This window comes from Erigeron canadensis, chromosome 1 (genome assembly GCF_010389155.1).
Source record: "Erigeron canadensis isolate Cc75 chromosome 1, C_canadensis_v1, whole genome shotgun sequence".
Classification (NCBI taxonomy): Eukaryota; Viridiplantae; Streptophyta; class Magnoliopsida; order Asterales; family Asteraceae; genus Erigeron; species Erigeron canadensis.
In genome coordinates, this window is record NC_057761.1 from 44,546,850 (window position 1) to 44,617,334 (window position 70,485).

The 70,485-nt window shown below is 34.1% G+C and overlaps 9 protein-coding genes across 11 annotated transcripts in view; 7 read left to right on the top strand and 2 right to left on the bottom strand.

The window, feature by feature from the left end:
* Positions 1 to 3,742: 3,742 nt before the first annotated feature.
* On the top strand, positions 3,743 to 17,731 carry LOC122581814 (ubinuclein-2-like). Its single transcript, XM_043754106.1, has 11 exons — positions 3,743 to 4,107; positions 10,252 to 10,328; positions 10,660 to 10,867; positions 11,829 to 11,928; positions 12,158 to 12,264; positions 12,408 to 12,494; positions 13,218 to 13,343; positions 13,620 to 13,730; positions 13,825 to 13,872; positions 16,270 to 16,368; positions 16,916 to 17,731. The coding sequence occupies exons 1-11, from the start codon at positions 3,886 to 3,888 to the stop codon at positions 17,183 to 17,185; spliced, it is 1,455 nt and encodes a 484-aa protein (XP_043610041.1). The 5' UTR covers positions 3,743 to 3,885; the 3' UTR covers positions 17,186 to 17,731.
* Positions 17,732 to 19,583: 1,852 nt separating this feature from the next.
* On the top strand, positions 19,584 to 22,384 carry LOC122584793 (RNA polymerase II transcriptional coactivator KIWI-like). 2 transcript variants are annotated; one of them, XM_043756853.1, is made up of 3 exons: positions 19,584 to 19,904; positions 21,652 to 21,674; positions 22,074 to 22,384. In XM_043756853.1, exons 1-3 carry the CDS (start codon positions 19,652 to 19,654, stop codon positions 22,125 to 22,127), a joined length of 330 nt encoding a protein of 109 aa, XP_043612788.1. In that variant the 5' UTR covers positions 19,584 to 19,651; the 3' UTR covers positions 22,128 to 22,384. The 2 variants fall into 2 exon arrangements, with proteins under 2 accessions (XP_043612788.1, XP_043612789.1); XM_043756854.1 differs by lacking the exon at positions 21,652 to 21,674.
* A 1,574-nt stretch (positions 22,385 to 23,958) lies between these two features.
* On the bottom strand, positions 23,959 to 27,931 carry LOC122610989 (U3 small nucleolar ribonucleoprotein protein IMP4). Its single transcript, XM_043783945.1, has 9 exons — positions 27,656 to 27,931; positions 27,432 to 27,515; positions 26,507 to 26,616; positions 26,333 to 26,383; positions 26,038 to 26,181; positions 25,858 to 25,947; positions 25,536 to 25,642; positions 24,860 to 24,944; positions 23,959 to 24,260 (listed from the first exon to the last, which is right to left on the bottom strand). The coding sequence occupies exons 1-9, from the start codon at positions 27,765 to 27,767 to the stop codon at positions 24,159 to 24,161; spliced, it is 885 nt and encodes a 294-aa protein (XP_043639880.1). The 5' UTR covers positions 27,768 to 27,931; the 3' UTR covers positions 23,959 to 24,158.
* Positions 27,932 to 31,987: 4,056 nt separating this feature from the next.
* On the top strand, positions 31,988 to 37,439 carry LOC122578945. 2 transcript variants are annotated; one of them, XM_043751007.1, is made up of 7 exons: positions 31,988 to 32,206; positions 32,320 to 32,391; positions 32,487 to 32,520; positions 33,487 to 35,104; positions 36,096 to 36,186; positions 36,812 to 37,099; positions 37,170 to 37,439. In XM_043751007.1, exons 1-6 carry the CDS (start codon positions 32,127 to 32,129, stop codon positions 36,870 to 36,872), a joined length of 1,956 nt encoding a protein of 651 aa, XP_043606942.1. In that variant the 5' UTR covers positions 31,988 to 32,126; the 3' UTR covers positions 36,873 to 37,099; positions 37,170 to 37,439. The 2 variants fall into 2 exon arrangements, with proteins under 2 accessions (XP_043606942.1, XP_043606951.1); XM_043751016.1 differs by having other exon boundaries at positions 32,178 to 32,206; positions 32,340 to 32,391.
* Positions 37,440 to 38,832: 1,393 nt separating this feature from the next.
* LOC122609582 (DDT domain-containing protein DDB_G0282237) lies at positions 38,833 to 46,802 on the top strand. Its single transcript, XM_043782612.1, has 11 exons — positions 38,833 to 38,987; positions 39,629 to 39,758; positions 40,450 to 40,622; positions 41,870 to 42,264; positions 43,173 to 43,227; positions 43,362 to 43,696; positions 44,070 to 44,440; positions 44,569 to 44,728; positions 45,205 to 45,366; positions 45,450 to 45,538; positions 46,382 to 46,802. Exons 2-11 carry the CDS (start codon positions 39,646 to 39,648, stop codon positions 46,530 to 46,532), a joined length of 2,004 nt encoding a protein of 667 aa, XP_043638547.1. The 5' UTR covers positions 38,833 to 38,987; positions 39,629 to 39,645; the 3' UTR covers positions 46,533 to 46,802.
* A 4,126-nt stretch (positions 46,803 to 50,928) lies between these two features.
* LOC122593263 lies at positions 50,929 to 51,834 on the top strand. The gene has a single exon (XM_043765653.1). The coding sequence runs from the start codon at positions 50,929 to 50,931 to the stop codon at positions 51,832 to 51,834; it is 906 nt and encodes a 301-aa protein (XP_043621588.1).
* A 6,272-nt stretch (positions 51,835 to 58,106) lies between these two features.
* On the top strand, positions 58,107 to 63,830 carry LOC122593272. Its single transcript, XM_043765662.1, has 8 exons — positions 58,107 to 59,140; positions 60,011 to 60,140; positions 60,450 to 60,701; positions 60,943 to 61,557; positions 61,702 to 61,774; positions 61,857 to 61,942; positions 63,142 to 63,261; positions 63,446 to 63,830. Exons 1-8 carry the CDS (start codon positions 58,107 to 58,109, stop codon positions 63,521 to 63,523), a joined length of 2,388 nt encoding a protein of 795 aa, XP_043621597.1. The 3' UTR covers positions 63,524 to 63,830.
* An 898-nt stretch (positions 63,831 to 64,728) lies between these two features.
* On the bottom strand, positions 64,729 to 66,015 carry LOC122593280 (protein ALP1-like). Its single transcript, XM_043765673.1, has one exon. It carries the CDS (start codon positions 66,013 to 66,015, stop codon positions 64,729 to 64,731), a length of 1,287 nt encoding a protein of 428 aa, XP_043621608.1.
* A 4,027-nt stretch (positions 66,016 to 70,042) lies between these two features.
* Positions 70,043 to 70,485, top strand: part of LOC122578794 (lysine-specific demethylase JMJ25-like) — a 7,421-nt gene continuing 6,978 nt past the window's right edge. The window contains exon 1 of the mRNA XM_043750835.1: positions 70,043 to 70,485. This exon is cut by the window's right edge and continues 292 nt beyond it. Coding sequence (XP_043606770.1) covers positions 70,121 to 70,485 — 365 coding nt within the window. The 5' untranslated portion in view covers positions 70,043 to 70,120.

Consider the following 70,485-nt stretch of genomic DNA (forward strand, 5'->3'; position numbering starts at 1 on the left):
TTCTTAACTTAATAAAATAAAAATAAAGAAAGCAATTGCTCACTGCCTTTTTTCCGTGAGTTTTGAGTCTCAATATCTTGACGGTGTATGAGGAGGTTAAGATGTAGGCAGACCTTACCTAGGTAGAGAGGCTGATTTCAAATTCTACCTAAATGATAAAAAATAACCTCTTACCTTTGCATGAGATGATGATCAAACCAATTGAAAATGGTCCTCTCAAAGATACTCCTAAAAATTCTCCTAAAACCATCAAAACATCACATGTGTATTTCACTAAATCTTTAACCTAACCCCATTTTTTTTATTTTGCCACAATCTTGTTAGGAAAACTGTTAAGAAAATTAATTGAGGGACAATTGCATATATACCCAATTTTACTATCAAAATTACATATATCCCCAATCAAAATTTTAAATTATAAATATACCTAACTTTATCAACTAAATAACAAATTTACCTGTTTATATCTATTTTATTAAATATATTTTATATCATGACCATTATACCCTTTTTAGTTTGAAAACTTCAATTCATGCTATGTCTCCCGCTAATAAAATCAAATCTTACGAACTTTTTTAAAAGTCAAACTCTCCTAAAACTAGATTGTCAGTTCTCTTAACTACATATTCACTCAGGTTTTAAAATCAAATAAGAAAAATGGGATTAATAATACGTTAGATATTTGTATATGTAATTGGAGTTTAATATAATTTGACTTTTTCCATATTTAAAAAAAAGTGAAGCGTTAATAAGGAGAAATGATTAAGCTCAAAGAGAGAAATTAGGGGTGCCAAGTGTACCCCAACCCCCACTTTTAGTTATACGAGCATAATATCCGTGCATTGCGGCGGAATTTTGTTTTAAGAATGAGATAGATTCGGGGGGTAGTTTTGTAAGGACCCAACTCGACTCGACCATTTTTTTTTTTTACACAAGTTGACTTTATTTGACCAATCCATACTAAGAAAATTTTTTGACAAAATAAAGTGAAAAACTCAAAATGTTCAAATTCAAAATCTAACAAATTAGAACACCTTAATATGTTATAATAAACATATCCTATAAGTTTCAGACCTTAAAAACATCGGATGAAGCTCGGAAAAATTTTGCTCGAAGTCAGAGGGACTGCGGCCGCAAGCACGGTCGACCGTGCTTTGCGTCCGTGCTCCCAGAAACTGAACACCAAGAGGAAATACTGCAGACGCTGAGCACGGTCAACCGTGTCTGCGTCTGTACTCTTACTGGACACACACCAAACATCAAATTTGACTATTAACTCAATTTGCAACCTTTTTCAAACTCAAACACAAGTTCCATCACATATCAAATCTGATTTCAAACCTTCACAAGACATGATTTACAACATAACCCAAGTGCTCATTTGATCATACATCATTTACACATCCATATGGGTCGTTTATCCATTTTGACGCTTTTCAAGCCAAAATGACCAAAAACTTAACATGACCACAGATTTTCCCCACCAAAAGAAAATGTTCATCCAAGTCAAAAGCTTGTATCAAGAGCCATAATAGTCAAAGGGATGTTCTACACAAAATTACCAAAGATGCCAACCTTAGAGATGGCAAGAAACTTCACTTGAACTTCACTCAATCACTTCTTTGCTCTTGCTACTACCAACGCCTATAAAAGAGTTAAACAACTAAAAGGTAAGCTACGCTCAGTGAATGCATACACATATAATCACAATCATGTCATTTCAACTTTGTGCATCAAGCACCATATAAGCCTAGCAAGCTAGCCTTTTCATTCATAACAAACATCATACACACATTTTCAATATGGCCATGGACAAAGTGGCTAGTAGGAATTTACCTACCTACTAGCTCTTACATACAATATGACTAGTAGGAATTTACCCACCTACTAGTTCTCACAATCAATCAAATAATGGGTCATAGGAATTTACCCACCTATGACCTCTAATAACAAGAACATGATTATATGTATACACACTCACCTCAAACTTGGCTACTTGGCACTATTAGGCTACAAGTTCAACAACTCAATCTTCAACACCTATACAAGAATAACCACATAGCATCTATGAGTTCTACAAGACTCAACTCTTTTGCAAGTATCTGCTTGCATTCAACATGCATTCCATTTTCATGGTGCTTGGCATGCATAAAACATTTTGAAAATTTTCCATAATCAATCTCATATCACCATTAGCCAAACACCCAAAACATAATGTTGTTTACTTTGGGTTTCATTATAATTTCATTTGCCTCTACCCATTGCTTCTCCCTTTAATTTCATTAGGGTTCATCATCAAAACCCCCAAATTGTCAAATTCCCAATTTTCATATAAGAACCCTAATTTAAATAATAAAAGAACTAGGGTTAAGGAATCAATACCTCAAGGTGAAGGACAAATGATTAGGGTTTTTAAATCAAGATTCCTTCCCTTTTCTTCCTTCAAAATTCGACCTCCACCCAAGCCCTCAAGTTAAATTTCTAATTTAATTGGAGGTGATTATTGTTATTGTTCAAGGGTTACAATTTCTTTAATTTGAGATTGAAGTCTCAATTGCATGAAATGGAATGAGAAGAAGGAAGGAAGAATGGTGTAGAAGAAGAAATGGAATTATGATTCATCATTTTGAACTTGGCTGGATACTCTCTCCCTTGCCACGTTTTTCTTTCATTTTTAATGAGTTTTATACCCGCTAGCCACTAAAGTCCCAAATAAATTAACCCCTTATCTTAAAATAAAATACTAGGAAATTAATTAAATGTTAAAACTATAGTTAGGGTTAATTTTCTATTACCTTAAAACATTGGGGTGTTACAAGTTTAGTCCAACTGTAGAGGTGAATATAGAAAGATGTATTAAGATAAAGGGCATTTTAGACTTATCAGCTATCATAATAAAGTACCTCACATATGCATTTACCCATTTTACAAACAAGATACATCACAGACAATATATTTTATATGATTGGATACGTCTTAGCCGCGTATTTATTTTTATGGTAACTAAAAAACCTCACTGTCAAAAAGAAAATGATAACATATACGTGAATATATTTGATGATGTAAATGGGTTGATCAATGGCACCGTGAAAACAACAGGAAACAATGATCACGTCCAAAAAAACAAAATGAAACAATGATATATTGAGAGAGATAGAGAGAACGAAAGCACACTAATATATTGTGTGAGGAAGACAAACCGATTTAAATGAAGGGTATATTTGTATTGTCCATTTTAAAAAATAAAGATGGGTATATTTGTTATTTAAAGTTTTGATTGGGGATATTTGTAATTTTGATAGTAAAATTGGGTATATATGCAATTGTCCCAAATTAATAATAGGATCCCATAATAAATTTTGAAAAATGATATTAGTATTATTTGTTTTGATTGATGTACCATGTTTATGCAATATTGACTTATATAATACTGTAGCTATAAGATTTTTACATTATGGTAGAACAATAAAAAAATAACGGTTTAAATATCAATTCTCATAGTTTTTTAAAGGAAAAATGATCTATATTACAGACTTTACCTAAACTTAGGTACTGTTATTTTAGAAAAATATAAAATTTAAACATTTGAATTTGATAAACATATATAACCCTTAAATTTTACATAACCTCTCTAATTTTACATAATCACCTGTTACGTCACGGAACCTTTCCCCGTTTTGTTACTGCCCACTTTATCACTTAAAATAATGAAAAATAGAAAAGTGGAAGGGGAGCAATCTTTGTCTTACAGTCTGCAAATTCATCCATACTCAAAACCCACCCCCACCTACATTTTCAAACCCCTCTGTCACTCTCACCAAAAACCCATCTCCAATCAACAATCTTTATCTCAATTCTGATATAAAGTTTGTTCCTTTTTTTGCAATGGAGAATGAAAACAAGAATGATAATGGGGCAGCCACCGCTGCTGCTGCTGGTGGCGTTGGGCGGTTGTTGGTGGATGAAACATGCCCAAACAGGCACAGATTTGAAGTAGAGCTGAAAGAAGGTGAAACAACAATTGTTTCATGGGCTAAATTGCTTAAAGATTCTGGCATTCCTGTTGCTGATGATGATAACTCTTCTTCTTCCTCACCTAACCCTAAGGTTACTATTTATTGCCAATTTTGTATTATATATATATATATATACAATGTTTGTTGAATATTTTATTTTTTTAATCTTTGTTCTCTTTATTAGGGTTAGTTGATTGTTAGACTGGTTCAAATCTTGTGACCTTTGTTTGATCTGGGAATAGTTATCACTTCATCAGTGATATTTACTAATTGGTTATAGTTTTCATATTTGGGCAGAAAGTCAATGTATGATTTTAAACTATGCTTCATAAAGAAATTAGAAATGGGGTTGGCTCTATTGCTTAGAAAGATTAGAAGTTGGGAATTTGTAGGTGAAGTTGAACACTTGAACATATGAAGTGACCATTTTGACATGATGTGATTTTTTTTAAAGAGATTGTATAAGTTCGGATGTATATTTGTGTTTATTTGTGCTCATAAAGGAACTTTCGATGGTTTTGTTTGATAAGATTTGAAGGGGGATTTTGCTGGTGGATTTGACTGATCTCTTAGTTAGCGATTTGAGTTTAGTTAGGGGGATAGGAATTGTATGTATGGGGAATTTTGGTTAATATGAATAAAGGTGCAGTAAGTTGATAGGAGGAGAAGTATGTACTAGTCTTCCTATACATAGGAAGCATCTAGAGCATCAAGTGATTTTTGACAAGGAAATGAACGATGTGTGTTCATATTACGTAGGGCATTTGCTATTTGTTGCTCACATTTCCTAGAGTGGTGAGTGTGAGTTATGTTAGGGTTGGTCAAAGTCAGCCACAGGATTTATGCTCTTGATACATAATGTGATCTCCCTGAAGCATATTTGATAAAAGCCCCTGTAGAAATGTAAAAAATGAAAGTTAAGCAAAATTCGCTTTGCATTGTAAATATACCATGAATCGCACATAACAGATATAAATGATGGATTTTAGGGGAAATAGTTGTAGCAAGTAGAAAGGTTACAACTTTGTGATTAGAAGGTCATGTCTTTTGTGTCACATAAACCACCTTTTTGTAAATTGCAAGAATAAGCTTGTGTACAAGGGCTTCTCTCCGCAACCCTCACAATTTTGAAGAGCGTCGGTGCAGCCCAGCCTCTAATCCTAAATGTATAATGTTAAGTTCATTATATTCATCTATCCTTTTTAGAGTAATGTTTGGATGTGTGTTCTCAAAGTATCTATTGTGACATAAGACTTCAGAATACAGATTTTGATAATCAGACAATCATGTGCTTGAAGTTAAGGATATTTAGATGATTTTATTTGGCCCTAAATAAACTGAAAGTTAGTCAGATTTAGTCAAACACTCAAACGTTGCGACTTAAACTTGCAATAAATAGTATAGACACACATCCAAACACTCCCTTGGTATCAAAGATTACATGTACTTACAAGTTTATTGTGACATAAGACTTCAGAAACAGATTTCGATAATTAGAATAGACATTCATGTGCTTGAAGTTACGGATATTTAGATGATTTTACATATCTTTCAATTGTCAGGCTTACCATCCTCTCCAAATATGATTATCTTGGCCTTAGGTATTTTCATCTATCCTCTTTAAAAAAAAAGGTAAATGCCTAGGAACCCCTTAGTCCCATAGAGGAATTCTTCCTCTCAAGCTAGCAACCCTGCAACGCTGCCTGATGGTGAGACCCCAGAAACCTTGGCTGGTTGAATATGCTTTTGCGGGATTCGAACTTGGGTGGTGTTCCCACCAAGTCGCTTTTTAGGGGGCAGGTGGCATCTATCCTCTTTAGAGTACTGTTTGGATGTACTTACAAGTTTACTGCTCTATATTTGATAAATATGCTCTTCTGGAATGGGATACACCAATATATCTGTCATGCCAATGTTTAACGTTGCAAATCTTTTTTATTGATAAACTTTCCTAATAGTTTGAGTGATCTTAAGGGGTTAATCTATCCTTTCTTTTATTATGCTGATGTTATCTCTAAATTTTGCCTGAATGGTCAAAAAATTCTTGATAATTTCACAAATATCTTGTGTTCGGTGGTCTTACAGATGGAGTATTGCCTTTTACCAAGAAATGCTCCCAATGAAAGAATAACTGGGAGCCCAGGGAACCCCACAACTGAAGTTACTAGTTTAGAACATTCTCATAGGAATGCGGAATGAGTGCTTAATGTAGCATATTTGATGGACAATGGAGTCCAAAAATGGTTTGAGCTATTTCATAAATTAATAAGCAACTAATGATATCAAACATGCCTTGTGATATCTTTTTCGGATGAAGATGATGAGAACCTATCAAACATGTTTAACATGTAATGCATCATTGCTAGCTTATAAACCTGCTTGAATGTCTTTTAACTTTTAAGAATCCGTCAACTTGTCTTTTTGACTTGCTTTATTCTTATAAGCTTTGAGCATTCATGACATGTTCCTTATCGACTACATATATTGTAGCTTATATAGTTATATGTGGAAAGTGCTATAATCTTTTTGTTTTATGCTTTTACATTTAAATTCCTTTAATCTATTTCTTCATCTTTGGTGTTCGACTTAGTAGGGGGTAGACTTCTATCCTGATGACCCGCCTAATGTAAGTTATGTGTTTAAGTGTATTTTAATTCTTATCAAATTGCTATCAAGTTGTTTTTTTAAGTGCAAGACGAGGGTTGGGAAATATGTACTGTAATTTATGATGTATTGATGTTATTTTTATTGATATCCATGGGGGCCTACTTTTATGAAATAATTTATCTATAATTTGGTGTTCAAATTATATAGTATTTTGTGTATGATTTATATCCCATAAATCCTTTTCTGTAACATAATGTTATGACATGTCTATCATTCCTAGGGAAAGACATATAAGATAGATTATGACCAAAGTGTAAGTTTAGATGAGTTTTTTATCGAATTCATGCATATCTACATGTTAAATATTTTTTTGTTGTTGCTATTTTGGCCTCACCAGTCACTTCGTCATCGTCAATGGACATTACTCTTGAAACCCACATGATCTCCTTGGTACAATCATAGATGTTATCTTATATATCTTAACATGCTCTTTAAGCTAAAATTGTCCTTATTCACTTTACTACTTAAATCTCATCTTATGTGACGTATATGCATTTTAATGTTTGCGGTTGTGCTACATTATTCTTAGATAACCAATTTTAGTTAGGCATCTTGACACTTGAAATATGAATAAAACCGATTCTTCTAAATCAAGGATGCATACCTATCGATCCGTCTATGTGAATGTTAATATAGCAACTTTCAAAGCATTTTTAATGGTATGATACCTTACTAAGCTGCAGATCACTAAGTGAAATAAGACAAAAAACTTGACAAGCCATGCCTTATGTCGGTGGATGTACTTTTTGGAGGAACAAGATCTTATTATAAGGATTCAAATTAGGAACCAATACTCCTTGAAGTGACTTCTTTATACATGGTAGTACCCTTTTTAAGTTTACCAATAGCATATATTAGAGATGAGATTGTCAATCAGCAAATATGCTTCCTTACATATCCCACATTATTAAATCTAAATTAAAATTGTTGGTAACTACTTTTTCGTGAAGGAAGTAATTATGATGAGTCATTGGTTATTAAGAATAATCACTTTTTTCCCATTCTTACTTTCAACTCATTGATTCATAATTTCTTAAAAAGAAAGGATCATTTTACTTTGGGCACCACCATACTTTACAACAAGCATTCTATCCCTATATAGCTACGATAAACCAAAAGTAAAAATGGAAGAAATGTTATTTAAGTTAACCTTTTGACTATGGTGAGCGTGAGCATGAGTCGTGATTGCAACATACAATATGACTACCTTAGTTATTAGGAAAGTTTATAAAAGCAATTTCTTATATCCTTGTGTCTTTTTTGGTACTAGTTGCAATAATGAGAATTCCCCTCAGTGGAAGAGTCACAGAATACCTACATAGGATTCTTTTTTGCGTAATTAACGAAGTGATCCTCGAGGCTCATCTTTTTTTCTAAATAATAAATCCCTCCGTTCCCTTAGAGGCTCCTCTTCTCTCCTAAATTAGTAAAGCTCCTGTGCCCTTGGTGCAAACCTCATCAAGGAAGATAAATATTTAACGAGGGTGTTTACGTTAGGCAAACCTACGTCGCCCCTAGATGAATTCCTTCAAGTTGCTTCTACCTTTTGCTTACCTATCTTAGGATCTCTGTGCCCAAATCAACAAATTGCTTCTTGAGAATTCTTAGTTCCTTTGAAGAAGTAAGGCCTGTGTCCCATGGTGAGGCAAACCTCATCAAGGAAGATAAGTTCTTAAAGAGCATATTTGTTTCACGTTAGGCAAGCCCATATCACTGATAGACCAACTTATCCAATCTTTTGGATGAGATGAATGCAAATAGAAGTGTGTTGGTGAGGGAGTTTCAATACGACATATATTCTCCATTTTTCTCTTGCTACTTGGTTGCACCATTAAATTTTTAGATTTCCCTTTGTAATGTCAAATTACCTTTTTAAAGAAAAAATGATAAATTTCACAAATCTTGGCTTTTCTTTTCTCAAAGTTTCGGATTTTTGCACTTTTTTTTACTTGGGCCATACTCATACAAATGTCTAAAGAAATCTTCTAAGTAGTGATGATATAGCAACTTGCATTTATTAAGCCATAGACTTTTCCCAAGCATCCAAGTTTCCTAGTAAATAACTTTGTGCTTAATTGCGATGATATATCATGTTGCATTCATTAGCTCATGGACTTCTTCTAAGTATTTGAGTTTCCGTAAATTAATGACTTTATACTTTATAGTGCAACACTCGTGATGTATTATAATACCGTAACAATTTGTATACGAAAACAATGTTCTTGGTTCTCTCATGTGTTCTTATCTAATTAGCATTTCTTAAAATCATCCACTTACTTGGATATATGAAATCTATTCTTTTCATTGAATTACTAGAGTTATAAGTGAGGAAGCGTACTACTTGCATGTGGGCCCAGATTGGGTAGGCTTAATTATGCAATATCTGATCTTTACCCAATTTAGTGATCATTTATAAATCATCTTTTTGGGTAATCCCGTTATGGAAAATAAATCCATTGGAGTCTTATTAGTGTTTTCCCTTTAATTATCAAACCATACATGGAGATGTTTCATCAGAATCACTATTAAATGATACGAGGCTGTAAGTGATTCCCTCTCAAACCAAACTCTTTACTTTTATGGATATTTTATGATTTTTTGCATAAAGCCGCTAGCTTTTAGTGAACAGCTATTATCTTTGATAGAAGTGACCATAGTTCTTAATGTGTGATTGTATCAACTTGAATAGATTTCCAGTAGACTCTTACAGTTGCATTGTAACTTGTGTTCCAATCACTTGGACAGGGTCTATATAATATGTTGAATCATTTGGGGCAAGTCTATAGAAGTATATTAAGGCTTCTCCTTTTTAGCTACCAACCCAATGTGAAATTATATGCTTGGTCCATACAAGCAACTGGTTCAGCATTGTATATTGGGCCTTTCCAAGTGATTGGACCGCAAGATTTCTTTCCTTACAACACCAATGTGAAATTATATGTTGTGCATATAAGCATATTTCCTTACACATTTCTTGGGTTTCCTTGTTGAAATTTTACTTGGCTTGTCCCATCGTGCTGTCTTATATGGATATCAAAACATTATCCATACCTTCTGATTCTTGTTGCTATCTCTATCTTAGTCAGGTTTTTCAGCTATTTATTTTTATAGACCACTTATACACAAGCCAGAAAACCTAAATAGTGTGCTGAATTAGTATAGGTTATAAATCTTGCTCTCCATGTTTGCTCTCGTAGACAGAGTTCAAGTAGAACACGCTAAATATTTATATATTATAAGACAAAACAGATCGGAAACTCTTCCAATTGAACTTTTTTCTTCTGTGAAAGAAACTTTTATTAAATGTGTTATGTAATCATAATAATTTCAAGGATTGCTGTGACATTTTGGTACATTGTATATCTGGAGTTTTTTTTGGTTATATATCTGGGTTATATGTTAGTTTCATTATTGTTCCTTCTATAAACATTGGCATGCCTTTTCAGGAGTCTTAAAAATCAGTTCTTTGGCATGAATGATAATACTTTTTGACTAATTACATGTGAGGTACATCAAATTTAGTCTTTCTACCTTCTTGGTTATTAACCTTTTTCTCTAATTCTTGCAGCACTGGCAAGTTTCTCAAGATAAGACAAGAAGCGAATGCTCCAATGTCATTCTTAAGAAAGAGACGGATGAGCAAAAGTGAGAATCTGCAAAATCTGTTAGCAATGGTCTTTTAGCAAGCTATTTTACCTTCTATATTGATTCTTTGATTGGCCTTTATTACTACAATGTTTATATTCATTGATTTTTTATTTTTTTTTTTATTTTTTTTTGGGGGGGGGGGGGGGGGGGGGGGGTTGGTTGGCATATTAGTTGGCTGTGCATTTATTTTTCATCACAAAATTTGTTACTGCCACCTGGTCATACCGTATTAATATTGTAATGTAATGTTCCACTTAAGATTTCATTTGATACCACCTTATAATTCCCTTTGTTAACGTAGCTTTGTGATACAAATTACTGTTTATAGATCTCCCATGAGACCAGAAACACAGAGTACTGCTATATCAGAAGTCCTGGAAGTGGTGAATGCTGTTCAACCCACAAAAAACACAAAAGTTGGACATGCAAGGGTGAAGGCCATACCCTTAACACACAACGTCATTGAAGAACATTCTCTCAACAACGCAAGATCTGAGCTTCCTGACCTAAATGTTCCGTATACAGTGCAATCATCAGTGAGTATTTATTGTATACACACAAGCACAACCGGACGCACATATACACACCCTACTACTTCTTTCGTAATATACATAATATTGTAGGCTTGTAGCAACTGATTTTATAGTTAGCTTTTCCAGTTTTCAATTGGATTGTGGCATGTTCATTTCTAAAATGGTTGTGTGATATTGAATAACAATAATTAAATAAACAATTATAATAGTAATGGTTTGTTAGAACTCCCCTTTCTCCTTGAAGCTGAAATAATCGCGTCTGATGGTGTTTAAATGTTTGGGCAGTTTTACTGTGGCTCATACTAATTATTCAATCAAGCATCAATACATTAATGTTATATAATTAATTTAATCTACCCTTGAGAAATCAGTTTTGTTGCACTATTAATTATTAAACAATACCTATGCAAATATTACAAACAATAGTACCGGAACCAGCGACTGATTGTTGATCACTTATAAAACGCACATCCAAATGCCCCTGAGTCCATCTTCCCCTTCATAGCTTACTTCTTTAGCATGCTGAACTCCAGGCTTTCGCTTGCAAGTGATGAAAACTTTTACGATTTTCTGTGTTATGTGTGTAGGAAATGTGGTTTATACATGTGGTATTTTTTTCTTTTTTTTGACTTTCGTTACTCTCTAGTAGTATAAGCTTGGAAATGTTGTTTGCAGAATAGGCCAATGGCCTCAGAGTCGAATCTTTCTCAATTGCTTTGGTACTCTCCCATGTTCCATAAATTGAAACAATTGTCAACGTTTCAATGTCGCACAGTACTTAAAATATATTATGGAAAATCATAATCTCAATACCTATGTTGTGTCATAAATGTAAGGGTTCTATTAAAAATTGGCTATACTGCCTCAAGCTCATGGGGTTAGTGGGGTGTAGGTGTATCACTTAATTATTTTGTGGAATCTTTAATCGTGATCTTACATTTATATTTCTTTTTGCAATTGATAGAGTACCTTGCCAACAAACATTAAGGATGAATCTTATGTTATGGTGAATGGGTCAATGCTTGAAAGTATGCTCTTGGAGATGGAAACCATGGTTGTAGATTGTAAGTTCCTCCGTTTTCTCATTAGAACTAACCCCCCCACCACACACACAGGCACACAAAATGATATAACGGTATTCCCTATTTGGATGTTAAGAAGAGCATTCAAGACATTCAGGGCAAAGTCAAATTGTTCCCTTTGAATTATGTGTCCAGTCAATTGTAATTTTTCATGGGACTTCTAATTTTGATGGACGTATCAGATTGTGTGGTCTTTGTGTTTCTTTTGCAGCAAGACGGCTGCATGGTGATGTTCTAGATGCAGATCATCTAGTGGCAACAAAAAGCAAATTACCAGGGGAACTTAAGCAAAAGCTCAGGACGGTTGCTAGATTAGCGGTATGTAACATGATCATGTTATGACATTTATTCCACCCCTTTAGCAGGCTATAATTTTTAGACTATAGGTGTGGCTAAGAAAAAAAAAAGAAGCTAACAATATTTCACTTTTAACACTAATTTCTTTGCTTTGGAAATCTCAGCATTCAACTCAAGGGAGAATATCAGATGAATTATATACGCGTCTTGCAAGCATTCTTGGGCACTGGCTTAAGCCAAAAACACTGAAGGTATCTTAAGAAAATCTGAGGCATTTGGTAGGAATATACCAGTTATTGAAATTGTCTTCCCATTTATGTTAGAATGGGTCAGTTCAGGATATATACGCTAATTGATCATATGGATAAGACTTTAGGAAACTTGCTAAACTGGAACAAGTGAACTAGTTTGGATATTAATCGAAGTACCTTTTAGCTTAGACAATCTCACAAGTTGCTGTGTTAGTAGGCAAGTAATAAATTTGTTTTTTTTAGAACGGCAACAGAAGTATATTTATACTCGTATATAATAAGGACCTGCTAACAAATTGCTAGAGATCAAAGAGTACAATTACAAATACAATTACACTTTAGAAATCAACGCTAAACTAATTTAGAGTCCTCCTGGAGCGATAACTGCAAAGATGTAAAAAGGTTGAAAAAACTTGTGCCAATTACAGTGACCCAAGACACAAGAAAAAACCTCATCAACAAGGGCCGAGCCACTGGTCTTCACCTTGTGATGTTTTTGATATTATTCATATTTAGGAGTAACATTGAAAAGGTAGGCAATTAATAGTTTTAATATCATATTATGAATAATTTATTAGATTTTAATGGAAAAAATAAGAACAAGAAGTATTGGCAGGTCAACACGTCTCTGTTCTTATTCGGATTCAACACGTTGTCCAACCTATGCTGTTCTTGTACTTCTTTGATTACTCATGCCCTTCTCTTTGTATGCTGCGTGTACAGAGATGCTTGAGGGATATGGTCCCATCTGATCTATCAGCCTGGGGAGGGGATGCTCTCAGGTTTAGTCAAATTGAAAAGGAGGTTGTTGAACTGATCAAATTGAGGAACCCATCAATGGAAAGAAAGGTAGGACTGTTAAGTTCGGTAACATATATGATATATATTAAAAGCATTGCAGCCTGGTGCACTGAGCCGTGGTTTGGCTCATATACATATGGTACTTATTGACTCGTTTGATCATATAAGATTAAATCACACCCTGAAAACAATGACATACGAAATCTTGAAAATATGAAACTAAAGGTCCTGAGAAAGACTAAGACCAGTGGCAGCTATTTGTTGGTTTCATGCTTTTGATTCTGCAGTTTACATAATATTTAACCTCATGACCTCATAAATCAGGATGGGTTTAATACCAAAACTGTGGAGCTGTGTGCAGCTCATAAAACAATATACAGTATGGACCATGAGATGGAAGATAAAGTTTGTGATTTCTATGACGTATATGTCCAGGTATTGGTATTACAAGTGTCAAGTTTTTATTTTATTTCATTACATTGTACATTATAATAAAAACATACTTCATTTTCCTTGTTATATTTTTTAGGGGATGAATGATATTAATAGCTCTGAAATACGGAAGTTCTACATTCAGGTAATTTCTATAGATACCCTGTTATTATTGCCTCTCTTGTGTTATGTCAATTTTCGTATTAAGTATTACTTTCTCTGATAGTTGCAACAATCCCAATATCAAAGATTGCCTGGCCTTTGTAGTACTTGTCTGTACCTTAAGCGAGGGCATTGAGGTAGTTGTAATGTGTATAAACTGGCTTTCCCATTCCAAGTTGCATTGGAGTTGGACTGTATGTATTTGGGTGATGGCTCAGAGCACATGGTTCCTAGAGTAGGGGGCACTCCACAGAAGCGAAAAAAAAGCCTTAATGAGATGTTGGGAAACCACATCTTTTGTTGCAACTTACGAAACTAAAATTGTCATGACAAGATTGGTGTTTATCTAAATCTACAAGGTTTATTAGTTCTTTCCCCGTTGAACGTTACTTACATAGTCTTACTAATACACAAACACTTCTATACTGCTTAACATTGACAGAAATGGTAAAATAATGAAGTGATAGCACTGTTAGAAGTCATTAAGTATGAGCCGATTCACATGTGAACGATTGTACAAATGGCTAGCAGTGGTCGATTCGTGAAAGGACTAAGGTGCTCCTAGTTTATGCTAACTAAGCTAGTAACCTCAAAGGTTTCAACCCAACGTTAGAGATGAAAGTATCTATGTATGTTTTATTTTAAATAAATGAATTGAAGGTCGTAATGGTTATAATTATCGTTTTTCCAATGAATTCTTGTCCGGATTCGCAAAAATGAAAAGGATTGAAAATTTCCAGGATTGACCAACTTTAGTTCCATGACTTGTGAAACATCTCATGCTTCCATCTTCTCTACTAAGTACTCTCCATGCAATAGAATTGTTTTCTTCTATTTGGCCTTTTTTCCCGCGAAAGTCTGTAAGTGTTTTGTTTTTTAGTTAAATGTGTTGGATACCTTTCAAGATATACAAAGTAAGAAGGATCTTGTAGACCAAAATAATGCCATCGGTTATATGATTAAAATGCCCATTATTCAGGTTTCACTTGAAAAGATTTTAGATGAGTCAAGTATGGACATCATAAGATGGAAAGTGTTGTAATCTGGATAACATGTTATCTAAACTGCTAGGAACCATGAGTGTGTGTGGTTTGATCTGAACCAAGTAAGCCGATCAAAGCGTAATAACAGGTGGGCTTGGCTAGTTTAGGTGACCAAGTCAGTCGGTTAGGTTACCTGCATGAAGCAAGCAACTGGCCTTTCCAGTCTATCTTAACCGTAACATATTTAATTATTATGTAATAGTTACGAATAACTAGACGTCATTATTTAATTTAATTGTTATTTGCTGTGCCTACTTTTGAAAGAGATGGGTTTTAATCCTTTTCCCTTCATTTAAATTCTTTCCTTTCTTTATTTCTTTTCTTTAAACCTATTCTTCAGATTGTATCCTTGTTATCCACTCCTAAGTGTCAAACTAACCAAAACATTTTTGGTTTGTTTGGCCAGCCTGGCCTAGTCCACTTATGTACCCGTTGATCTATATAATTGTCAATGGAGCTTAACAGTCTGGCCTACCTCTTACAGTCTTACTAACTAAACTGAAGCGTATGAACGTTGAGACACTAAGCTTTTTCTTGAAATTAGGCGAATATGAAATTAGGAAATCATCGCTAACACCATATACACACACACAAACTTGTACATCTATACTCCTTTATAAAAAGTATCACACCCCCATTTTTAGAAATAGTTACACAATAGTTACATACGGAATTACTAAAGTACCGTTAATAAGCACCCACTTTGGAAAAGAGTTTTTATAAAATACCAAATTTCTAAACTTTTATTTTAAAAATTAACACTTTAAGCCCTTATCTTTTTAAAAAATTCCACTATCACAATTACATCAACCTACACCACTTGACACCACCACCACCAATAGTACCATCACCGACACCACTAGACCGTCTTCCCCACCACTGCCGCCGCATTGCGCGGGTAGCCGGGTACCATGCTCGTATTGGGTATATATATGTAAATTAGATTATATTTTCTCATTACAAAATAATCATTATTTATTTTGAAAGCAAAAAAAAACAATTAATCGTGAAGGTCAATTTAACTGTTGACATTCATTTATCAACGTTAGTAATATGAAACTGACCATCTGCCCACACTAACAACAAATCAACCTCAAACATTCCTTTAACGTATAGACCATAGTTTTGATACTTTTGTACGGACTAAGGAAGAGCCTTTCAGAAACCTTAAGGTTACCTTTTAGTGACTGGAAGTTACGAGTTATGTTAAACCTCTAATGGAATACAAGTGAATTGTTCCGAACAATTCAAATTCAAAGTGCCTTGTTGTTTCTTTAATCAGTAGAAGGTATAATATCTCTCTCACCTATCTGATGTTTTTCTTTTATTTTGTCAAGCTTGCGGCATTGTGGCCAAAGGGGACCATGGACAATCATGGAGTACGAAATGCGATTTGTCGATCCAAAGAACGCCGGAGAATCATGTTACAAGAAAAGGTTAAATGGTTTGTTTGGTTTTGCTACAATCTTTGGTCGTGTCAATGTTCTATAATATTGCTTTTAACCTAATGCATTAATGCAATAGTTATATACAACTGGTATTCCCTCTGTCCCATGAACGTTCCCCAATCCGCCGTTTTCTTAGGTTGTGTCAATATCTTTAATATTGCTTTGGAATCATCTCTTTTCACATCAACAACATAATTCACTGATGGCATTGATGTAGATGCACTCTATACTTATATTTTGTCTATGTTTGTATAAGTTATTCTAGACATATGATTATATGACACATGGTCAATCTTTGTTTAGTATATTCAGATGAAAGAGGAGGGGGTTTTTTAGTAGACAATTTTGATAATGAACCAGCTTGAAAAAAAAAATGTGTATCTTTTGGGGGTACAGTTTGGGGTCAATTTGTTACAAGTAACGGATAGATATGCTATGTATGGATTGAATGCAAACTATTTTCTGATACGTGTGCTGATTCAGAAGTCTGCGGAAACCATCTAAAGTTGATTTTTGCATCGTTAAACATGTTCAGGAACCTGAAAATGGCAAGTGGATGAAGGCATCTACTACAGGAATGGATGAGGGTCTCCAAGTGGAACCTAAATTAGTTGCTGAGTCAGATAAACTGGTGAATGACGCTAATAATCTTGTTTTAAGTTTTCGGGACAGTGTTGTCCCTGGTACACCCGAACTAGATCAGAATCTTAGTGCACCAGCAAAAAGGTTCAGCCCGTCATCGGCAGGCTCCTGCCAGGATCTGTTCAAACAGAGGAAATTCAATATTCTTAACGAAACTAGCTGAGATAAAAAAAATATTACTTCAATTCCATCCACAAATTAGGAAAAACGCTGTTATGTACATGTTTTGCATTTTTCTGTACAGGCTCCCGGGAATAGCAAAATGGTATATAGATGGAAACCAGTTGCTGGTTTTCATGGAACCCATTGCTTACCAAGCAATCTACTCATCAAATTGACACCTTTTCGTTTGATAGGTTATCTGAGATGGGTTTTGAGCAATTCAGTAAATAGCTCTTATTTCAATGACAAAGTTTCCTGAAAAATCAAATTCCTTGTTAAGCTAGAAATGGTAAAATGCATTCCAACGTGTAAACTGGAACTATGGTAGTTCCAGTTATTTGTCAACCATTGCTGATTTCTGCAGGAGAGTATCTCTGAACTCAGTATACAAAATGTACAGTAACTTGATTCAGGTTGTAAGCTTGAACTGTTGTACTATTGTAATCTTAACTCTTTAAAGGTAGACAATAGTTGTAAAGTGCAAATCATGAGTGTAACAACTGTGCCTTTTCGGATCTCAATATAAAGCTTTTTACATTTGATGATATACATTGTGTTTACTGTATTTGTATCGTATCTGATTAGTTAGCAATGTTCATATAACGTGTCATGATTATTTTGGATCTATGTTGTTGTTTAGCGGTGGCTAGGCGTTATTAGAGGTAAATGGCGGCATATCTAGGGGTTATGTGGCGATAACTATACCAGGGGTTTGAGCAGCTATCGTTGTGGGATTGTGGATATGATCTTAAAAATCAATAAAGAAGAAAAAGAAAGAAAATAGTCTCCCCGCAAGCTCATGTGCTTAGATTGCGATGGAGTATCAGACTAAGATGATATAGCTTGCGGGGAGTGTTAGACTCTTTTTTTTAAGACTGATATTAGCTTGATTAGCTTAAAAACTAAGATGATATAGTTTGCGGGGGATGTTTAGACTTTTTTTTATAAGACTCAGATGATATTAATGATAACATAACTAGACTCAAATACCATGGGATATAAACCACTCCTATTGTAACCCTAATCATAATATTATAATACAAACAATTAGTTTAACTCTTTTTAACTCATGATTTTTTGCAATAATAATTCAATGATTCCATATTCGAGTCTTTGGGATTTAGCTTAACTGGACATTTAATGTCATTTATGTCTTTCAGTCAAATGTTGGTCACAGGTTCAAAACCTTTGAAAAACATATTGGGAAGTCTTTGCCAATGAGGTGGTGCATGAGGGTTTTCTCTAGCATTAGCTAGTTTCCCCCAGAACGGTAATGAGACTTCCACCGCCTGTCATGCTCTCGAATTAACTGTGCTGGTGACGTGGTCGATCTTTACCGGACGATTAAGAGACATGCCGCTGAGTCCAATCACCATTACTGTTAAAAAAAATGATTCCATATTCAAAATGTCTAAAAATAAAATAGGCAACACTCAATAACAATAATTGTAAAGAATATTTGTGTCATCAAATGTGTCAGATGACAAGCTTATTTAACACTTTTTGATTTTGAAATAGTATATACAAAGGGAGAATAATAGTTCCCATGACTTTCTAACTGTGAGTTTTTGCAACAATGATTTAGGTGTTAAACACTCAAACCCATTTAACACCTTTTGTTTTTGATATACTCCTAATATATAACAAGGGCTTTATGACTTTCTAACGCAGAAGTCTTTTACAACAATAATTCAATGATTCTACATTTGTGATATGTAAAAAAGACTAACAGTCAAAAATATCTATAATACCTTATAAAAGAAATGACATATTCTATACTAGGTAATTTTGTCTTTGAATTACCAGATTTGCCCTTGGACTTTTTTGTTTTTTTTCTTTATGTAACTACCCAAAATCTCTAACAGGCCGTCTTCCCCACTACTTTCGCTGCATTGCGCGGATACCATGCTCGTTATTTTCTAAAACAGATTGATGTTAGCCATCGATAAGCAATAATATATCATTTGTCTATTATATAAGCAAAATCATCTTGATATTTTAGTTAGGCTCTAAATTAAGTTAAACCAACATTTTATTTTATCAACTAAGGGTCTGTTTGTTTTTTTAACCATTAAGTGATTGAATTGATTAAGTGACTGAATGGATAAAGAATGTCTGTATAGATTAAGTTAATACAGTTGTTTTTTATTTATTAAGTTAAGAAAACAAACACTTTTGATGACTTAATAAATTAAGTATTTTTGATTAAGTCATGACTTAATTTATTAAGTCACAAACAAACATCACCTAAATATAGTATAATATAACACTATTTTGTTGTAAAATAAATATATACACATTAACACAAATTTCATAAATTTTTTTGTTTTTAAATAATTAATCTTTTCAATAAAATAACCTAAAAATTCTCACAAACACAAAAAAATCTTTGAACTAAACACACACATTTTGAAACAAAACACACACACACACAGTTACCAAAAACACAAAAAACAGAGAAAAGAAAATGTCGTACAAGCGCGGGAAAGGCAAAGACAAGGACGACGAAGACTTCATCAGTGACCACGCGCCGCCAAAGAAAACATTCAAGAAAGAAACCGCCGCCGGTGAAGATTCCGGCGGCGAAGATGACGGAAGCATCTTCATATGTGATGTGTCAAAGAACCGCAGGGTGTCGGTGAGAGTATGGCAAGGAAAAACCGTTGTTGATATCCGTGAGTATTATACTAAAGATGGCAAACAAATGCCTGGCAAAAAAGGTACTATCTTTTTTTTAAAATTTTTTTGAAAATAACAATTATAATTTCTATTTACCAAAAGTGTCACTAGGGTTTTGTTGGGTTTTTGTTATTTTAATTTGATATGTTTTTGTTTAAGTTTATACTTATACTTAGGGTTTAATCTTGCTTGAAATTGCACTTTAGGGTTTCCAAAAAGGATGAGGCTTTCTTGTTTAGGTTACCCGCAAAGGCAAGTTTTTGACTCAGATGTATACGGTCTAACCCGGGTATCCCTGTAACCATTTCTACAAACCAATTCCCTAACGACCCCCAAAATTGTTACCCAATGAGGTTCATACCTGAGCCCTCTCGTGAGGAAGTCGAGACATCTGACAACTAGGGAACCATGGTTGTGGTTTAATTATTATGGAGTATATGTTTACTTTGAAGTTGTCTGGAAAAAAATGGTTACTTTGAATTTTGGGACTCAAGGTGGTTGTTTCGGGGTATGGGGGTGTGGGAACTAATTAGGGTATGTATGTATGTGTGTGTGTGTGTGTGTATATATATAGTGTATTTATTGGTCCATATTGTGGTTGATTCTGTTAAGTTTATAACGTGAGGGGTACTCGCACAATGCGGTAATGGTGGCAGCGACGGGTGGTAGTGGTGTTGGTGGCGATAAAGTGTGGTTATTAATGTAAAAGTAATTGATGTGAAAGAGGTAGTGTAGTGATTTGAAGGGTTTAGAGATGTATGTTGTAAATAATTTTATTAAAAGTATTACAGGTATATTAGTTGAAAATATTTAATTTAGTGTATTAATGAGAGAGATAGTTTGAATAGATAGGGTTGGAAAATATTTATAGGGATATCTTGGGTGGATGTAGTGTGTGGGTTGAGAATGTGTTGAAAGTGAAGGGTATTTTGGGTTTTTTTAAAGATAATGGAGTAAAGATAATGACTAGAGTTTATATAGCTTGGAAAGTGAATTTGGGTAAGTTGTTTGAAACTAACCCCGAGGGGTGGTGAAGTTGGTTATACACAAAGCAACGGTGGTGGATAGTTTCTGATAGTCATTGAGGTTTAATGCTGGTGTAAGACAAGGGTGGATGTGGGAGAGGTTTATATAGGACTTGTATGTTCGACTTTCGCTCTGCTATGACAAGTTTGATTTTGTTTGTATTGCTTAAATTTGGTATGCTTGACTCTTTTTTGCTTCTTTGGAATTGATTACATTGTATTTGGTTTGCTTAAGCTTTTATCATCATCTATCCGAAGTGTAACACCTTAGCTTTTGTGCTATTTCCTTTTGTCTATAATGTGCGGATTAAAGTTTTAGCTAATGCATTATAGTGATTTCATATGATATACTCTAACTAACTTTAATTATCTGGTATTTCATATTTGTATGCTTGAGTTTCACTTATCTAGGCTTTATTTCCTTAACCATTTGTTATTATCAGGATAACCACTTTATATGTGCCTTGTATATGAAATGCTGAATAATCAATTTGTGCTTCATTGCTTTTGAAGTGTTATGGCTTAACTGGCTCTAAATAAGCATCAATTTCTCAAAACACATGTTTTTGTTTTCCTGTTCAATTATCTTGGTTTTTTTTGTTGGTTTTTTTATTGCTTATGAATGTAATCTTTGGAGGCCTTAATATATTTGCCTGTTTGGTAAATCTTTCTATATATGATTGGTTAATCCCATCCATCTGTCAAGTGGTTATATATGTAGAATAGCAATAACAGCTACTGTTTTTTTTAATTGTTCTTTCAGGTATCTCGTTGACCATGGATCAGGTAAATAAGAATACTTTTTTTCTGGTGCTATACCATTCTCTTAAATACTTATTGCGAGAAAACTGCTAGGTTAGGCAAATGTCAAAATGGGCTATAATGCAGATTGCAGAGGAATTTTGTTCTCTGGCCAAAATTGTGTTTAACAGAAGTGTGAAACTATACTTTAAATAATAATAAATATATCTCTGAAAAATGATTTAGGAATTTGTAAGCATTTGAATACACTTTCAGTGACTTTTGTTCAATCTTTCAATTAATCATTAGCCAAGTTTTACCTGTTTGAAATGTTGAAGATAAAAACACCCACATTGACTTGTTATTTTTAAATGGTCGGATTTGCCACACCTACAAAATATCATCTATTTATAGAACAATGACCTTGATTGTTCTGTTATGCAGTGGAAAGAACTCCGTGCTCATGTGGATGAAATTGACAAGGCTCTTGCCGAGTAAATGGTTGTGCTATTAGTAAAAAGTAAGCTTAGAATGATGTTTCATATGGTAACTGTTGGCCACAATGAATGTTAGGGAAAATCTACAAGACTGGAATGCTGTTTTTTTGTTGACTTTTTGGCTCAATGTTTACCAAGGCAAATCTGCATATGTATGTAGTTGGTGAATACTATGCTGGATCTTTTTTCAGTTGAATTCTTATGTGATTTCGACTCTAACATTATGCAATGCCATTCTCCATCTTATGTTTAGAGGTACTTGACTTGGTGTCCCTTGTTTTGAATGTTTGACTGGTGACTATATGTGGACCACTCCATGATAAAAAGTTTGGGGCTATTTGGATCTCTGTTTTAATTTTAAAAGTAGTTATACAGGTGCGACTATGCGAGTATCAATCTGGTTTCCTCTTTCTCCTTAACCAACCTTTTCAATTTTAACAATTCATAGTTATACAATAGGAAAAGCTAAAATATCCCAAACAGCCTTGGGGCTATTATTATTATCATCCACCTTCGAACGTAATGAGGTCATGTGCTTAAACATCAATGATCATTATACTTTGATTTTGAATGGTTTGCCGTTGCTACTGCTATGTTTAGTGTTTACTACCTATCTACATATGCCATGCTATTGTTTAGTACCTACCTATACATGTCATCATAGTAATCTAGCAATCTGTAATTTCTGATATTTGAACTTACGGTTATTTTTTAACGAAGTGTTTAGAACATCACTACAAATAAGTATTAAATTATTTCGAAGTCATGGGCATTAGGCCTTCGCCAACGGCTTTTTTTGGGGAGCATTTCTGTAGTGTTTGCATTTGGCAAGGATATATTTGGAAGTGTTTTATGAAGAAAAGGCTTAGCATTTTTTGTTAAAAAAATGGAAGAAAACGGAGGGTTGTCTGGCGCTTCAACCAATAATTAAAGAAAAGTTTTTAAGAAGAAATAAATGGTAATGGTTAGTAATAATTTCTCAAATATTGAATGATGAATTGGTGATTTGAGGCTGATGTGAAGAAAGAGGTTTGGGGATAAAGCCTTATATTTCCGATCTACAAAAAATGGTAATGATAAATTTATAACAATCTTTTTACTATATATACAAGTACAAACATGTTAACGCATAATATATACAGTAACTCTTTAAAAATTAAAACAATGTTTGTTATATAGGGAAAAATATTGTTTAGTAAATTTATATCACCATTCTACAAATGTGATCCATCATGACAAACCCAAAGTAGAAAGAAGCCCATTTGAATATTTGATCAAACTATCCGCTAGCAAAGCAGCCCAACATAAAACCCAAGTACCTAACTACCACTCATTCCCACATTTCTATCTCAAACCCTAGCACCAAAATAGCAGCAGCACCAATGCAGGTATTCATGAAAACCCTGATGGGGATGACTATCACATTAGAGGTGGAGTCATCACTCATCAGACACCATCGACAATGTGAAGGCCAAGATTGAAGACAAAGAAGGCATCCCACCTGACCAACAGAGGCTCATCTTTGCAGGAGCAGCTCGAAGACATTGGCCGACTACAACATCCAAAAGAGTCAACTCTCCATCTGGTCCATCTCCTTGGTGGTGCCAAGAAGCGTAAGAAGACGTACACCAAAAGCCCAAAAATATCAAGCACAAACGTAAGAAAGTGAGGCTGAATGTCCAGAGTGTATCAATGCTGAATGTGGAGACGGAACTTTTATAGCGAACATACGATATCACATGACACACAATTACAAAAAATATTTACTGAAACTAAAAAAATTCTAGAAAAAAATATTAATATCATTTTTCAAATCAAACTAGAACAAGAAATACCCGAAAGCAATTGACCACTAAAGAAATGGTTTACAGAAATAAGTCGGATTGAAGATCTAACATTTTGATACAATATATTGGGGCAAAATACAAGGCATCGACAATTGAAAACATAACTGTGACTGCTCAGAATATTGTCTATCAACTAAGCATGAGAAAAATACCCGTCAAGGTTGGGGGAAGGATTCCATGTTCATTCATTCGCCTAATACTTTTTGCTTCTTGGACGTGTTCATGAATGGTTTTAATACCCATTCTACGGGTGCTACGTCTTCTTGCATAACTGCCCCACTTTTAATCTGCAACAGTTGCAAGAAAACCCGTCACAAAAAAGCACAATAATCCATGAGCCCAATGGTAAACAGGGAAAAATAAATAGTAGTGCCATTGATTATATAATCAAAACCATTATAATATCACAACAGTATACTTTTCCACCATAGCATTAAAATTTAAATGAAATGTTCTTTGATAAACTTCTGAAGAAGATTAATATATTACCATACTTATTTGCTCAAAGACTTGCCAAATTAAACTTGTTTCCATCCAAACATCCACCAAATTCACAAAATTCATTGAAAATTGAAAAGATATAAAAAAGAATATAATTGGTCGCAAACTTAAACATAAAATGTCAACTAACAAGAGTTAGCAGTTTAGGATAATGCAGTTCAAATTTGACAGCGATAATGTAAGTAACATATCCTGGCCTATTTAACCATGTATCAATAAGAATTTGCTACACCAATGCAATAGAAAAGATAATGTGAGTTTTATATTCAAGTCAGACTTGAAATAAATGAATTCTTCGAAGACAAGCATAAACAGTAGAATCCAATACATTTGGAACGCAAGGGACATAACAAGATGATTATAACATTTTGTGTGGAACATTTACCTGATACAAACGTAATTCAAACCGGGGACCAACCTCCTTTAGATCAATTGATTTAGAGCCTCCACTTTGTCTATAGACATGATGCCTGCATGTTCAGTATAGCAGTCAAAACCCAAAACAAGGTCAAACCACATACAAAAATATATGCATAAGATGGAGGTGGTTTTTTCCCATTTACATAAAACTGTATATATCCGGGTTACTTATATATATAACAATTCAAGAACAAGAAAAATAAAAAACCGATCAATGGGTTGAAAATCACCTAAGGTGTAACTTTCATGCGTAAAACCTCCTAAATCTTTTAATTCAAAGGAATTATATTACCATTGTGACAATCTAACAGCTGTAATATTTGCCACACCAATCACATCAGAAAAATTACAAGCTATAGATAAGACTGACGTGCAAAACAATATCTGCTAAACTTTAGGGAACTTAGTTCTGCACAAACTCATGTCTTGCTGGCAACACCACCGCTGCCACAAACACACCTATGACTACGGTAATGGCCATGAATATCTAGGATGTCATTATTTTAAGCTAAGGAGAATTTTAGGCATATTAACAAAAGGAAGTCATCTGAACTATAAGTATAAGAGCATATCTGAACCTCAAGAATCACAAGGGTTAACCAAGTCAAGTGCATCAAAAAAGGGATTGCAAAACAAAATACCTGAAAGAAACATAATCCGATTGATTAGCAAAAGTGATGATGCGTTTTGAATCAGGCTTTGGTACTGGAAAGAGATGCTTTAATATGTTTGCAGTCCTTTGACCAATCTAGCCAAAAACAAAAACAAAAAAACAATAAAAAGATGAAAAGCGACATCAAAGCAAATGACAGGTAACAATTCAACGCACTAAATCACCAATATTCCACAAGGGGCCAATCGAACAGAGCCTTATGAAACTGCCTAAAAACTGCCACCGTTATGACTTTAGAAAAATAACTGTCACTTCTCACTACATATAATAGGAGCAGACAAGGTCTATACCTTGGTAGAGAAGTTGTTAAGAATCAGATGCGGGTAAGTCTGGGAAATAGTACCCATTTCCTTCTTGTCTTTATTGTCATGTCTTGTGACCTATATAAGTGAGATTAGCATTTGCACTGAAGATTTCGTATAACAATATGCATAGGAGGTCAAACAGAAGCACAAGAAAAGCACACTTACCACATTGAGAATTTGAAAGTAAGCAGTTGGACCTAGAGGCAAGTGACTTATAATCATCTTATCAGGTACACCACGATGTTCGTGAACTAGTATGAGATCTGTTATGTCATTTACTGTGCAAGTCTCGGCTATATCATGGATAACCTGCATACATGAATCACATCAAAGACAAACCAAATGAAAGAACTCTCAATCAAATTGTTATAAACCCAAGTATAGGCCAATGTACTACCAGTAAATTAACACACACTAATCACTTTATATATACATAAAGTATATATATGTATAAACTAACCTTACCACCACGGTTTATTCGTTTTGAATTAGGGAAGACAAAGCTCAGTTCCTGCAAGTAACAGCCATTATAATATTATATAACTGTCCTCCCACACAATAATAAAAACTAAACATAGAAAAAATATAACATCTTAAAATATTGTAAATAAATGAATTTACTCAAAAGACAAACCTTTACGAATTGTTTAAGAGTAGCACTTGGGTCGTGAGATGTGGTTATCATAATCTTTGGATTACTTACATTTGCTAGTCTGTATTCATCATCTATGGATAACCTTGGAACTATATTAAAGAAAAACAGAAGACACGGTTACTCACAAGACCAATACTCTTCCAATGTGGAAAAAAGAAGGTGATAACTCAAAAAAATATAAAAGATACTACTCTTCCCAAGGCTATTATCTAAGAAGATAAAAAAAGACGACGCACACAAGCTCAATTAACATAAAGCTATAAAGGGATATCCGGGATTGTGTTTGTGGGAGTGACTGTTTTATTTTGTCATTTGCAAAATGCAATAATTTAGAAAATAGTGTGTTTGACAGACTATACGAAAAAAGAAAGTATTATCCATAGAGCTTTCAGAAAAGGGTTCTTAAAAACAACTTTTCCAAACGCAAAATCCCAAACACCCACTAACAAAGTAACAATAAACTTTTCCCTACAAAAACTCATGCAGCCCTTTAATTCAAGGGACAAGCACATGACATCTAAATGTATTAAATTTGTCTCATTTTGCTATTGCAAGTATCAAACTTATTCTTTCCTACCATATGTATTCGGCTACCTCGTCATCTAGTAAACCGTAGCGGCTTCTATGACATACAAACTTATATGACTGACATGTTGGCAAGAAAAAAAAACTCTACTTGTTACCAGCTGAATAGATAACCTGACTCAAATGATAGCTATGAATTAAAACTTGATAATTACACTAGCAAAAAGAAACAAACTTGATGATACATTGGTCATTTTATTCAATGCCCTTGTTGGGTTGCAGAGACTTTAAATTATAATATATAAATAGACACTATATCTATATATCTAACTAACTAAGTATATGATATACATAACAGATAAAAGACATGTGTAAATACCAGCAGTTTCCTCATCTTCGAGATCGATTTCTTGGCGCAGAGCAGCATCCTCATTTCTAAGCTCAGTTGGAATTGGTTTCCCCTCTATCACAAAAAATCAATTAAATATATAAAATTATATAAAGAACCCCACAAAGAAAAACATAATCTTGATTATAAAATAAAATTAAAAAAAAAAAACCCACAAATAAAAAAGTAAACTTGATTAAAGAAATAAAGAAAACCTTCAAGGGCTTGTTTGATTTTGCGTTTGTTTTCATAACGCAGACGTTCTTTGCCTTCCAAGTTTTTCCTGTATAAATACTCTCTTCTCAAACGAATATTCCTTCTCAACATATTTAGTTAATTTCAATTCACACACACACACACAAATGTGTGGAAAGTTGGAAAAGATAAGGAGAAGAAAACAGGGTTTTGGTGTTCGGTTTGCAGTCAAGGGGGTTTGAGGTTTGGGGGCCAGTTTAGGGTTTTAGAGGTATAGTTCAGAACTTCAGATATGGAATATTAAATAAGTGCCACATAACTATTATAGCTTGTGAAATTTAATCCATTACATTAAATAACAACTAGTTGCGTTGCTCCGAAAAACATAACGTATGAAAATAACAGATCGGAAGATTTGAAAACCGAATCCATATGTTAAAAAATTTTACTTTAGTTCGAATTCAACTTCTCATATGTAGAGAGAAATAATAAAAGGTTTTGGAAGTCTGAGTTTTTTCCAAAAACAATTTGTCATCAAACGTAAAATTAGAATTGACCAAATCAAAATATTAAAAAACATACAATCATACGACATAAGCATATTTCTTATTGAGCTTAAGAATTCCAAATTACTATGTTTATTTATTTCTTATTGAGCTTAAGAATTCCAAATTACTATGTTTATTAAAGTTATAAGAAGTTACTTATGAAGTTTTGTCATTTATTGTTTAACTTTTTAAAAAAAAAAATCTATTCTCTTATGTAAAAACATCCAGTTCGTTGTTGACTTTTTGTTAACCTGTTATCATATATCATTGCTACGTCTAATTTTTTTATTTACTTATATTATTATAACAAAAGCAAATAGGGTTCATGTTACATAATTATGTTTAAACAACAAATATTATGTCCAGATGTCAATATCCTAATCTGATTATCACAGGAAATGTCGGAGTTGAAATTGTAATGTAATGGACACGCGTGCCATAACTATTACTAATACACGTGTCTTATCAAAACTGAAAGAGATTTCCTTCCATTAGTTCTATATATTCATTTAAATGAAACGCGAAAAACCACCTATATTTTCAAGATCTACTTTCTACTCTTATCTCTTTCCTGAATGGATCTTTAGTCATTTACTTTCCATTCTTCATTTCTCTCTTTCTAAAACCCATCTTTACAAGCCACTTGTATATTCGTTAACAACTAAACAATTTTAAACGTTGTCTTGTGATCAGTGAGAAGAACTTCAACATTTGCTTTGTTTATCCGTACGCCCTTTTGTTATTATGAGTGATTCCCGGAAGATCCAACTATGACAGTGGCCAAGAATATGTGTTGGCGACGGTGACCAAGAAAGGTATTGATATTGGGATCATGGAAGAGTAGAGGGTGTTGGTTAATGGAAGCTATAGTGCGGTGCATTTCCGTACAACGTTGTGTTCATTGTTGCAGCCTCAAACTCATTCATGACAAACACTTTCATTGTAATTTTTTTTTAAAAAAATTGTAAATCTTCTAAGTTTGATCAAGTGATACTAAAGTACCTGGCAGAGTTTGATGGGGTTTTTTTTGGTTTTTTTTTCATTGTTATTTGTAATTAGGGGGCCAATTTTTCATCTAGGAATAAAGAAAAAAAGATACCCCTACTTAAAGAAGCATAAGAAGATAAATGTAAGAGGAAAAACCATAAAAATAATAAAAAAAGGACAATATGAGAAGGCGTGCATAAATACGCACGGTTTTATATATATATGTATGTATATATATATATGGGAAAATTACGTAGATAAACAAATTAAAAGAGGTATTTTACAATACGAGCATGGTTTTGAAATGTATCTAATTTAAACAAAAAATTCGTGTTAAAGTACCAAAAAACACACGGATAGAATTGAACCAATGAAAAGCTGACAACTGGGCTATGCTCACGTGACCCGCTTTCCCCTTTCTTTCTCTTTCTTCTTTCATTGGTTATCTTCTAAAATAACACCAGATTTCTTCTTCTCCTCACTCAAAAACAATAACTCCATCCACATATGTATTATATCCTGACTCCCGAGTGTGAATGGGTGAGCCTTAATTTATGTCACTGTGTTTCCAAAGTCCCCCTAATCCTATTTCCACACATAGTATTGAGGTCTCTGGTTTGGGATGTGTGGAGATTTGTACAGTAATAAGAGGTCGTGATGTCAAGTTTTTAGTTTTTATATAGCGGGTCTAATTGAGCTTTCATTAAAGCATGTAGAGAATAAATTGTCACAGGTAAGTGATATTGGACAAAAAAATGACAAGAACACTTGAAACACTTGAAACTATGCAAAACAAGGGCAAGGTTGTTGAAAGCTTGTTTGTGAGATCAACCAAGATTGCGGCGTGAGATGTTACAAAATTATGATTTGTGGATTATGATTAATATGCCTTTGTATATGTTTCAAATGTTTATAGTTGTTTTGGTGAACCTCGATATGTTGACTTTGTTAGACGGTAATCATGACTACTAACCGATCTTTTTCATCTTGAGACTTTTTTAGCATACAACAACAATACATTACGTTCCATTATTTTCTTAGATGTAATCAACATATCAAACTTTCTTTTCAATAATGTTACTCGTATTTTAATAGAAAGAAAATAAAGACAATGAAAAAGAAAGAGATGGAAAGGGGAAGGCTGGGTCACGTGACTACATTCTAGGTGTCAGGTTTTCATTGGGTTAATTCCATCCGTATGTTTTTGGGTACTATAACACGGAATTTTTGTTTAAATTGGATACATCTCAAAACCATGTTCATATTGTAAAATACCCCTTTTAACTTGTTTATCCATGTAATTTTCCATATATATATATATATGTGTGTGTGGAATTAACTTGCTAATCACATGTAAAAAGTTAGGTAATTAGCAAACCATGTATAAATTTAGATAATTTGTATAAAACATATACAATATTAATAAAAAAGTTTTGGTACAATCATATACAAAATTGAAAAATAAATTAGTGCACAGTAATTAAACCTTTGATTATTGGAAAAAGATTTGAGTTAATTGCTCAAAAGTTGGTTTTTTTATTTATTTAATAGACTTAATAATTAAGAACTTAATAGATTCAATCAAATTTTATTTTTTTTACTTATAATAAATAAAAATAACTTTCAATTACCAAATTTTTTACTTAATAAATATATAATACATTCAAAACTTAATAACTGAAAAAAAGAACGGGCCCATAGTTAACGAAATTTAATTATAAAAATGAATTTTTCTTTTGAAGTTTTTAAAAGGATGAAGATCCTCTAAAGTTAAGGTAACTTTATAGGTAAAGTTAGGGAATCTTGACCATTGGATTAAAATCAATGGTTGAAATATCTCAACTTTACTTATAAAGTTCATTTGAACTTTAGAGGATCTTAATCATTTTCAAAAGTTGTATAGTTTTTTATCGATAATAAAGAGTATGAAACCTAAAAATTCAAAATCAACAAATTTGGATAACTTGTTTTGCAAATTTTATCCCTGGCAAAAAGATAACTTAGTCATTTTCTTTTTCACCGAAGGCCTGTAGATTATGTTAACTATTTTAATCATAGCAAATTTTTTTTATCTATGTATATGTTTAATAAATATAAATATATTATCTAACACAACTTCATTCACCACACCACTATTATGAACATATTTAGTTGATTCATGGATAAATTGTCATAATTGATAGAAGCTTGGATGATCTATTTAGCTTGCATTTTTGCTGATTTTCAAGTTTAAACTTTTTACGACAATTAGAATGTGTCATTGGGATTTAGTCTAACTGGACATTTAATGCTTTTTATGTTTTTCAGCAAAATGTTGGTCATGGGTCAAAACCTTTGAAAGGCATATTGGAAAGTATTTGCCAATGAGGTGGAGCATGGGGGTTTTCCTAGTATTTAGCTAGTTTTTTCCAAAACGGTAGTGAGACTTCCACCGCCAGTCATGCCTTCGGATTGACTGTGTTGGTGACATGGTCAATATCTACCGGATGATGACGATGCATGCCACTGAGTCCAATCACCACTAATGTTAAAAAAAAAACAACTAAATGTATATTTTAACCATTTAAAAATTACCACAAATAAAATTACATGAAAGAAAGAAAAAGTGAAAACTTTAATGATACTCCCGACTCATATCTAGCGAAACATTTCATGCGAATTACCCGACTTTCTCACAAGAACATTTTAATGGAACATACTTGACAAACTTCATCTATTTGCGCATATTTTGGGTATGAAAAAAAAAGCTGTGCTGCTCAAAATAAAAATAAAAAGAACAAGAAACTGTAAGAAAAATAAAAACATTAAAAAGCCTAAAACCCTGGCCCTAAACCTCCTTCCGCCCCACCTTCTCCGATTTTTTATTTCAATCGATTATAATTACTTTCCCCACACACATCTCAAATTGTGGGCCTTTTTGCTCCTTGAAACATCAATTGAAAAAAAAGAAAAGGAAATGGAACATATAGATGAAGATTGCACATCTGTATTAGAACAACTCAATCTTCAAGAAAAGCAGCTCAGACATAAAAGAAGGTTTGTTTTTGTAATTTTCTTTCAAGTTACTATTGTTTGTATAATTAATTATAATTTTCCCACAAGAAAATATAATTAAAGAAAGTTTATTTTCTTCTATAAATTTATTAAAGGTGGTTACTTGGATTACCAGCTTCTAGAAAAGCAGCTGGGAAAGATGAAGGATCAAAGTTTCAAGTTGGAAGGTATGTATATACAAGATACATATTTTTTTGTTAGTTATGTTTATAAATGTGAGCTTACTTTAGTTATGTATTTTCTTGGTTCTGATTGTGTGCAGGCCTATACCTGAATACTTGCTTAGGGAAGATGATGTAAGTTGGGAATATATATATATATATATACATAGGTTGTGATTATAACAACGATAAAGAATATTCTCTAAGGTGGGTATGGGGAGGTAGGATGTAGATTGTCATACATCTACCCGGGCGTATCTTTCCATTGTTTGTGATGTTGAATTATAATTATTTGATGGGTTAATTGTTATTTGGTTTAGTAAGGAAGATGCAATGTTTTATTTGATATCCAAATCTCATGTCTTGCCAATGACTTGATGCTTTTGTGTGTTTTGTTTTGGATAATAAGAGTGATTGTCACTAGGTAAAGTATAAAAATCGTCTACTTTTGAATGTAGACAAATAAAGTAATGACTAAATGTCGGTATAATTTGATATAAGTCTTAGGTTACCAAGTTGTAGCCTGTAGGACTAGAATAGTAGAATGAAACGGGTTGCTACTATTCATTGTAGATTATAAGTCAAAAGAATAATTATTTTGTGTACTTGTAGCCCACGTCAGTATTGCTAAGACCCTTATCTTCCTATAAGTTTCTTTACATTACATCTTTTGACTTGTTTAAGATGGAGTCAGAGTCATCATGGAAGTGTAGAACTAACCCATTGCATACTTATAGTCACCCTCTCACAAGAGAGCAGACATGCGTGTAATTTAGGAGTAGGAGTAGGATAGAATGTCATTCTAAAAAAAATAGAGAAAGTGGTGTTTGTAGCTTCACTGCAAGTTTAAGCATATGATTATTAGAATCCATTGGCTTGTTACTCTAAATCCTATTTCTTGAGAAACCTATAAGAAAGTACTAGTGCTTTGGGCCACGGTAAACATTCTATTATGATGCATGAGCTTATTTTGTTGTTGTGCTGCATGATAAATCTAGTAGTCTGAAGGAAAAACTGCAATTAATGCTATTTGAGCTTTCATTTTGTGACTCAGCATATCTTATTCATGTGGTACTGATGTTCCTGAATATTTTTATTTAGGTATCCTACGAGACTATAAAATTTTTTGTTGAAAAGGTGTGTGGAAGATGTAACACTAAAAAGAAGTATAAAGTTGTTCAAGATGAAATGCAACTTATTAATTCACCTAGAGATGTCAGAGGTCTTATGTCTCTAATCGACGACATGACCAATCAAGGGCTAATTCAGTTTGCTGAGGTACTGACAGGTGGTCCAGTTAAGTTTGAGAAAACCCGTCGGATAATGAAGCAGTTTATCAGAGGATGCCTCTCAGAAATCTTCTCGAAGCACAAAAAGACAGGGCAGATAAACTTACCTGAAAATCTTCTTTTGCTGTTCAAGAATCCACTTAATTTTTGTTGGAGTAGCGAGTCTTTATTAATTCCAGACTCTGATTCCTATCAAGTTGCTGTTCATAAAATACTTAATCTACTTGAGGACTTTCCTACTCTAACCCTTTCTGCTATGCATAGGAAACTCAGGGGCACCAAAAATTACATGCCTCAGTTAATACCTAAAAAGTGTGGTTGGGGACGAGACTCATTGATCAAAAGTTTGAGGAAAAAGTCTTTGGGATTGCTTACAAAACTTAACAAAGGAGATCCATTACAGGAGCCATTAGCAAAAGCAATGGAAGTGGCAGCCTTGAATTTAAAGCTGATTCAAGGATGTCGATATGTAACTCATTTTGTACATGTTTCACCCGAAATGAATCTTTTGCAGGATAAGATTGCAATGTGTATCCAACTAATTGATCAGAGATTAAAATCATCAGCATTGAAAGATATACAAGTTCTGCTGGATCCTAAAGCAAAATCCCCGGACCGCAAATTACGAGTGCTGGTGAAGAACATGTTAACAGAGTATCTTTTTGAGTGTAGTGACATGAATAATGTTCCACATTGTTTACATAAGGTCATTGCCATTATAACTAGAAGTTCTGAAGCTCCAATTAAGCAATTGGTAGAAACGAATATAGAGGAAGAGGTAGAATGTATTTTGAGTGTGAGTGCTTCAGTGAAGCAAGTTCTGTGGGACTCAACCCCTGACCATGAGATAGACATGCAGTTTGCTGATGCATACATGGAGGATCTCGAAGACAATGATGATGATGATGATGACGACGACGACGACGATGATATATTAGAGGATATTAGTCTAGAAGAAGATAGGGAAAGTAGTGTGTCCTGTAATACAGTTGAAAAAGTATCAAATACCGGGTATAACTCTAATTCAGTTGGAAATTCAACCAAATCTAGGTCCTTGGACTTTTCAGAAGCCATCCACTCAGAAGATATACATTCGATTAGATACCAATTGGTACGCTTAATAAATACCGAACCTGTGAACGCTATTTCACCTAAAGATACCAATGATCAAGAGGGTTTTCCTCTTCTGGAAAAGGCCCAAGATCCAGTGTCTTCTAATGTCTCGTCTCCAGAAAGGAGTTTGAAATTTAATAATCCAAGCATGTGTAAAAACCAGTACCTTGCAGTTCAAGCTGCTAGTGATGAGGCAAGTATGGTAGCATATTGTCTCATTGGTCGTATGTTGGATGAGTTTGCACAAATAGAAGGATGTGAACTAAATTCTAGAGATATGTTTTATCTTGGAGCCAGAAAGCAAAAAGAGGGCAAAGGTTTTGCTTTTGTAGCTACTCTCTTCACTTCACTTCCCTTTCTCCTTTAGACATTTTTCATTATGTGTGTATTTCTTTTCTGTTAGATTGTAATGTTACATTGAGGTCAAATTGGCATACTAGCGAAGCTTTAGTTGTGGGAAAATTACAGGGGGAAATGGCTTGGTTCGGGAATGGGTCAAAATGTGTAACTTAAAACGAGTCAAAACACTTTGGGTTGGGTTTCCATGAACTTATATTCTTTTGCTAACTGAAAATTTAGTGTTCTGATTTGATTACAAAAGCTACAATATAAGAATAACAATAATCATTTTTTTGTGTGATTAAAGTGAGTAATGTGTTATGATTCTACATTGGCCAAGTATGGGATTGGTTGGTGGTTTATAAGCCTAGGTGTCCCCTTCTCCTTTGAGCTAGCTTTTGGGAGTGAGTTCTACACCTGGCTTATCGCATGATGTGAGCCTATTATGGGATGGGTTCGTATCAATTGGTATCAGAGCCGGCCCTACCTTTCGAGGTTCCAACACTCGGAGCGGTGGCCTATGGAGTGGTGGCTTGGACCCAAAAAAAAAGGTGCCAACCACGACCAACATAGCAGTGACCAACAAGGACGTTGGCTCTTCAAAGGGTGGGGTATTGTTACGATCCCACATCGGCCAAGTATGAGATTGGTTGGTGGTTTATAAGCCTAGGTGTCCCCTCCTCCTTTGAGCTAGCTTTTGGGAGTGAGTTCTGCACCTAGCTTATGGTATGATGCGAGCTTATTATGAGATGGGTTCGTATCAAACCGTCTCTTGACCTTTGTGACCTCATTCAAATTGTTTCCTCGTTAGCTAAATTTTAGAATTCTACTCATTGAATCGGCTTTTATCAAATGAAGAGGTTGAAATTGCCTCTTCTAAAGTGGACAGCCAGTAATTTCCGGTCATTGCAGTGTCCATTATCTTGTCCTTTGTTGATTGTTTTACTTAACTGGGATTTTTGTTTGTAGCTACCAGTAAGGAACCAGCATCTCACAAGGAAGATAGCTGTTCGATTTTTGTTAAGGCGGTCGAAGAGCTAGTACCCTCTTTTGCTGAATGGTACTTTCATAATTAAGTTTCATTAGTTCATTTGTATGATGCTTCCTTTTGGGATTGTCATTGACATGGCCTGTTGTCGACTTTACTTTTAAACATAATGGTAATAGTTGATAGAAAACCAGGAGATCTAAATAGTGGTTAAACAATTAATGATTATAAACATAATGCATTTGTTTTGCTTCTATAGGTTATTCGATGAGTAATTGTTAGACTTAGCAAGTTATTATTAAAAATGATATTATATATGTTCTGGCATTTGTAAATTGCATGCTTCGTTATAATGTATTAAACATAGACTCATAGTTTGTAGATATTGAATGTTTATAGGGTTTAGAGAGTTGACTTATCGTAAACAGGTTTATATTATCTTATTGCAACTGTCCACATGGAAGTTCTGTTTATAGTACTTTTACGATTTAACCTCAATCTAGTATTAGCACTTGGTATTGTACAAATTTGAATTCTTCTTGATTTCTGTTGTGGGGTTGCTACTATTAATCATGTTTATAGATGTTAGGATTATGTGAGATCTTTTTATGGATACAAATATTATTTTATCATTTGTTACTTATTTTTCTGGTATACTGGTGCTTTCAGAGATTAAAATACCTGTTTCTACTTGCAGCGAAACAGCTAGACTAAATGAATTGATGGGTCAAGCATCAGTTAAGGCCATTGGTACATAAAGAAGGGATTACTGAATACTGATGGACATTATTTTTTTGCTAATCGGTCAAACTAACACATGACTCAACATAGTATATACAAGGGTGCTGCTGAGTCTATTTTTGAATTTTGAGGAATATCCAAGACATGATCTGTATGTGAGCCTGATGATGATTAACACGTAAAGTTGAAACTGCTTCAGCATGATTTGGTGCATGGGCCTATATCAGAATCCACTAGTGTCAAAGTATGTGTCACTTTGCTCATGAATGCTTAATTAAATCTACTTCATGGTCTCATATCTACGACAATTGCAGGTAATGTTGGTTGATGCTGCTCTGGTTAGTTGGTTAGTTACGTACCCACTTTTTTGATTTCCACTCCTTGCTTTTTTGGTTATAAAGTGGAAAGGTTGTGGACTTGTGGGCTGGTGTCTGCAAAAAATGAATGTGTCTCGGGTATGTGGATTGCATCTAAACCGCCCCAACCATTATACCATGTACTGTAATCTTGAACTCTACTTGACAAATACTGTACCTAACATGTTCAGTTATTATAGGCAAAGCCATCTGCGCATTACATCAAAAGGGTGATCTGATCTCTTTCATATTTACATCATTTTCACCATAGAAAAACAAACTTAAATTACATTTGTGTGATTCTTTTAAGTACGCAAGCAAAACTTCATTTACTTTTATTGGTCGAGCCTTCCCTAAGTAGGCGGATATTTATGTGAAATATCTCTTTTCCCCCTTTTTCATTTGCTACTGTTGTTGTTCTTATAATTTTGTTTTGTATACAGTTTCATGTATATTGTAATTACTTTTTGATTAAGGCCATTACAAGAAATGGTAGATGCATATTAATTATTTTGGGTATTCTTGAATACGCCCTGAGCTTAACCTAATCACATCCCTACATAACACTAATAATCAATCAACTTATTGTGTCACATTTAATCTCATCCTATCATACTTCGTGTCACCTTCGACCCATTATATCTCCTCATAAGTCATAAAGTAAATATCTGGTAATTAAAAACCACAAAGCTGAAAAATGAAAATGATTCATTAATGGGGAAAGTAGTAGGTGAGCATGAAAGAAAATGTCATGAAAAAACTAATACGGGGTATAAGATTTTGCTGTAGTTGTTTGAGTTTGACCAAATGGTTCACCATAGTTAAAAATAATCAGGGTATCATAACTACCATTGTAATATCATAAAATCAAAAAATTACCATCTCATCCAAATTATTAAGTATTTAACTTGCTAAAGGTAAGAGTAATATAGTCATTTTGCAATGACACAATGAATAATCTACTCTTAAATCTTTAATTTTTTTTATAAAAAAATACTTATATTGGGACGGATGGAGTACTTTTAAGATAAAGAAACTCATATAAATGATCTCAAAAAGTTGTATAACTCAATATTCGTTAATTAAGGAAGAAGGTAAGTTAACGAGCTGGTGAACTAATAATATTAATCGGATTTTATGCAACAATTTTAACTCACGTTGACAAATTTTTGATTCGTTTGATGATATTTTTTGTGTGCATATATTAACACCATATTGATACTACTATCTATAATCATCAACAAGGTCAAATGGTGACACTTTGCTTGTCATATTCATTCTATTGAACTATGTTAATATAGCAACAAACCTTTTAACGTATATTCACCTTAGAGCTTTCGATATCACATCATCACCATCGATCTAAGTCTTAGGGTGGCAGTCAACGAAACCGGTCGCAGATACCTAGCCGTTTCTCTTAATAGAAGTCAAAATTATAACTTAAAACTAAATTTGAAATCATATATTTCATCGTTCGTAAAAGAATTCACCCGGTAGAATTCTAGTATACAAGAATAAAAGAAAACCAAAAGGGTTCTTACATCACACTCAAGCATAATAGAGGGGTAGAACTTATAGAAAAGTGTTTGTGTGTGTATATATATATTTGGCTCCCCGAGAACAAAGGAAGGAAAGGAGAGAGAAGTCGCAAGTGACAGGAGGCCCTCTGAGTGAAAAACAAATCAACCAACCTCCTCTCATTTTTGCCACCGTCTCTTTCTTTCTTTCTTTCCACCTTCTCTACAGACACACACCAAATTCTGAATCCCTCTCTAGGTAATTTCTATTTTTTTACTGTCCCTCTTTACTACTTCTAATTTCTTTTCAAGATTTTAATCAAATTTGTGGCGGGAATCGCTATATTATTATTATTTTTTATTATTTTTTCTATAAATTACGTATCTTTTTTCAGCTTCTTGTAAAGGGTTTCTCTTCTTTTTTGTTTATATATTTTCCATGTGATCAAGCTTTCATCTTTATCATTATTGTTATTATTCAAGATTCGTTAATTGACTCATTTTTATTGTTTTGTTAAAACCCACCTGGAAAATTAGTCTTTTAGGGTTTGTAAATGCTGCATGACATTCAATTTAGATATTTGGATTTGGTAGGCAAGAAAGTGTTGTATATAAAAATAATGCCCCCCTAAAAATAGTTATCAAATGACACTGTACAATAATCTTTTCAGTAGCCCTAAAGGGTTAGTGAAATCTTTTTATTTATTTTAATTTAATATTATGTTGTTTATGGGTTTTTCAGGTTATTATATTTAATAAATTTATGTATAACTCAGTTTAAGTAATTACAAAGTGTTTACATTCCTTAATTAAGAAACCTTTTTTTATGGAAATGATTAGCTATTAAAAACCCTATATTTTTGATTATTAATTTAGGGGATTTTTTTTAATTTTGTGCAGGTGAGTTGGTGGATGAAATGCCATTATATAAAAGGAAACCTTTTTCTCTTTTGGAAAGGCCTGATGATTTGAAGTCAGATGAGCTGGTGTTTCAAATTCGATTTACGAAAGAGATTTTTCGTGATTATTGGTACCTTCCCAATCTCTATGCTTTCGTCTGTGTTGGCTCCCACTTGCATTTTAAAAGGATATGTGTTCCAAATATTAAGTTCATACCATTCAGAAACTAACTTTAATAAGACTCTCTAATTTGTCTGAAAGTCCTTTGGCCAAGAAAAATGTATTGCATTTCCAACATTTTAGCATCAGTGTTCATATAGGCTTTTCGAAATATTTGCTATTTTCTAGGCAATTGTTTTAGGGTTTTAGAGCAGGGTATACATTACGGTAACAATCTATACGTGGTGCTTTGTAAGATGTTTGCTTTCGTTATCTTATTTTACGCTACAAAAAGGTTTTGGTTATGCACAGGATACGCCCTAGAAGTAAAGGTTTACTGTCTAACATGTTTTATTTGGGTTAATATAGCCTGTAATTCCTTGATTAGTAAAAAAACTTGATATTAATACCCTTTCACTGTGTAAATGTATACCGAAAGTTGCAAAGATGAAGGCTTAATGTGAATGTGAGTGCCAATTTCGAGGATTGTGGTTTTCTACACTAGATCTGACTTACTTTGGACCGATTTTGTACTTGTAATTTTGTAAAACAGACTTCTGCATGAAAAGGATAGAGTATTAGTTTTGTGTTGAGAAGTGTGTGTACTATCCCAAATGATAAGTGCACTCTTATTTTGACTGAGATATGTTTGTTTTTATTAGCGAATATTTGAAACGGATAAATCTGTATCGTCAAAGAATTTGGACATGCAAGAGCACCGGGAAGCTCAACCTGACTTATGAGGAGGCGTTAGTCTCAGAAAAACAGGCCAGTGAGAAGGTTCAGCAGTTCCCCAAAGAACTCATGGAGCCTGTGCTGCGGGAAGTTCAATTCAGTAATAACTCTTTCTATTTTTTTTCTATATTGTATTTTACCTTTTCTTTTATCTACTTTTCATGTTAAAACCTCTTCAAGTTGACTTGCAGTTTCATCATGTCTTTATATGCTAGTAATGTTTCATAGAGAATATTCTAGCTATGTTAGTTCGCTGTACTTACTGTCCAGTTTTAAAATTTTAGTGCATGTCTATCTTCATTTGCTTGATGTTTCAGTTCCTATCGTTTCTACCACCTATCATAATAATTTCCAAATGTTTCTACGCCTATGTCTTGTTCTACATATATACCGAAAAAAAATTTTAAAAAAAGATTAACAGTTGGAAGAGACTTACACAAAAGCTTATGACTTTTGACCGCGTAGTTTGGTCTATGAAGTTAATGAAATTTCACTCTTAAGAATACAAGCCTAAAAATCTGCAAATGGGAAATTTTGGGATAGGATTTTTGAGCTATTAGAAGCAGTTGCTGGTATTAAGTGCTGTCTGTTTGACCATTTAAGTTTAATTTACATATAGACCACACACCAAATGATCTTTTCCAAATGCATTTTAAAAACATTATGGAATTGATGCTTGTTCAAGTGAACATGTTCTGAATAAAGAGAGTTTTAGGTATTAACTTTCTTTCTCTGATTAGACTTAAGAGAGCGTGACTCCTTAGTGTCCTGCTCATTTAGTTTCATGAGGTAACTGCTCCTTTTATCTCAATTTTACATATCATTGATTCTAGATAATTTCTTTGAGTGTTTTACTATTTTTGTTTTCCATCAAAGTCAAAAAAGCATATATTACTAGTAATCCTACTGACTGCACAAAAGTGTTCTTATTAACATATTGTGTTAGCTAGTAAGGGTGAGATTGGCCTGGATTTTTTCAAAAGAGCTCAAGTATTTTAGCTTTAAAAGTTATAAGGTTAAAGAGCATATTTGAAAAAGCTTCGCTATCATGGCTTTTTGAAATGGGCCTTTTTCGCTCAAATAAGCTTAAAAGCCAAAAGCCATTTGCCAAAATTTTGGGGTTTGTGTTTAGATCACATTAATAAGCTCTTTGAATTTCTAGGCCAAACACCCTATAAAGTTCAATAGTGGGTGTGATTTTCGTAGGGTACTTGGATGTGTGATAAGCATGTCATGACTACTTTTTTCACCAGTGCCCTAATATTTATACCTGATGTTCTGAATAGAATTATTTTAGTTCACAAAGAAGCATGCGTTATTGTTTCATGTTGTTTTTGGTGTTTACAGGCATGCTCACTTTAAGAGATCTGTCAAGTACTATCTCTGCAAAGCTACAGGAGCGCTTGTTAGAGGGAACTGAAATATATGGAAGAAAGAACAATCGGATATATCCATGCAAAATAGTAAAAGTAATAGATGAGGAAGTTGAAAAAACACAATATCAGGTAGCATGGCTTGATAAAGATAAGAAAGTAACTGAAAATGCCGTTGTGAGCGGAGAAGATTTGATTAAGAAAAAGTTGCCTTTTGCTAGAGATGTTTTGAAGTCTTTCATCAGAGAGTCCACATATAGGAGTTGTCCTTGGGTGCTTCACGATAAATTGGCCATGAAATATGGGATTTCCACTAATCTTCCAGAAGAGTTGAGGAGCAAAATTTCGCCCAAGAAGAGAAAAGACAAGGTAACATCTCGCTGATTAAAAATGTTAAGGTTTTTAATTCTTTTGGTCTTTAACCATTATCATTTTGTGGGTCCCATTTATATATAGATTATGATAAGCTGTGTTGGACCAAGAGGCCTTTGGCCTAATGGACTAATGATAATTAGAGGTGGCAAGGTGGGACATCTTGTATCGGGTCAAAGCCGGTCCTTTGGTGCGGGTTAGACAGGGCAAGTCTGGTTTACCCGCAGTCACTTTTTGATCATTGCTTTCATTTTGATTAAAAAACATGTTATCACAATGATTATCCCTGTCTTTTGGTAACGCGAGTTACGGATAGACTTTAGCCGATTCTCAACCTGTTCATTCTCATTCTGGGAAAATCAAACTTCCATCAAAGAGAAGCAAATGAAAGGGGCTAATTTAAAACCCTCTGGTAAAATAAGAACAGCCCCCACTCCTTTGACCCATCTTTCTTTTGGCTTTTTTTTTTTCTTTTTTTCTGCTCATTTTTAGATATATCACGAATGAAACCGACTCATTCTTGTTGCCACCTGTAGCCCAGTCTTAACATATTAATACTAGTTTCCTATATTTATATACATTCACAAGTCATGACCAAACTTCCATAACATATTAGTATTAATACTTAATAAGGCATTTAATGCTCAAATAGTTGATTTATTAAATGTCTGTTCAAATAATACTTTTAGAGTGTAACTATTTCAAAGCTTTGTGCGAAGAATCATTCAGTGATCCCAAGCAATTTGGTACATCCGATCCGGAAGGGCCGGAACGGAAATCATGTATGGTTCTGTGATCCCTGTGACTATAGGGCAAAGTAAATAGAGAATCAAGGAAAATGGTATAAAAGCTTGGAATCTCTATTTCTTCGATAATCAGTTGATCCCTGATTTTTATTTGTTCAGGAAGCAAACAATGGAGAACGTAAGCGAAAGAAGCTGAACAATGATGCAAAAGATGGTATGAATTGTAATGTTAGTTGCTTTTAGATCGTGTTGGTTATAGATGATTTGCATCATATTAGTTCTTTATCTTCTTGCATGGTTAAAGTGATGTTTTTGACAAATTTCTGATGATTAATCTATACATAACAGAAGATGATGAGCCTATCAAATATCCGATCGACGATTTGTTGGTGCGACCTGCTGCAGATGATCCTGTTTTTACTGCTCGCCCAATACCAAGCAGAAATTTTAACGTTCCCATGGATTGTGTTGGTGATCTTTTGATGGTTTGGGATTTTTGTTCTTCTTATAGCAAACTATTGAACTTGTCTCCATTCTCACTAGATGACTTTGAAAATGCACTGTGTTATAAAGAAAGCAATATAGTTCTTTTAGTGGAATCCTATTCTGCTCTTCTTCGCATACTTATGAAGGATGATGGGGACTATTATATAGCTTTGCAGAAGAAAAAACGGAAGCCAAAGGTTCACTATATGTTTTTCTTTTAATCCTATTGCCTTAGCTCTGTTGACATAAAGTGTGGGTCTGGTAAACGGGTCATTATAATACAGGTCGAGCTGACCTACCTAAACTCTTTCCTCTCCATTTATTGAAAGTTATTAGTACTTGATGTATTATGATTTCAAGTTCTATACTTTTATAATAATGCCAAACTGATTTTTACGAGATAAATTATTTTAGGAGGTTTTAAGCATTTCAATGCATATTGGGCAACTTTACCCGTTATTTTATTAATAATTGAAATTTCTATCCATTTTATGTTTCTTATGAAACTTATTATAGTTTCGTTTAACTCTTGTTTAGTGAATAACCCTTTCTTTATCTTTCATATTACAGATTACATTGATCACCTGGACAGATTACTTGTGTGATTTCTTGGAATTGATCGGAAATGCAGAATTAGCTGCTCACATAAGTACTATTAAGCGGGGACATTATGGTCTACTGGATATGCATAGTAAGCTAGCTATCTTTTGCGAATTGGTTGCTCATGTTCTTTCAAGTGACATCATGAGAGAAAAGCTGGACGAGTATATTGAAGAGCGGAAAGCACTTGCATCAGAAAAACGAGGCAAGGCACTGGAAGAAGGGAAAAAGAGGAGAGAGAAAAAAGAAATGATGAATAGTCAGAATGGAGATGTTGCAAAGAAACAGAAGGAGAAAACTTCATCTAAGGAGCAAAATCAAAAACATGCATCAGAAAACAGGTTCCAAGTGTTGTTTCGCTTATTTCATTTCTTTTTCTGGAAATGCAAGTGTTGTTTTTTATATCTATCTGATGATCAAGTTTGTAGTTGGAAGGTAATTTTTGAATGGTTTTGTTAATGGTGTACAGTGTGAAGGAGGTCAAGAAATCTGAGAAGGATGCGAAAAGGGTAAATCTAGATACAGAACTTACAATCGCTAGTATCAAAGCATCAGTTGGAAAGGGGTCTAAGAAATCGACCGATGTTGAGAAGAAAGAAGCAGATGATGAAACAAATATAGCACAAAGAGTAAGGCTTCCGTGTGTCTGTGTGGGTGCTGAAAATGTTTCTTACTATTTCCTAGAGAATCCTATTAGTACCTGCCCCAATATATATAGCATCACCTCTATGTCAAACTGCTATTAACACTATTATTTTATGAAACATGTACCTTTAAGTTATATCATTTCATAATATAAAATTTTATAAAGTGATGGTTTTATGTAGAAATGGCTATTTCAACATCGATTTTGGTTATAGCTCATTTGCAACGTTCAATTCTTCAAAATTTAAAAGCATAGCTGTAAGTGATGAGTTTTAGTTGTGTCGAGCAAGTCAAATGTCCCCTGACGTGTATTAAAATGCTCACAACTTGTTTAAGAACTTACATTTATGTGTTTTAGGATAGGTTTTGAGATCATATGTTGCAACTTGTTTCGTTTGATCTTTTTTATAGGTTTATATGTGAGAATATTATCAATTATCTAATCTGTTTGTGTTTGCAGAAACAATATCTGGAAAGAGAAATGGAGAAGAGATTTGTACGCTCTAACCCATTAGGTAAAGACAGGGATTATAACAGGTACTGGTTTTTCCGCAAGGACTCGAGGATTTTTGTTGAAAGTTGTGACCACAAACAGTGGGGCTACTACAGCTCTAAAACGGAGGTATTAATTGTATTTTTACTTACATGTTCAAGTTGACTATGGTTTCTCATATTCTTGACTCTTCTTCTTTCTTCTATATAAAGCTCGACTCTTTAATGAGCTCACTGAATGAGAAGGGCGAGCGGGAAAAGGCACTCAAACAGCAACTAGAGAAACGTTATAATAAAATCTCGTAAGATTCCTCAACTTGCTTTATGCTTTGACTTGGCTTGTTTTAGTTGAGACATTCAATTAAGTCTCTTCGCATGAAAGTTGATTAAAAAAAAGATTATGAAGAATTGTGAAAAACAAAATAAACATATGTATCAAGTTGTTTTCTTGCTTCAAAAAGCCTTGTACCATAAATATTTACATTGTATAATGGCTTACGAGGTATCACTATGAATGAAGTCATCCAGGAAGATGATTTGTTTGTAGAGTTGGGAATATCAACCCAATTTTGTAAAAATGAGTCAATGGATTGGATAAAAATTGATCTTAAAAGGAAACAGGATTCTATAATTGAAGAGTCATCAAATGTATACTGTGTTTAAAACCTTGTGCATCATTCAGAAAGTGGTTATTTATGAAAGTTTGATTTGTGATTAGGTTTAACTCAACCTGACCTGTCCCATTTTAATCGGTAGCAAAATTTTGATAGTTTTTATTTATTTATTTATTTGCATTTTGCTATAATTCTTTCGTCTGTGACTTGGACCGATGAGCTAGAGTAACATTGTCACTGATATGGGTAGATGTGGAACGCTGATTGGGTTGGGTAAATCAATAAATATTTTACTATTTTTCCCTCAAATATAAAGGTTCTTTCTACTAGTTGGGTGTGCCAAATATGATGACAAATGTTATACTCCGTATTATTTTTGTTTCAGTGTTGGTTTAATTGATTTGATAATATGATTTAAAACAAACACGTAAATGTTTGTTTTACCAATCAGAGAAGTGAACATTGTAGATGGAGACAATTAAATGCAAATGTAACTCTGTATGCAACTGATTAGTTGTAAACTCTTACCAGAGGTGAAATGCAGAAAATATCAAAAGAGGCTCACAGGATCCAAATGGAGGAAGAAGCTGCAGTACGTAGGTCAAGTCGTGTACGTGCCCCACCAAGGGAGAATCCTGCTCGTGCTTTTCTCAAGTATGTCAATAAGCTCAAAGAAGACTAGATATCCTAACTAATAAACGAATTTTGTTTTCCTTTTTTTTTGTGGGATAGCTGGATAGTGATACTTCATAACTCTCAAAAAAATTTTCTTTCTGGGAGGAATTAAGTCCTGTAAGTCCAATGATGGACATACATGTATTAGTCCTCCATGGAAGTTTTTGCCCTATCTCTAGCCTTAGGCCTTTATGAAGTGCAGATTGGCTTCAAAGTTTTACAGCATTTATGAATTATATATGATTGTCACTGCTAAATACGAAAAATTGCACTTGAATGCCAAATTGTACTCAAAAGCGAAATTTTCCCTACGTCCCTTGATAATGATGTCGACAGTTTATCATACATAATGTTCGAGTTTGTTGAGTAACTTGTAAGCATGTAATACAAAACGTTGGATTTTTGAGAACAATGCTACATTTCAAAAGTTATTTCATCTTTTGGATATAAAACATATCTGCTTACAAAATGGTGTCTCAAAAAAACATGAAGTGTCAATGCAATTGATACTAACATTGTGCATGTAACTTAATATTCTATCTTTTTTTTACTGACAACAAACGGAATCGTCCAGGTAGTCCGTACAGGGTGACCCATTAACAAAATACCACCGCTTAGCTTAGCAAATCAAGACCCTCTCGCTTATGCATTCCAAGTAGCTCCATATTCGTGGAAAATCCAACAATATGTTCCTCAGTTTACACGACAACAAATTATTATACGTAGTGATAACATAGGTTAAATCTCAAAAATGTATCGATAGACCACGAATATACCACTAATTTGAATCATATTAGAAATCATTAATTAAGATATAATATACTCAAAATTTAATTATTAATGACAAAAAGAAAAAGAACCGGCCTTACGTGTGTTCTTGGAATTAGTAGAATGTAAATAAGATATATGGAAACTACAGTGGTAGATTATACTCAATATTAGAATAATTAATTAATAACTAGAAGTATACCCGCGCGATGCGGCGGTGGTAGTGGAGACAGGTGGCGGTGTTGGTGTTGGCAACCGGCCATGGCGTTAGGTGGTGGTGATGACGAAGAATGTAAAAGTAATTGATGAAAAATGGTTAATGTTAAAAAAATTATGCTGTAAATGATTGAATTAAAGATATTATAAAGGTATTAAGTGTAGATGTTGGTAGTAAACAAAGAGGATGGACATAATTTTAGTCTCATTAAATCATTTTTCAAAGTTGGAATAGGTTTGCTATATAGAAAAATATTTGCACGTTGTAACTCTGGATTATAAGCCAATTGAATTTCTATAGCCATTGGGGTGTTAGCCCAGTGGTCAGGAGTTTTTCCACAAAGTGATTTCCTCCTGGGAGGTCTTAGGTTCGAATCCTGCCACATGCAAATGTGGCGAGGGGCTTTAGCAATGTTATACCCATCTAACACATGGGGAGCAAACCCTTTAGGGCATTGCCAGGAGACGAACCGGCGTGGGCGCATCCGCATGGATGGTGTTAGCCATTTATCCATTGCTGCCTTTAAAAAAAAAAAATTCTATCATTCATCTCAAAAATAAGCTATTCAAAGAATTGTGCACGATTAGTTTAACGATCTTTACAGTTTACACAAGTCCATTAAAACTCCGTAGTAGATTAGTTACATAAACCTATAAAGTCACGTCTAAACCACCATGAAAACATTTTCAAAAACGGATTGAGATTTAAATATTATATTTTAATCTTGACCATTGGATTTAATTCAATGACCAAAGTTGATCCAACTTTATCAACTTTAGGAAATCCTAATCCTTCAAAAACATATATAATCTAATATATATAGTATATAACTACCAAGTGAATTACTACAGCACTTGTATTAAATCTAATAAGGGTAAGCAGTTTTACAATCCGAAAATTTCATGAATGATGCAAGCTGTGAAGTTATTTGATCCGAATCACAATAAACAACTCAAATCAAGGAACAAAAAAACTTATATAAGATAGTTATTACAAAACTCTAACAAAAAAACCCTGGGGGATGTGGCACCTGCATTGGCCACAGGAACAGCAGAAGTGGACAATGTACAGCAACGTTGGTAGTCGGGGATGGAGCACCTGCAAGGCAACATGGATATCAGTTGCAGGAGATGGAGGACCTGTGTCGGCAATTATGTGAGGAAAAAAAAATAGAAAGTCAAATATGAAAAACATGTAGCTAAAAGAATCAAAAGTCATTTTATATCACAGATACAAATACCGACTTGAAAAAGAGGAATTGGATAAAGCTTTTAATGTTGGCGGGTGATATTACATGTCTTATCAAACTACAATAAATTGAAGGAAGCTACCATACAACAAACTGAAGGACGCAAGCAATACCGGATACACTTGAGCACTTAAATGCCAACAGAGTATTAAACAATGACACCAAAGTAAAAGAGTTCTAATGACCAATAAGCACCCTTAAACACTAAAACACCAACCATACATAGAGCTAGAAAGCTGCCATTAAAACAAATTATACTCGTTTATGGTAAAAATAGAAGGGTTTTTTATATTACATTATTGAATAAAATTTGCATGTCCAAGATAAATTAATGAATAATTGAAATCCCGATGATGTTTCAATGATTTATTAGTTTGTGCATTGCGAGCAATTTGAGAACCAGAATACACAATTATCATGAATAAGGAGTTTGACTAACAACTAAAAATATAAAAAAACGACATTTGATATACATAAACATGGTCAAAATACAATATGATATTATGATGGATTCAATTGATTAATTTTTCGGAACCAATTGGTTTAATACCCATAAGCAATGATGAATATAATTAGCAAACCAATATGGCAAAATTTCAAAAGAATGCACTGAAAAGTATAACCTGTTTTTAATTGCGTATATTTCCTCTCCCATTGCTAGGAACCAGATATATGTACCTATAAAAAAACTAAAAATCATAACTAATCATACATATATATGTAAAAAAGGAAGAAATAAAATAAAATTAGGCACAACACCATACGAACCTTAAAAACCAGATCGCCGCCAGCATGTGGTTGTGACGATGTATCAGGTGCTAAATGAACCCTAGAGACCCACCAGATCGCGGCCCCGATGTGGTGGTGCTGATGTATTATGAGCCTTATAAACTCACCAGATCACCGCCGCCGTGGCATTTTTTAGTATGGTATCCATGTGGTGGTGATGATGCATCGGCGGCTAAACCAACCGCCGTAAAAAACCAACCAGATCCGGTGATGGTGGTGGTGATTATGAAGAATCCGGCGATGATTTCCGGCGGGTATGATGGTGGTGATGATGAATCAAGCGGCGATTGGAAATAGAAGAAACACATTAAATCCGACGAGGTGGTAAATGGAGGCAGCAGATCAAAAAATAAGTAGATTAATGGATGGATTGATGGCGATTTGGTGTGGAATTGGATTAAACAAAACATGAAGGACGGTATGCATTGAGTGTGTGTTCAAATACCTAATATGTATATATATTTCTTAATAGACAAAAAAATTTTTTTTGGTAAGCAAAAACTACGATTGAATTGATTAGTGTGTGTACAGCGACGGAGGTTGAGAGGGAAGAGAGAGATAGGCACAACTGAAAGTGTGTGTGCTACCTTCCCTTCCTTCTCTGTCAGGGCGGGAAAAAGACCGGCTCTCTAGTTCTGTTCTTTTTTTTTCAGTCGAAGCCTTTGGGGTCAATTACGGTAAATGCCAAGGGTAAAGTTGGTATTTTAAAGATAGGATTGTCTAATTTAAAAAGGTTCTTTTTCTGTTATTAGGTAGTATAGGTAAAAAAGGGCCCTACGTGTATTTTTGGAAGTACTCGTATATTTCTGTAGGAGTAAGGCCTCTCCCCTGGGGCGATACTAAATGGGGGGCAAGGGGGTCCAATGCCCCCCTCTAAATTTAAATTTTGTCATGTATTTTAAAATTCTTCATAAATTTTTAAAATTTTTTTATAGGTTTTTAACATTTTGTTCCCTTTTAGATTTATTTTTCATAAGTTTTCTAAGTTTGCCCTTTTTTGAATTTTTTCCTGGTACCGTCTCTGTCTCTCCCTATAGCTTCATCGACCGCTCGCCGATGAAGTCTTTGTGGTCGAAGCTATAAGGAGCTCCCTCGTCGACGGCCATTTGTTCCAAGCTTTTCGATCCATCGATGGGCGAAGACGAGAGGGAGGAGCGTGGGGTGGGGTCGGTTAACGGAAACAAAAACAAAAAAATTCAAATTTTTTTAAAACTAAACGGCTAGTTTATTTTATTTTATTATTATTTTTTTTAACTTTTCATCTATATATACTACCATTTCACATCTCATTCTTCATCACCTACTCCATTTTCTTCACAATTCATTCCATTTTCTTTACACTATCAATAAAATCTTTCACTCTATACATTTTCACTAAATATGTTGAGTTCCGACGAAGATTCAGTCTCATACATTCGTAAGTATACAATAGATGCCGAAATCTTAAACACTTTCATGACGTTCGTTGACGAAGAAGAAGAAGAAGAAGAAGAAGAAGCAGAGAGCTCAAGAATGGCAATCAGACCAAAAATACCAAGAAGAACAATACCCAGAAACCATGTGGAAGCCGCCACACGTTTATATAATCATTACTTTGCCCCGCAACCCGTTTACCCTGCCGATTATTTTAGAAGGCGTTTTCGAATGCCCAAAGAAATGTTTCTTCGTATAGTGAACGATATACATCACTTTAACGCCATACAACCATTACCAAAACACTTTGCATTCTTCCACGACGCTGCAACCGACGTTACGGGTCGCCCGTCGTTAAATATTTTTCAAAAATGTACTTCCGTTGTACTACAACTAGCTTATGCTTCTACTGCCGACCAGTTAGATGAATACCTCGAAATGGGTTCCCAAACGTCTGCCGATTCTTTTAACTACTTCTGCAAATGTCTTGTTCAGTTATATCACTCAGAGTTTTTGAGAAAACCGACGCAAGAAGATGTTAACCGCGTGACCGCTAAACACGAGGCGGTGCATGGTTTTCCAGGTATGCTTGGAAGCATTGATTGTATGCACTGCGCATGGAGAAACTGCCCAACGGCATGGAAAGGCCAATACACTCGTGGTGACAAAGGACATCCAACGATTATGCTTGAAGTGGTTGCTTCATATGATTTGTGTATTTGGAATGCTTACTTTGGACCCGTCGGTTCGAACAACGAGATCAACGTCCTTAATGAATCTGACTTGTTCGACCAGCTTCTCCAAAATAAAGCTCATGCGGTAAATTTCACCGCTAATGGCCAACAGTTTACAAAGGGTTATTATATAAGCTGATGGTATCTATCCAGAATGGGCTACACTTGTCAAGTCTTTCAAGTGTCCCATGGACCCTAAGACCTCTAAGTTCAAACGCTTCCAAGAGTCTGCAAGAAAAGACGTGGAGCGTGCTTTTGGGGTACTTCAAGGCCGATGGAGAATCCTTCAACAGGGTGCGCGTCCATTAAGTATTAACAAAATTAAACGCATCATGTACTCTTGTGTGTTGTCGCACAACATGGCCGTTGAATATAACAGGCGTGCAATCAGTCCTTTGGATTTGGAGCTAATTCCCGATACCCCGCCAACGCGTTCTTGGGACGAACGTGTTGACATTCAGTTACGTATGACAGAGTAGTTACGTGATAGGGTGACACACAACCGTCTAAAAGGCGCCCTAGTCGAGCACATTTGGAACTTGCCGGAAAACCAACGTGAACGTTGAGTGTAGTGTTTTTTTTTATTGTGTTTTTTAAAATAATGTTATGTGTGTTTGTTTTTAATTAATGTAATGTGTTTTTTTAAATAAATGTAATGTATTTTTTTTTAATAAATGTAATGTGTTTTTTTAATATTTAATTTTAAATAAATGTTGAATTATATATTTATTATATAAATATAAAATAAAAAAAATAAAAAGTGTGAAAGAGGTGTGGAATATAAAGGATTATATAAATATAAAATAAATAAAAAAAATGTGGAAGAGGTGTGGAAGAGGGGTTATAGGGAGTGATTGTGAAGAGGTGAATGAAGAGAGAGAAAAGCTGATGTGGCACTGTGGAAGAGGTATGAAAGAGGTGTGGACGAGCTCCCTTTAGGGGGAGGCCTAATAAGAAAGAGTATGGAAGCACATTGGTAGATCATCGAATAATCTATTAATTACTTTTGGGTTTAATTACGATGGAAATCATACGAGTAAATGCGGTTCCGGTGAATGAGTTTGCGTTCCACAAAAGAGTTATTGGAAAAGATATCATAACTGACGATAATAATAATATTATCTTCAAGGTGTTGCCATACAACAACAATACACAGATTCATTCTACTAGAAGACGCTAACTCGAATATCAAGGCTATGCTAAGGAAAGAGGTACGTACGTGATTTTAATTCGATCGGTTTTTTTTTCTTTTAACTCTATCATATGTATCATGAATGAATTGGAGATACGTACGTGGTTAATTAACCTACCTAGACATTATTATATATGTTGTTATAGTTTTGGTCTTGTCATGGGCGATGGAGTGCTTATAGAGCGTGTGATCCGAAGCGGTTATAACGAACACCTAGCTAGACATTATTACCTTTTTCCAGGATGATGAGACCTCGTAATGGATATAACGAACACCTCTTATTTGGTGGACGTACTCTTGATGAATCGATCTTTTAGTTGTTGGACTTGTTTGTAGCATTTGGATTGTTCCATTCATGATTTTTCATTATTGTTTTATCTAAGTTTATGATGATTTATTAAAGAAGATATAGCTATGGAATGGTTAACAAAATTAAATTTGTTATGCTCGTATTAAATATAATTCTATGTAGTTTAATATTATGTTTGTGACACAATACACATCAGGTTGTATATATGATGTATACATACATATATGGAAAATTAAATATAAGGTTCACATTCTAATTTTTTAATACTTTTTGTTTAATACATAAATGTTACTCAAAACTTATATGAATTAAAAAAATAAAAAAAAACTAATTTGTAAGTATTTCACACCTAAATTTAGGTATCAAACAACCTTATATATACACACAAGTTTTGTAAGTCATGCTTAATTAAAAAGTTTTACAACAATCATACAATAAAGTTACTAGATTTTAGACCCGTGTCCAACACTAGACACGGGATATACGATAATATCAATATTAGATCTTCATACATTTAAGTCATAAAAGCTTATAATTTTAAAAATATACGGTTCCAAGTGTTATACTTTGCAAGTTGTAGTACAATAATCAAATGTTCGTCACTGACATTATTAACCGAGTCATATTGATGAAATTGTTTGTCGTAGTCATTCCACAAAGCACATGCTACAATAATTCCTTTATTGTAGAAATTTTTGAAACCACTTGTACTTATGATATGATACTATTATTATAAAATAATTAAGAATTAAAAATATAAACATGCTTGTAAACATGTACTTGACATTTAAGTATATGTCTTTGAACTTTGATCATGATATGGACCCATAACACAAATAGGTTTATTTTCAATCATTTGTCTTATGATAAATAGCTTGTGTTTAGGATAAGGATTTTGTACATCGTCATCTATTATTGTATTTGGGATAGTTATCTGGAGTTTATATTGTGTTTATATTAAATATAAATATTAATAATTTATAAACATCTAATTTAATATATTATTAAGTTAGACGACATTATCAATATTTTATTTGGATAATAATTATTAAGATCTTTAATTTATAATTAAACAAAATGATGACATAAGCGAGAGTCAATTTAATGAAATTGAGTGATTTGATTGGTTAATAAGTAATGAAGTTTTGAAATAATTTTTTGTAGACAATATTTCATATATTCAAATTTTTTTAATTAATTAAATGATTGTAAATTTGTATAAAAAATATTTTAAATTGATGGCTAAAAATAAATATAAATTAAGTATTCAGGGTTAAAAAATGTAAATTATTGATGGAAAAAAAAATGTAAATTGCCAAAAGTTACTAGACACAAAAAACAAAAATAAAAAAGTGGGTCCTTGTACTTGATTTTGTGAGCAAAAAAAGCCAAAGAGAAGTCACAATCGGCCAAATATAGCCGATACGACTTGCCAAAAAGAGCCAATTGCATTTTCAATACACATGCTGCATTTTCAATACACATGCTAAAATATAGCCGATACTTTTTGCCAATTGTACCTTTGCCCCGAATAAACTATAATTATACAACTATTTAGAAGGTTGTAGTTGGACTTTTCGCTCTCTCAAGTCATTAAAATCATCTAAAATTGAATCTAAGCTAAAAATCTCGGCTATTTCTTTTTTAATGTAAAGAAGAAGATTATCAGGGGGAAAAAATTAATCCCCATATTATTACGAAGTATATTCTTCACAATTTTTATAGCTGAAAATGCACGTTCAACACTTGCTGTAGACACCGGTAGAGTCAAAACAAGTCGAATTAACCTATGTTAATATAAATAAGATGCTGAGATGGTAATCATATAAATTAGAAAAGGAATTAAATGATAATAAATTAAATAAATAACATCTGAAGCAAAGAAGAAAAAAGGTGCGGTGGATCTGATCATGTGAAGCAAAGAAGATATTTTAGTTGTTTCTTAAAAGGGCCTTACACAATTTATTTTTTTTTTCGGTTTTACTTGGGATGGGTCAGTTAAAGCTTGGTAGTATTATAAGGATTAGGGTGGGCCTTGGCCCATCCTACTCTACCAATACATGAAAAGATAAACTTAAAAAGTATATAAAACAAAAGTGAAAAGCAAGCAAAATTAAAATCTCATATGGCAGAAGTTGTTGCCAATTTCTAAACAAAGTTGGTTCATGGATAGATAAAATTTGTGCTAATTTTGACACTGTTCAAATATAAATGCTAATTGAATTTAAACATTGTTCATGTTTTATTTCACTAATAAAGAAATTAATATAGTTAATATGGTTTTAGGTAAAATAAAACAAATATTAATGTAAAACAAATAAAACAATAGGTTTCTATTCAATGAAAATCATCGTGCATCATGAAAATCGTTGTGTATCAATTGTTTCGTGAATCTTCGTGTATCAATTTAACAATGATCTAAGGGTCAAGATCTTGTGTTATTTGTTTACTTGAATACTTGTTTTACAATACTCAATCCCTAATTAATATATATAACATTATAAAACATTTAAATGGTTAAATTTGTACTTGTATTTACTCGGAAAAAAAGTATGTTTTTATATATATAAAATAAAATCAATAACATGTTTTATATGTCACCTATGTTACAAATAAATAGGGATGGCAACGGGTATGGGTTGGGTTTTGGTAATCCCAGACCCGGACCTAATTAGAAAACCTTGTCCTAAACCCGGCCCAAAACCCGATGGGTCCCTGTTTACTTACTAACTGTCGGGTGAACGGGTTTCCACATAGGTATCAGGACCCAATTATTAATCATTTATAATTTACAGAATCCAAATACTGATGAATGATCCCGATGAAGACTTAATATACTATTATCATTATAACAACAATATTAACAAGTTGCATCTTTGGGGCAATTATCCCCTTACGGATAAACGAATCGAACGAACACGAACGTGAGTTTGTTCATGTTCGTTCGTTTAACTTAACGAACAGATAAACAAATATAATGACATGTTCATGTTCGTTCATTTATGTTCGTGAATGAATGTTCACGAACACAAACAAACGAACACTAATGAACGAACACAAACGAACGAATATTTATAAATTAAGTATTTTTATTTAATTTTTTTACTTAAATAAGTAGGTATTAATAATATATACTTTATATAAAAAGATATTTATATTTAGAATATTTTTTATAGTATAGTTGATTATGTATGTGTGTGTATATATATATATATATATATATATATGTAACGAATAAATGTTCACGAACATAAATAAACTATAGTTCACGAACGACGGTTCATGAACTTAAACTATTGAGGTGCGTAGACTACTCCTGTTGAAATCTATTTCCAAACAATATTAACAAGTTTACATGCCTTATTATCGGTAAGCCATAGGCCACAACTTGGAACATCAATGGTCAGGCTTGATAGTTGATAGCAAACAGGAGATTGGTTTTATAGTCCATTAATTAGGATTTAGGAAATTTGCATATGGAATTAAAGAAAGGAACTTTGAAGAACTAAACATCATAAGTTTGGATTGAAAGAAATTAGGGTATGTAGTATTAAAGAATGAAACTTGAAAGTTGGAAGAACGAAACATCTTTACTATTTTATACCTTGAAACTAACTTTTTTTATTCGCGTAATCCATGAGGGTTGGGTATATGGATACAACAGGTTAGGGTTTTGGTATACGAGTCAACTATGCGTGTTTTTATATAAAACCATTCCCGAATCCGCAACAAAATATAAAATCATCCCCATATCCGACCATACACCCGCAAACCTGGTCCCAAACCCAGCCCAAATATATCGGGTTTCAAATTTAATCCATCGAATGCAAGTTTATTTGTCATCTCTACGAATCATATAACTTCTGATTTAGGGGGTGTTTAGCCACGATTATTTTAGTGTGCTTATGACTTTTTAACATTTTTCCCCATTTTTTTATGTTTGTTTTAGCTTTTTGGCTTCCATTTTTAAGAAGCCAAAAAATCTTCAAAACTATCTATTAAAACACTTTTCAAACACTCCTCTATGTTAAGAAAGAAACATTATTCGCTCTCTCACACACACATGGAGGAAAACAAGGGTGTGAAATATGTTATGTGCCATCAATGTCAAAGGAACGATAAAGGCGCTGTTGTTAACTGCGGAAAATGTGAAGTCAAGTGTTTCTGTTATCCTTGTATGACTAAATGGTATCATTCAAAACACCCTTTTGTTATTTTCAGTTTTTTGACTTAGGGTTTATGTTTCCATCTACCCTCTGCTCATCCTGTCATTATTCATGCTTGTGTGTTTTTAAATGTATATATATATACATATATATATTGGGTAACAAGTATCCTGCTAGAAGCACTATACTTTCATGATTTTGTGAGGGGGAAAGATTTTGTATTTATACATGTGATTTTCATAGGGGAAGTTTGTGAGGGGGAAACATGTTTTTTCCCTACTGCTAGAAGCATATTGATTTTTCCCATATATATATAATGTACTAATGTACTTATACTACATTATAAGACATTCGTTGTGATAACCCTAAAATGCTATAAGAGGGGTGGGAGTGGATACGGGGAACCCCGGCCCCGCGCGGGCACACCTCCGCCAGGGGTTTGGGGTGGGGTAAAATGGAAGGGAATTGGTGTAGTGAGCCCGAGGAGAGAGAAGAGGAGGTGGGGACCGCGTGCAGGAAAAGGACGAATGGGGGCTGGACACGTGGCGAGGGGAGCGGGGTACTAGCCGTTGGGGGTGTTTTTGAATTATTATTTTTTTTAATCTTTACCTCTTTCCCTATATATATACACTCTTTTCTTCCCAAAACAACACCCAACTACTCCCATTTTCACTACATTTTTATAAAAATTCAAACACCCTAACCTTTTCATCACTAAATTCTTACACCCATCAAAAAATATTATGGCTTCCGGTAATTTGGATAATTCGAGTGACTCTCCCGACGAATCAAATGATAGTTATATGCAATTCTTTCTTAAAGCGTTAGACTTTCTTGAAGATACGACAATTTCTAGTGATCCTCAAACTCGCCGGTATACAGACCGGCGTCGGGAAATTGGTCTTGTCACTCTTATGAATGATTGGTTCGTTCCAGAACCAAAATACGAAGACGATTACTTTCGTAACAAGTTTCGAATGGACAAGACCATGTTTTTAGATATCGTGCGTAACATTGAAGCAAACTTCCCGTATTTCCTAGAAGGTTACAATGCAAGAAAAAGAAAAAGTTTTACGGCGATACAGAAATGCACATCCGCCGTTAGGCAACTCGCGACGGGTAACGCGCCAGACGAGTGCGACGAGTATTTGTGCATGGCAGCCAGAACCGCACGCGAGACTCTTGATTATTTTTGTGACGCCATCATTCGGTTGTATAGTCGAGAGTACCTACGCAGGCCGACGTCACACGACGTTGCGCGCATCTTCGAGGCCCACGAGCTTCGACATCATATGCCCGGGATGCTTGGTAGCATCGATTGCACACATGTCGAGTGGTCGGCATGTCCTAGACGTTTGAGAGGGCAATACACGAGGGGTGACCACAACGGTCCAACTATTATGCTTGAAATCACCGCGTCACAAGATTTGTGGATTTGGCATGCTTTTTTCGGTGTCCCGGGGTCGAACAACGACATCAACGTGTTGAATACATCCGATTTGTATGTCAGAGCGCGTAACGGAATGACTCCGGACTCTTCATTCACCGTGAATGGCCGAGATTATAAACGTGGCTACTATCTTAGTGATGGGATCTACAACAAGTGGTCAACACTTGTTAAAGCATACCCGTATCCAACCGACCCTAAGGAAAAAAGATTCAAGAAATTGCAAGAGGCGGCTCGAAAGGATGTCGAGCGAGCTTTTGGTGTTCTCAAAGGTAAATGGAAAATTCTTCAACGACCTCTTCGACCTCAAACGAAAGACAAAATTGGGAAGTATGTTCATACAATCATACATGTATTATTTTACACAACATGATCATTAAGAGGGACGGGAGGGCAATCTCGCCGATCCATATAATGGACTTGCCAGTGCAACCGGTGTACGATGAAAGTGTGTATGCGGAGTTGATAGACGAAGAAGTTCACCATCGCCTTCGATATGATCTTACGGAGCACGTATGGGCTCAAGATTTGATGCATCTCAATGATTAGTTTTTTTTTTAGTATTATGTAATGTTTCTTTTTTTTAAGTATTATGTAATGTTTTTTTTTTTTAAGTATTATGTAATGTTTTTTAGTTTTTAATATAATAATAGGGTATGTTTTTTAATTTTAATATAGTTTGTGAATTTGTTAAGTAAAAATAAATGAAAATAAAAAAGATGATGTGGAAATTGGGGTTAGGGTAAGTGGCGCCACCATTTTGGGGTGATTTGGGGTGAATTGGGGAAGTTTGAGGTGGAGAGTTTTTATTGGAAGATGGTGATGTGGATATTTGGGGAAGTTTGGGGTTGGGGAAACCACTCCCTCCCCCCTAATAACCATAATGAAATTAATCTACAATATCTACCCTTAACTTATAAATTAGCTACACTACCCATTTTACATTAATAACCACCACCAATCGCAGCCACCACCGCCTACACCACGCCGCTACCAACGCGCGCCACCACCACCAATGCCGCCGTCACTACACTTTCGCATCGCGCTGACACATGACTAGTATATATATATATATATATATATTGCATCAAAAGTTTACTGCCCTCTTGCTGTCTTGCAACTGATTGGTTGATAATGTATTGGAATTTACACTTCTTCTATTACAACATTATATTGTTATGTTTGTTTTAGATGTTATAGGTACCCTAAAATGACACCAGAGATGTTTGCTGAGTGTTGCCCTGTTTGCCTTAACATTTGCAATTGTGCATCTTGCTTGCGAAAAGTTGTCCCTAAAGTTGGTTCTCGAAGACGATCATCTTTTGTTATGGTGCGTATTGTTCTAGACGTACATACCTCAAAATATGAATGCGAATTTGCAATACTGATTGTTGGTCTTTTTTAGGTCAAAAATAAGATTAACTTCAAACCTAGCGTTGATCAGAAAATTCAATATTCTATCTACATCCTTCATGTTCTTCTTCCATTCTTGAAGCGTCTAAACGAGGATTACATCAAGGAGAAATTGATAGAGGCTAAAATTCAGGGTACTTTTCATTAGTCATGTCAGTGGTTTTTGTGAAATTCCCGAAATTAAACTCCTTTATACACTTTTCCCTAAATTTATCTTATTGTGCAGGATCTACTTTGTCCGATTACATCAAGTATATTTGAAGAACGTTTGCCGCGTCATGGTGTTGAGTTTATCAGCTGTTTACCCTTTAAAGAGTACACACATCCTTGTGATGGCTACCTTAATCTCGCAGTTAAATTTCCTAAGTTTGTTTTAAATCCAGACATGGGCCCTAAATTATATATTGCTTACGGTATTGCTCAAGAATTGGGCCGTGGAGACTCTGTAACTAAACTTCATTGTGAGATGTCTGATGCGGTATGCTTCCTTTTGATCTTATTTTTCATGTCTGATTCTAATATTCAGTACAAACAATTTTTTCAATGAAATTATGTTGTACAACATATACCCTTTTAGTGTTATCTTAAGAAGTGACTATGTGAATCTGAACCTTTTGTCATTTGCATTGTTTTGTTTAATAAAATGTTTTGACCGATGCACGCCCAGTCTATTATAGCAGTGTATAATTACATTCATTATGGTTTCTGGTGATATGCAGGTGAATGTATTGACTCACACTGCAACGGTGACTGTCGACTCCATGCCTCTTAGAACTATAAATTACTTGAAAAAGAAGCACAAGGCTCAGGATCAGAAGGAAGTTTTTGGAATTGATAAAAACTTGGAAGACAAAATTGTGGTTGAAAGAAATCCATGTGATATGGATATTTTAGAAACAGACAATCTTTTATCTGTTTGTAGTGCTAACGCTGGTAGCAAGTCGAAATTTGGGATTGAAACAGACTCAACTGGCGATGAATCAAATGAAAATGCATTTAGGGATAAAAGATGCAAAGGAACTGATTTTGGGAATAGAAGGTATTCATTGAAAGATAATAGGAGGCAAAATTTGAATGGAGGAAAGAAAATGAAACATGAAAAATCTTCTGGTAAACACAATAAAAGATCTGATTTCTCACACGGTGAAGTAGATGTTAATGAGCAGACTGTAGAAGTTGCTGATCAGGATGGTAGCTATGTTGACGGATTTGATCTGGGAGAAGGGGGTGCTTTGTGGGACATCTTTAGGAGGGAAGATACTCCTAAATTGGAGGAATATCTTAAGAAACACTCGAGAGAGTTCAGATATTTTTACTGTCATCCGGTGGAGCAGGTATCCTTATTTTGCTCTTTTTTAATATGATAAGTTATTTGCAGTTTCTGTCCTATCTTGTATATGTATCATTTGTTCATTACAATGCTAAATTGGAATTTAATCTTTAATCTTTTATCTGTTTTTTGTATTTCATTGCTCTAGGTCATCCATCCAATTCATGATCAAACTTTTTACTTAACTATGGAGCATAAAAGGAGGCTTAGAGAAGAGTATGGTTAGTATGTATTTGCAAGATGTGTATTTGCTTTGACTGATTTAATGTGTCTGAATGTGCTTGCTCTAATGGTTCTTATTAGGAATTCAGCCTTGGACTTTAGTTCAAAGGCTTGGTGATGCTGTCTTTATACCTGTTGGTTGTGTCCATCAAGTTAGATATTTGAAGGTAAGTTTATTACTACCAGTTCTAAGTTTATTTTCACTACATTAAGTTGCCTCATTTGAAGTTAACAGGGCCCAAAGTTTAATTTCGCTTCAAGCTTTCTACTCTTTTGAATTTAGCTAGATAACACTTCTAGGGACATTGTAGTATGTAACTATGTTGCATGATGAATTGATGATAATTGCTACACATTTTTCTCGCAAAATCATTACTCTATTATGATGTTGACTGATAAGTTTACCAGTTATGTTAATAAAGATCCTTGCATACCTAATTGGCTAAAAGACGTATCATTGCATTTACACATTACAAGCCGTTGGTTAGTCTGATGTAATAAAATAATGAGTTATCATCATTCTTTGTTTTCTATGATTAAATTATTTTTTTTTTAAATATTGAGTTAGCTATTGTATAATTAATTAGTTAGCTATTGTCATTAGTTTTAGTGCTCGATAAGTCATAGTTTAAGTTTTTATGGTCACTAAGCTAGTGGCAGTTAGTTATGGGAATATTATTATGCCTTTTAGTATCTTCAAGTTAGCATAAGTTTCTCATATTTGTGATTTGGTTGAGATCGAGTATGAAGAGTGAACCAACCTGATCTACTACGGAATAATTGGAACATAGATGTGTCACCTTATTTTTAATTTTTTTTTTATTATTTTGTTCTGCTGTTTTGGGAACATCGGCTACAATGGCCAAGGAATCTGAGGCAAAAGTTTTTACCCATTAAAAAGTAATTGTTGTGATCTCTACATCTGTGAATTCCGAATATTGGTCTTTAAAGAATGATTGAAACTCTCTCTCTCTCTCTCTCTCTCTATATATATATATATATATATATATATAGTCAATGTCACATTGGTAAACCTTGGGCACTGCTCAGTGCTCACATCAGGGCATTATTTGTTTTCAAACATTTTTCTTTTTCAGATAATAAGACCTGCTATATGCAGCAGCAGTCTCTAAAACAAGGGCAAACCTCACTAGTAACCATACTTCTTTATCAGATGTATCAATGTATGTATATATCTGTTTATGGAAAGCTTATGTGAGAGAGTATGGTAAGTTTACTTTATCGTAGAGAAACCTGTTATCAAATAAAGATTGTTGTCTTAATTGCTATCGTTTTTGTGTAACTCATTTTCTGATATTTTGTGTGCATAAATATCTTTTTTTTTATTGGCTTTATGGTACTGCAGTCATGTATAAACGCTGCAGTGTACTTTGTTTCTCCTGAAAATGTTGGTGAATGTATCCGATTATCTGAAGATCTTCGCGTGCTACCCCAAAATCACCGGGCAAAAGAGGATAAGTTGGAGGTAAATAATTTGTTCACTATGTGTTGAAACATCATATTGTTCATTCACTTCATTGACAGTATTCTTAGATGCAACTCCGTCAAATGATGCAAAGACATCAATGAACGTGCCAAACATTAATTTGAGTTTAGTTGATTTCATTTGTGTTGCTATATAATAAAGTGGTGCAAGTGCTAAATTGCAGGTGAAGAAAATGGCGCTTCTTGCAGTGATTGAAGCTATGATGGACTTGGAAAATCCGAATCTAAACAAGTTCAGATAGAGCATTTGTGTCTATCATCATGGAAATGGGAAATCCACGATAAGTATATCGTACCGAAAGGTTCGTTGTTACGTTAGTATGGATGGTTTTTGGCTAATTGATGGTTTTGTTGCCATTGGATTCAGATGGACCAACTGAAAGAACAGGAAGTGTGGGAAGAAGAATGCAGAAATGGATCCATTGATGTAGTGTGTGATTTGATTATGTTTTGTAGTTTGAAATTTTTCGAGTTGTAACCTCTAACTTACTAACCAATCATGTCGTGATTTGGGTTTGGCTCATTTTAATGAGAATGACATTTGGAAAATGCTCATTTTGTTTTTCAAGTAAGGTGGTGTTTATTGTTTTTGTTACTTGCAGTTGCAGTACTTATTTTTATCATCATCGCAAAGATCATCGGTTATATTTATCAATATCGTTAACAGTAACATCCGTAAGTTTGCAACTTTATGATTGTATTCGTTTTGTCTTCTTCTTTTGGATGAGTAATTATTGTTTATGGTTTATTGCAAATTTTTTTCAAAAGTTAGTGTTTGGGAAGAATCATTTCTCCAATTATTCTACATCAAATCTAAATCACTAGTATTTTTTGAGAAACACCATTTTAGATGTTGAATTGGAATGAAGTAAATGGAACGACCCTTTTCTTTGTCCCTTTTAATCTTGTTCACGTTCAATTGCAAATTAAAATAACAATCCTAAATGATTTATAATCACCGCTAACCAGGAAAACTATCTCACCAGGCCGCTTGCACTTTGGGGGTTTCATGTCGACTCACTTCTTCCTCCCTCTCCAATGTCTCTTTCTTTTGTAACTTTTTTATTTAAATATTGTTCTGAACCAATCATCATAAACCACTTGTCGAAAGTCAATGATGGAAAGATATCTCATGAGAGACCATACCATTCCCACCAAATTTACTTAGGGGGAAGGGAGTCATGCCTCCCAATTTCCCATCCCTCCCAAATTCCACTAATCAAATACCTCTAACTCAATTTTTCTTTTCATCCCTCCCAACTATTTCTAATGGCATTCATGACTTTTCCATCCCTTCCAATTTTTTTTTCTTTTTCATTTAATTTAATCAAACACTTTCTTTTTTAATAAAAACTTAAATTATTTCATTCAAATTAAACTAAACATTACATAAACATAAATTAAAAAGTACATAAATTTAAATTCTAAATTTCTAAAATGAAGACAACTAAATCAAACTCGCAACTGATGATGGCTGCATCGCTGGATCGTCAAGGAATGATAAGTCTAAAGCCGATACATGCGCCGTGAGATCGTATCGGAGCCGATGATGCACGTTCTCGTCCATTATCTCCCGGTTTGCTTCCGGGTTATAAACTCTTGGCACCGGTGGATCCATAATATGAACCGGTGATATCGCTCGCCCGTTGTCTTTGATGATCATGTTGTGAAGTATAGTACACGCAGCGACGACTTTTTTGATCTTCTCCTTTGTCCATAGCCGGAGGGGACGGTCCAAGATCTTCCATTTTCCCTTAAGAACACCAAAGGCTCGCTCAACATCCTTTCTTGCAGCCTCTTGTAGTCTTTTAAATTTCTTTTCATCTTGTTCCACTGGATGAGGATAAGCTTTAACAAACGCAGCCCACCTAGGATAGATTCCATCGGTAAGGTAGTAACCGCGCTTGTACTCATGTCCATTTACGCTAAATGAACTGTCTGGCGCGGATCCATTACGCTCGTTTTGAAACAACGGCGACTGCTTCAAAACATTGACATCGTTGTTCGATCTAGCGGGACCGAAAAACGAATGCCAAATCCACAAGTCATAAGAAGCAACACACTCAATCATAATAATAGGTACCTTGTGATCACCCCTCGTGTATTGCCCCTTTAAGTGTTTAGGGCACATCCTCCATTCGATGTGTGTACAATCAAGACTACCAAGCATTCCTGGAATGTGGTGTCTTTCTTCATAAGCTTGTGTGATGAGAGCCAAGTCATGAGATGTAGGCCTACGTAAGAACTCCTTTTGATACAAATTGACGACCGCATCACAAAAGTACTCCATGCTCTCGCGTGAAGTTCTAGCAGCCATACATAAATACTCGTCATACGCGTCTGAAGGTTCACCCGTAGACAGTTGCTTGATCGCCGATGTGCACTTTTGAAGAGCGGTGCAACTTTTTTTACCCCGTGCATCGTCCCCCTCTTGAAAGTAACTAAAGTTGGCTTCAATATCACCAACAATCTTCAAAAACAACCTCTTGCTCATGCGAAAACGATGACGAAAAAATGGTTCGTCAAACTTTGAGTCTTCAACGAAGTAGTCAAACATTAGTATGGTGTGAGCTTCTTCCCGGTCTCGATCGATATACCTACGAGTGTCGGTAGTGGTGCCGGTATCTTCAAGCTCGGCGTACACTTGGTTAAAGAACTCAAAAGTACTCCCCGTAGACGATTCGTCTAACTCCGAGGGAACACAAAATGAAGAAGATGAGGAAGAGGAATCCATTTTTTAGTAATGTGGTGTTTGTTTTGGTGAAAATGTGAAGATATGGTTTTCTTTGGTGATTTTTTTGGTTAAAAATGAAGTGTATATATAGATAAAGAGGTAGGAGAAATTTTCTTTTTTTTTAATAAACCTCAAACGGTCACTTTAAGGTGGACCCCACCCCATACACGCTCCTCCCAACGGCTCAAAATTGCCATCCCTCGCCGGGATAAAATGCCGCCACCCTTCATGCCACGTTGATGCCGGATAGATGGCGCCGGTGTGCGTTCAGCGGTATGGCATGCCACTAGCCATGCCGTCCACCACTCATCTCCCCCTTAGACAACCAATAACATCTTCTCATGACACATGACATGTCCACATGCAAGTAGCTAAAAAGAGGTCATGCCATTCTTCTTAGCTTAAGAGAATCAAATTACCAACATATATCATCCAATAAAGATATAGCAAAGAAAGTATTTTTTTATAACAAATTTACAACTTAACCTTTTCGATCTATAAATAAACATCATTGTCCCCCTAATTTTAACATAGATGTATCCAAATTTGATGCACTTAACTACATCATGATATCTCGTTATTATTAACTCCTTCAACTTTTAAGTACACCACTTTTAGCTCTGTAACACTGGCTCCAAAACTTTTTTAGCTCCTTATCTGTGATTCAACCAAGAGTAGCTATAGCCGAAGCCAAAGACTTTAATAGAATTGGGGCAACTTGTGTTGATTGTTTCATCACTGCTAGTTGTTGAGGCAAAATTTCATCTTTGTATAATATTTTTTCGTCATTGCATATTCAACTTTTGACAAATCTATTTCAACTTTTGTACATTTCTCCAACATAATTTTAACTACACGCAACCGCTTCACAACTTCAGTTCGTTAAATGACATATTATTTGTTTAATTGTTTTACATTATTCGGTCTGTGACGCTTTTGTAATTAACATAAATTTTTATGATTATTTTTAAACCAGGTCAATGATAACAAATACTATTTTTATAAAAAAAATTTCCTTAAAAGTTACCACGTTCCAAATACATAAAAGTCTAACAAATTAAATGTTCTACTTGATCTTATAATAGCATACATAATACAGTAGTAAATTAAATTTAATGGAACATTTATCCCATATTAAAACAAAAGTAGTAACATATATTGCCTAAAACACCCTCTAAATACGTCTTGAAACTTGTTTAATGTACACTATCACGATACTTGCGCAATGCGACGGTGTTTGTGGCAACGACGATGTAGTGGTGCTGTGGTGGGGGACGACTGTTGGTGGTAGAAGCGGCGTTGAATGGTGTAGATAACTAATATAAAAGTAATTGATGTAAAAGGTTAATTGAGATATTTTAAAAGATAAAAGACGGATTGTAATATATAATCATTAAGGATATTTTAGACAATTTTTTTCATGTAACTTTTAATATGAGAGTTTTTTTTATATATATAATATAGTATGGATATGAAAGTATGGATAAATAAGAAATGTGTTTTGAAAAACTTGTTTTTTGTGAAATTTACCTTTGAGGACATATAATGCATATAGACGTATTAAAAAATGTTAATATTTATACGCATGCTTGAATATATAAATTTTGTCCAAATACTAAATAAGATTGAAAATTTTATGAGCAATGATAAAAAGTTAGGACATAAATAAGATTGTGGCAGATTAAATATATTCGATATACGAAAGAATATTAAAATAAATAATAATCTAGGGATGTTTTATTGTATAACTTCCAGTGATTCAAGTTTCGTGAATATCAAAAGTAGTTTTTATTTGATGATAAATGTTTGTTACTGTTGAGTCAATGATTCGCTAATAAGCCTTAGTCGTTGACGTATGTCATCAGCGAGTTAGAAGACTATTCATCAACGGATGGTTCTTTCCAATTTGCAAGTCATGGCGGGAAGAAATTGAAAGTATTATAAGACAAGAGTCACATGGTAGTTGTACCAACTGTCTTATACCTTATTTGGTAAATAAATAGTTGGACGGTTTCTCTCTTATACCTGTTTTGGTAAAGAAGACAAATGTTTCTCTGCGCAAGTACAACGGACCAATAGAATGCCAACCACCACCATCTATCACTACCAAGACAAGGCTGTGTTGCCCTAATTCTTCCTCTATATAAAGCAACACAGCCTCCACACAACACTCTGTGTTTGTCACCGTAAAAAGTGTGTCACTTATTTTCTTTTGTAAAATTTTTAAGTTTTTCCAGTGTGTCTAAAAGCTTAAACAATTGTACGTTCATTTATTTTATTGTAAGAAAAGTTGTATTATCGACCATGTATTCACTGTTTAATCAATGATACTCATGATTAGACTTGCATAAATTTGTGTATTTGAACCTTACATTTGTTTGTATTATTTACTTTACTTTATTTACCTTCTTGCCTAAATTAATTAATTATAAGTATTGCATTCATGGACTCACAGTTACTATGTATGTTATCACTAAATAGATTGAATTAGTGGTTGAGTAAACATATTACCAGATGCATATTCTAAAATAAAGATCTAACAATATATATATATATTTATATATTTTTGGGGATAACTTGGATGATGTTAACATTATTTTGGTTGGATGATGTTGCTTTCACAAACCATTAAAATCATGGGGGGATTTTTGACATGTGTAGAAATTGATTTAAGTGAGTTTATGAGAGCAACATCATCCAACAAAGATGATGTTAACATCATAAATCATTTTCCCATTTTTTTTATGTAAGTAAGCCCCCATACCCATGATTCACAAGTTCTGAATTCCCAAAATTTTCTAACAATTCACATGTACAAATACATTGTTTTGTTTTCCCTCCAAACTTTTTTCTTCTTCACTTTAATCAAGTACAACTACATGTGATATGACAAAAGATATATTTCCAACTTCCAAGCCATATATTTGTTTCAAAATGTACATACACAGATATGTTTTCTCAATATCCTTCGTCACTACAATCTATAACATTGAAAGGAGAATACTTGAAGATGAACTTGACTTTTATCATCATAATGTATGAAAAGATGAAAGTTTGCTAACTTAAATGGTTAATAGTATTATTGACATTGCTATAGTTATACTGAAAATAAACAAACATAAATTTTATCCATTGGTCCATCGATTGTTGAAGCTAGCATTGGTTTTGCCCACTGCAACGGTTGAGAGATGTTTTTCAGCAATGAAATTTGTGAAATCGGATTTGCGCAATCTTATAGGAGATGACTTTTTAAGTGCTTGTCTAACTTGTATTATAAGAAAAAAAAAACTGTAGCCAATGTTAAAAGTGAAAATGTCAATGATTGCTAAAGCAAGATGGGTACCCGTAAAGGAAAATTGTAGTTTGTAACTTATTTTTATCATGGTTTACTGAAAAGAAACATTTTTTTTGCTGCTTATTTTAGTAGCAGTTATTATCTTTGTTTTTGTGGTGCTGTTTTGCAACTATTTGGGAGGTTTTCGCACTTGTTTTGGTGCAATTTTGAAGTTTTGTTGGTGTCGTTTTGCAGTTGTTTTGGTGTTGTTTCGTAGCGGTTTTGGTGCTGTTATGCAGCCGTTTCTGCTGCAGTTTTACTGTTGTTTTTGATGCTATTTTGCAGCTGCATTGTTGCTGTTATGATATGCTTTCGCAACCATTGGACCATGTTTCGCAAAACACTCTTGATATTAAAGTTAGTAACTTTTTTGCCTCGCCCTCACTCAAATTTCGCAACCATTGGACATGTAATCATACACATGTGAGAAAATATGTTGAAATTTCATTTTTCTAAAGAAAAAAGATAGATCAATAATCGTACATTTAAGGGTTAACTCGAGACCCGAGTTACTTATTATAAAAGCCTCGATTAGGGTTTACTATGAAGCCCGCGAAAACAGAGGAGTTGAAGAGGCGGGAATATTTGGTTTTTGAAATCCCCCAAATCAAATCTCACGCTTTTCAAAACCATAATCCCACCCACCGTTTCACAAATCTCACTGTTTTCATATCTATATACACACATCATCAAAACCCATCCATCTCCTATTTTTACTCCTTTTATTTTTATTTTCTTTATAAAAAAAAAAACCAAAACAAAAACTTGGTTATGGATCCTGATGAAAAAGTTAATGGCTTTTCTGACCCAAATGGAATCTTGGCTGATTCTAAAGAAAATCAAGAAACAAAAGATGGAGAAGATGTTTTGAATGGTAATGGAAAAGAAGCAGAAAATCAAGATGGGTTGAATGGTGAAAATAAGGTTACTGATGAAAAGGGTGTTGTTGGTAGGAAGAGAAAGAAGGGTAAAAAAAGGAGAGGTTTTGAAAAAGGTTGGTATAAAAAAAAGATGTTAAAACAAGAGGAAGAAAGACAGCAAGATAATGATGATATGGATGTTGATGCTGTTCAAGATCAAGTTACGGAGGATGATGAGGAGGAGGGTAAAAAGGTAATTACCGAAAAGGATGGTGA

Bases quoted from the DNA above. Each gene is read 5' to 3' on its own strand.
- LOC122581814 (XM_043754106.1), top strand. From the start codon at position 3,886: ATGGAGAATGAAAACAAGAATGATAATGGGGCAGCCACCGCTGCTGCT. The intron at 11,929-12,157 runs GTAAGTTCCTCC...TTTCTTTTGCAG, and splicing joins GGAAACCATGGTTGTAGATT to CAAGACGGCTGCATGGTGAT. The intron at 13,731-13,824 runs GTATTGGTATTA...TATATTTTTTAG, and splicing joins TCTATGACGTATATGTCCAG to GGGATGAATGATATTAATAG.
- LOC122584793 (XM_043756853.1), top strand. From the start codon at position 19,652: ATGTCGTACAAGCGCGGGAAAGGCAAAGACAAGGACGACGAAGACTTC. The intron at 19,905-21,651 runs GTACTATCTTTT...TTGTTCTTTCAG, and splicing joins ACAAATGCCTGGCAAAAAAG to GTATCTCGTTGACCATGGAT. The intron at 21,675-22,073 runs GTAAATAAGAAT...TCTGTTATGCAG, and splicing joins TCTCGTTGACCATGGATCAG to TGGAAAGAACTCCGTGCTCA.
- LOC122610989 (XM_043783945.1), bottom strand. From the start codon at position 27,767: ATGTTGAGAAGGAATATTCGTTTGAGAAGAGAGTATTTATACAGGAAA. The intron at 26,617-27,431 runs GTATTTACACAT...TCTTTAATATAG, and splicing joins CGAAGATGAGGAAACTGCTG to TTCCAAGGTTATCCATAGAT. The intron at 24,945-25,535 runs GTATTTTGTTTT...CTGAACATGCAG, and splicing joins TCGGATTATGTTTCTTTCAG to GCATCATGTCTATAGACAAA.
- LOC122578945 (XM_043751007.1), top strand. From the start codon at position 32,127: ATGGAACATATAGATGAAGATTGCACATCTGTATTAGAACAACTCAAT. The intron at 32,392-32,486 runs GTATGTATATAC...GATTGTGTGCAG, and splicing joins TCAAAGTTTCAAGTTGGAAG to GCCTATACCTGAATACTTGC. The intron at 32,521-33,486 runs GTAAGTTGGGAA...ATTTTTATTTAG, and splicing joins ACTTGCTTAGGGAAGATGAT to GTATCCTACGAGACTATAAA.
- LOC122609582 (XM_043782612.1), top strand. From the start codon at position 39,646: ATGCCATTATATAAAAGGAAACCTTTTTCTCTTTTGGAAAGGCCTGAT. The intron at 43,697-44,069 runs GTTCACTATATG...TTCATATTACAG, and splicing joins AGAAAAAACGGAAGCCAAAG to ATTACATTGATCACCTGGAC. The intron at 45,539-46,381 runs GTAAGATTCCTC...AACTCTTACCAG, and splicing joins AAACGTTATAATAAAATCTC to AGGTGAAATGCAGAAAATAT.
- LOC122593263 (XM_043765653.1), top strand. From the start codon at position 50,929: ATGTTGAGTTCCGACGAAGATTCAGTCTCATACATTCGTAAGTATACA.
- LOC122593272 (XM_043765662.1), top strand. From the start codon at position 58,107: ATGGCTTCCGGTAATTTGGATAATTCGAGTGACTCTCCCGACGAATCA. The intron at 61,775-61,856 runs GTTAGTATGTAT...GGTTCTTATTAG, and splicing joins GAGGCTTAGAGAAGAGTATG to GAATTCAGCCTTGGACTTTA. The intron at 61,943-63,141 runs GTAAGTTTATTA...ATGGTACTGCAG, and splicing joins ATCAAGTTAGATATTTGAAG to TCATGTATAAACGCTGCAGT.
- LOC122593280 (XM_043765673.1), bottom strand. From the start codon at position 66,015: ATGGATTCCTCTTCCTCATCTTCTTCATTTTGTGTTCCCTCGGAGTTA.